Source organism: Daphnia magna, unplaced genomic scaffold, assembly GCF_020631705.1.
Source record: "Daphnia magna isolate NIES unplaced genomic scaffold, ASM2063170v1.1 Dm_contigs137, whole genome shotgun sequence".
NCBI classification, from domain to species: domain Eukaryota; kingdom Metazoa; phylum Arthropoda; class Branchiopoda; order Diplostraca; family Daphniidae; genus Daphnia; species Daphnia magna.
The window spans coordinates 139,128-211,216 of NW_025533137.1; the positions used below are offsets into that span (position 1 = coordinate 139,128).

Sequence of the window (72,089 nt, forward strand, 5' to 3'; positions counted from 1 at the left end):
CAGTGTATAACATTGAATACAAGTATATATTTATACATGCAGTGAATACAATAGTGTATTTAATATTACATTGCATATAGTCATGGTTATAAAAAATCTCATGGTATAACAGTGTAGTAATTAAATACAGGTATATCACATTGATAGAAGTATTACATTGAATACAAGTAAGTTTCCATGCTGTTTACATATTGAAGTAAAAACTCATGGTATAACAGTGTATTCACATTGAATACAAGTATATTCCATGCAGTTTACATATAGAAGTAAAAACTCATGGTATAACAGTGTATTCACATTGAATACAAGTATATTTGATGCTGTTTACATATAGAAGTAAAAACTCATGGTATAACAGTGTATTCACATTGAATACAAGTATATTTGATGCCTGTTTACATATAGAAGTAAAAACTCATGGTATAACAGTGTATTCACATTGAATACAAGTATATTTGATGCTGTTTACATATAGAAGTAAAAACTCATGGTATAACAGTGTATTCACATTGAATACAAGTATATTTGATGCTGTTTACATATTGGAGAAGTAAAAACTCATGGTATAACAGTGTATTCACATTGAATACAAGTATATTTGATGCTGTTTACATATAGAAGTAAAAACTCATGGTATAACAGTGTATTCACATTGAATACAAGTATATTTGATGCTGTTTACATATAGAAGTAAAAACTCATGGTATAACAGTGTATTCACATTGAATACAAGTATATTCCATGCAGTTTACTATATATAGAAGTAAAAACTCATGGTATAACAGTGTATTCACATTGAATACAAGTATATTTGATGCTGTTTACATATAGAAGTAAAAACTCATGGTATAACAGTTGTATTCACATTGAATACAAGTATATTTTTGATGCAGTTATACATATAGAAGTAAAAAAACTCATGATATAACAGTGTATTCACATTGAATACAAGTATATTTCATGCAGTTTACATATTGAAGTAAAAACTCATGGTATAACAGTGTATTCACATTGAATACTAAGTATATTCCATGCAGTTTACATATAGAAGTAAAAACTCATGGTATAACAGTGTATTCACATTGAATACAAGTATATTTGATGCTGTTTACATATAGAAGTAAAAACTCATGGTATAACAGTGTATTCACATTGAATACAAGTATATTTGATGCTGTTTACATATAGAAGTAAAAACTCATGGTATAACAGTGTATTCACATTGAATACAAGTATATTTGATGCTGTTTACATATAGAAGTAAAAACTCATGGTATAACAGTGTATTCACATTGAATACAAGTATATTTGATGCTGTTTACATATAGAAGTAAAAACTCATGGTATAACAGTGTATTCACATTGAATACAAGTATATTTCATGCAGTTTACATATAGAAGTAAAAACTCATGGTATAACAGTGTATTCACATTGAATACAAGTATATTTGATGCATGTTTACATATAGAAGTAAAAACTCATGGTATAACAGTGTATTCACATTGAATACAAGTATATTTGATGCTGTTTACATATAGAAGTAAAAACTCATGGTATAACAGTGTATTCACATTGAATACAAGTATATTTGATGCTGTTTACATATAGAAGTAAAAACTCATGGTATAACAGTGTATTCACATTGAATACAAGTATATTTGATGCAGTTTACATATAGAAGTAAAAACTCATGGTATAACAGTGTATTCACATTGAATACAAGTATATTTCATGCTGCAGTTTACATATAGAAGTAAAAACTCATGGTATAACAGTGTATTCACATTGAATACAAGTATATTTGATGCATTTATACATATAGAAGTAAAAACTCATGGTATAACAGTGTATTCACATTGAATACAAGTATATTCCATGCTGTTTACATATAGAAGTAAAAACTCATGGTATAACAGTGTATTCACATTGAATACAAGTATATTCCATGCAGTTTACATATAGAAGTATAAAAAACTCATGGTATAACAGTGTATTCACATTGAATACAAGTATATTTGATGCTATTTACATATAGAAGTAAAAACTCATGGTATAACAGTGTATTCACATTGAATACAAGTATATTTGATGCTGTTTACATATAGAAGTAAAAACTCATGGTATAACAGTGTATTCACATTGAATACAAGTATATTTGATGCTGTTTACATATAGAAGTAAAAACTCATGGTATAACAGTGTATTCACATTGAATACAAGTATATTTGATGCTGTTTACATATAGAAGTAAAAACTCATGGTATAACAGTGTATTCACATTGAATACAAGTATATTTGATGCTGTTTACATATAGAAGTAAAAACTCATGGTATAACAGTGTATTCACATTGAATACAAGTATATTCCATGCAGTTTACATATAGAAGTAAAAACTCATGGTATAACAGTGTATTCACATTGAATACAAGTATATTTGATGCTGTTTACATATAGAAGTAAAAACTCATGGTATAACAGTGTATTCACATTGAATACAAGTATATTTGATGCTGTTTACATATAGAAGTAAAAACTCATGGTATAACAGTGTATTCACATTGAATACAAGTATATTTGATGCAGTTATACATATAGAAGTAAAAACTCATGGTATAACAGTGTATTCACATTGAATACAAGTATATTCCATTGCAGTTTACATATAGAAGTAAAACTCATGGTATAACAGTGTATTCACATTGAATACAAGTATATTTCGATGCTGTTTACATATAGAAGTAAAAACTCATGGTATAACAGTGTATTCACATTGAATACAAGTATATTTGATGCTGTTTACATATAGAAGTAAAAACTCATGGTATAACAGTGTATTCACATTGAATACAAGTATATTTGATGCTGTTTACATATAGAAGTAAAAACTCATGGTATAACAGTGTATTCACATTGAATACAAGTATATTTGATGCTGTTTATACATATAGAAGTAAAAACTCATGGTATAACAGTGTATTCACATTGAATACAAGTATATTTTCCATGCAGTTTACATATAGAAGTAAAAACTCATGGTATAACAGTGTATTCACATTGAATACAAGTATATTTGATGCATTATACATATAGAAGTAAAAACTCGTGGTATAACAGTGTATTCACATTGAATACAAGTATATTCCATGCAGTTTACATATTGAAGTAAAAACTCATGGTATAACAGTGTATTCACATTGAATACAAGTATATTTGATGCAGTATACATATAGAAGTAAAAACTCATGGTATAACAGTAAATTCATATTGCATACAAGTATATTCCATGCAGTTTACATATAGAAGTAAAAACTCATGGTATAACAGTGTATTCACATTGAATACAAGTATATTTGATGCAGTATACATATAGAAGTAAAAACTCATGGTATAACAGTGTATTCACATTGAATACAAGTATATTTGATGCTGTTTACATATAGAAGTAAAAACTCATGGTATAACAGTGTATTCACATTGAATACAAGTATATTTGATGCATTATACATATAGAAGTAAAAACTCGTGATATAACAGTGTATTCACATTGAATACAAGTAAATTCCATGCAGTTTACATATTGAAGTAAAAACTCATGGTATAACAGTGTATTCACATTGAATACTAGTATATTCCATGCAGTTTACATATAGAAGTAAAAACTCATGGTATAACAGTGTATTCACATTGAATACAAGTATATTTGATGCTATTTACATATAGAAGTAAAAACTCATGGTATAACAGTGTATTCACATTGAATACAAGTATATTTGATGCTGTTTACATATAGAAGTAAAAACTCATGGTATAACAGTGTATTCACATTGAATACAAGTATATTTGATGCTGTTTACATATAGAAGTAAAAACTCATGGTATAACAGTGTATTCACATTGAATACAAGTATATTTGATGCTGTTTACATATAGAAGTAAAAACTCATGGTATAACAGTGTATTCACATTGAATACAAGTATATTTCATGCTGTTTACATATAGAAGTAAAAACTCATGGTATAACAGTGTATTCACATTGAATACAAGCTATATTCCATGCAGTTTACATATAAGAAGTAAAAACTCATGGTATAACAGTGTATTCACATTGAATACAAGTATATTCCATGCAGTTTACATATAGAAGTAAAAACTCATGGTATAACAGTGTATTCACATTGAATACAATCGTATTCAATTTCGGCGTGGGCGGAAGGCGCTGCCGACAGGAAACGCATAGTTAGCGTGGAAGCCGATACCTCCGGGGTCATCAACAGATCGTCGGGTAGCGACAGCGGACAGCCGGTGGAAGCGAGGGGTGGGCTTGGAAAGAAGAAGCCTGCGCGAAGGCCTACGGCCTAGAGCGTTTAGTACTCCACAGGAAGCGGCAACGGTGAGACAGGGACGCGGCGGATTCAGCGTAGGAGGATCGCCAAGCCGACAGTCTCTGGAAGATCCTGAACTCGAGTGGGACCCGTTTTTGGAAGAGGAGGAAGACATGGCGGAACGCCCAATGTTCCACTACAAGGAGCCGGAAAAGTTCCGGGGCACGCCAAAGGAAAACGCAATGGAGTGGATAGACCGGTTCGAAAGGATTGGTCGCCATAATCGTTGGTCGAATAACGATCTTGCAAGGGCTATTGATGTGTCGCTCGAGGGTGCTGCCTACAAATGGATTGTAGGCCTTGAGGCGAGAAACGCACGCCCGGAGCACTGGGAGGACCGGGAGGTCCAAGCAGCCGGAACTGAGGACGAGCCAGCACACTACAGAGAGGTGCGTGGGCTCAAGACGCTTTTCCTGAAGCAGTTCGTGGCGGTAAACCTGAAGCGGCAGACGGAAAGGAAGCTGCGCATGCGGGTCCAAGGGAAGGAGGAAGACATCACGGAATACTACCATGATGTTATGGATATGTGTCGCATGGTTCAGCCAGACATGGCCGAAGAGGTGCGTATAGACCACCTTTTCAGGGGATTGAGCCCGGCTCTCTACGAGAGGCTTTACGTGTTGGGCATTAAATCGTGTGAAGAATTCCTGGAGGAGGCGAGACTTCACGCAGATGCCGTAAAAACAGCCTATGAGAGGGGGTACGAGGATGCGCGTAGAGAGCGCGAGAAGCCGGCAGTCGGGGCGGTAGGCCTTGACAAGGTGCAAGACCTACAGCGCCAGATTCAAGAACTGAGGGACGAGCTAGCCCGGGCAGGAGATCCTTCGAGGAGGAAAGAGAAGGAAGGGGGAAAAAGCGAATGGAACAGGAAGCAGAAAAAGAAAAATCAGTTTCGCTGTTATAATTGCGATGAAGAAGGACACATTGCGAGAAGCTGCCAGAAAGAAAAGAAGGAGAGGGCGATGAAACCCAAGAAGCCTGAGGGGGAGGAGCCTAAGGCAGCCTGCGCGGTGATTGGCGGAGACCAGGCTATGGGAATGACAAATGGTGATCGTCAGCCGACCGAAGAAATTTGGATTGGTGGACGACCAGTCGATGCCTTGGTGGACACGGGAGCAATAATTTCAGTTATTTCACCATCATTGGCGAGTAAATTGAAGCTGAAAATAGTCCCGTGGGAAGGACCGATGGTCGTGACGGCTGATGGACAACCGATGAACCCGAGAGGAAAGGTTTCCTTAACGGTCACGAATAAAAACGCGTCCGTGGAGGGTGAAGCCTTGGTCCTAAAGACGTTTGGACCAGAATTTATTATGGGAAGAAATCTACTGAAGCTGTTTCGAGAGCTAAAAATTTGTTTTAGCGACCCGCCAATAGTGGAACTCGGTGCCATCCACATGGAAGCGAGCAGCGGGAATGAAACAGTGAGGAAAGTGACAGCGATGGTGCGGGTGACGGTGCCGAAAAGAAGTGCGGTGCCAGTGAAAGTGTCAATCCCTGAGACGGGAGGAAATGACACGATTATGTTACTCAGACCGTCAAAGAAACTGCTGCAGAATAGTGGACTGTCGGCGGGTCATGCGCTGATCGACTGCTCGAAGACGAATGCAGTGGTTCACGTGATGAATGTCGATCATACGGATCACGTCATCGTGGAGGGAACATCCATCGGTCACCTAGTGCCCATTGACCAGACCAGTAATCTCTCTCTGGAAGTTGGTGAAGGGAGGGATGCAGCTGGAGAAGTGAGGAAACGGCCGGGAAAATCACGGGAGCCAGTGGCATTCGATCATTGTGTGGCGTCGACCTTAGCGGCGCAAGATCGAAACGACCTAATTGAGCTGCTGATAGAGTTCCAAGATGTGTTTGCCGACAGCGGTGATTGTTTGGGCCAGTGCACTGTGCTTGAACATGCAATCCCAACGGGAGGAGCGGCACCGATTAAACAACTGCCAAGGAGACGTGCATGGAGGGAGCGGGAATTGATTAAGGATGAGGTCGACAAGATGCTTAAGCAGGGGGTTATAGAGCCTGCTCAAAGTCCGTGGTCATCGCCCATCGTTCTGATGAAGAAAAAGGACGGGAAGTGGCGATTCTGCATTGACTATAGGCGGCTGAATGAAGTGACAACGAAAGATGTGTACCCACTCCCGCGCATAGACGATGCACTGTCCAAATTGGAGGGAGCGGCTCTGTTTAGTGTGGTAGACCTTCAGAGCGGGTACTGGCAGGTGCCAGTCGCGGAAGCTGATAAGCCGAAGACAGCTTTCGTTACACCGGATGGCCTGTACCAGTTCCGAGTAATGCCGTTTGGGCTTTGCTCAGCTCCAAGCACATTCCAACGGCTAATGGATATGGTGTTGGCAGGATTGAAGTGGACTGATTGCCTGGTCTACATGGATGACGTGGTCATCTTTGGAAAGGATGCCAAAGAGCATTTGGAGAGACTAGCAAAAGTCTTATCATGCTTCCGAAAGGCCAATTTAAAGCTGAAGATGGAAAAATGTGCCTTCGGGAACGAGCGGGTGCGGATGCTGGGTCACGTGGTGAGCAAGGCCGGAATCGAGCCTGATCCGGAGCACTGTAAGGCTATAGAAATGTTCCCGGGGCCAAACCTTAATGCCAATGAAAAGGCAAAGAGGAAGTGGGTGAAGAGCTTTGTAGGCCTTTGCTCATTTTACCGCAAGTTTGTTCCGAACTTCGCCCAGGTGGCGTACCCGCTTACGGTAATGGAAGGTAAAGGGGTTTTTCGTTGGGGAGAGCCGGAACGGAACGGGTTTTCCGAGCTGAAGGCTGCGCTGGTGAAAGCAGCACAGCTTGCTCATCCGGATTATTCAAAGAACTTCGAAGTGCATCCTGATGCCTGTGATTACGGCATAGGGGCGGCGCTGATGCAAGAAAGAAACGGGCACCCCATGCCAATTTGTTTCGTCAGCAGAGTGTTGAACAAATCGGAGAGAAATTACACGATAACGGAAAAAGAGTGCCTTGCCATTGTATGGGCTGTAAAGAAGTTTCGGCCATACATTTGGGGTAAAAAAATTGTGATAAAAACCGATCATCATGCCTTATGTTGGCTGATGACCAAGCAGGAGCTAAGTGGCCGGCTTGAGAGATGGAGTCTGTCGTTGCAAGAGTACGACATTTCCATCCACTACAAGAAAGGAAGCTTGCACGATGACGCAGATGCCCTATCGCGTTACCCAATACAAGAAAGGGGTGAGGAGGAGCAGGCGGTGGCCATCCCAGTCGCTACTATAGGGTTGGATACACGGTCTTGGGCGGAGGGTCAAGACCGGGTGAAGCAGTGGCGATGGATCAAGCAAGTAATGATCAAGAATGGCTCCACCCAATACGGAAACTTCATGCTCAAGGAGGGCTTGCTGTACCTGAGAACAATCAGGTTCGGGCAGGAGTTTGATCGGCTTTGTGTGCCACCGGAACGTCGTAAGGAGGCATTGTCGTGGGTTCATGATGAACCCACGGCTGGGCACCTGGGGCAAACAAAGACTCTGGAGAGAGCTAGGCATAGATTTTATTGGCCTAAAATGGACAGGGCGGTTACCCGTTATGTCCAAAGCTGCAAGAGTTGCCAGACCCGGAAGCCGGATCAAGGGAAGAAGAAGGGGCTGATGGAGATAACGCAATTGGGGGGACCCTTCGAGCGTATCGGCATTGATGTCCTGGGCCCTTTCCCGCGATCGCGAAACGGAAACACAAACATCGTTGTCGCGGTGGACTACCTTACGAAATGGGTAGAAGCCAGGGCCTTGCCGGATGCCACGGCCCGACAAATCGCAAAATTCTTTGTCGAGGACGTAGTGGTACGACATGGATTTCCACGGGAATTGACCTCGGACCAAGGGAAGTGTTTTACGGCTGAAGTCACCCGGGAAGTGTTGGCCCTGTTGCGACTGTCACATCGTAGGACAGTGCCTTACCATCAGCAAGCGAACGGCCTGGTTGAAAGGCAGAACAAAACGCTAGCAACAATGTTAGCGATGTACGTGGATGAGAGCCACGAAGACTGGGATGAATTCCTGGGATTTGTGACTTTTGCCTACAACACCGCGCGACAGGAGAGTACCAACCACACACCTTTCATGATGGTGTATGGAAGGGAAGCGGTGATTCCAGCGGATCTGCTGGCGGCGACGGGGCCAAGCCAGACGAAGCTCGTCGGTGCAGAAGACCTAATGAAGGCGATGATGGAGCTTAGAGAAGACGTAAAGGACCGGCTGGCCATGGTACAGCAACGTCAGAAGACGCAGTACGATGCCAGAGTCAGTGCAGCACCAGTGTACGAACCCGGAGACCTAGTGTTAATCTTTCGCCCGCAGCGGAAGAAGGGGCTCGCGGAAAAGTTACTGCATCAATACGTCGGGCCCTACAAAGTGATCAGGCAGGTCACGGAGCTGAACTACGAACTTCGAAAACCAAGTGGGAAAAAAACTCTTGTGGTGCATGTGTCGCAGATGAAGAAGTTTGTTGTGGAATCGGACGAGGAGTCCGATAGTGACGAAGAAGATAAGAGGCTAGAGCATGCTGACACCGACTTGGATGTTGAACTTGCCGACACCAACTCGGGTGTCGCGCGTGCCGACACTGGCTCGGAAGAAGCACGCGCCGAAACTGAAGAGGGTATAGCGTGTGCCGAAACAAACATGGGTGAGACGCTTGAAGTCGACACTGGGGTGTCACCCGACGCCAGCACTGCTGCGGCAGGTGTGGAGCCGCCAGCCAGGAGAGAAAAGGGGAGAATGAGGCGCCGGCCATTGGAGCCGATAGCCGAAATGGACGAATGCCTACAAGACGGAATAGAGTCCACGGCCCCAGCAGCAAGGGAATCACCAGCGGGTCGTCCGACCAGGATAAAACGGGCACCCGGTTGGATGAAGAACATGCTGTTCTTCACTTTGGTCTGTGTTGTACGCCAAATGGTTCAAGCAGATGAAATGAGGGGGAAATACGTCGCGACCGAAGGAGCGGTTTTTCATCCCGAAGGTACTTTGACCCTGGGGGACTCGGAATGGGTAGTCATCTATGATGTGCCCACTAAGCGAGCGGAACAAGTAATTAAACTTGTCATCGTTTGGATAGACGATATGGTGCGGGCGTTTGACAGAGCACTTACGGGGAATTTCCCTATGGAAGTCACTCCGTTTTTGGAAGGTCCAGCACGTGACTTGGCGGAAATCAAGGCAAGAGCGGAGCGCCGGAGGCAGGAATTTCGGGAGTTGGAACGAGCTCTGAAAGGTGATGGAACCAGGCAGAAGCGCGGGCTGTTCGACGGAGGGGGCCAGCTGCTTAACTGGCTCTTCGGGACCGCTACGACAAAGGACCTGGAATCAGTGCACTCGAGGCTCGAGTCATTTGACAAGAAAGGTCTTGAGGTGGTGCACCTTCTCCAGGAACAGGCCACCCTGTTAAACGTGACCATGGGGCACCTGGCGGAGCATGAGTCCGAAATCAGTGCTCTCATGGCGGCGGCGGGTCAGATGCGGAGAGAGCAGGCACAGCTGAGAAAAGTCTTCAATGACAGCTGGACCCACCTTGCCAGAGAATTACTTTTCCTGCAGAAGGTAACGAGGTCTGTGGAAAAGGCAAATAGGGCACTGGATTGGACGGCAGACGTTTTGCACGGCTGGCAAACCGGCTTAGCAGATGCAGCTATAGGGAGACTGTCACCACTCCTTTGTCCTCAAAATGTATTGGCTAAGGCGCTGAATTCGGTTCGACAGGCCTTGCCCCAAGGCTGGGGACTGACACCAGCATTGCAAGGAGGAAATGGCTGGAGAGCGTACCAGGAGGCCAGGGTGGAGGCGGCGCTGGTGAACGGAAACGTTCGTTTGTTCATTCATCTGCCGGTATTTGAGTTTAATTATGCCTTGCAGATTTACAGTGTGTTTCCTATGCCGGTAGCCACCAGCAAAGGGGAGTCGGTATCCCACTCGTACGCGGGATTGGCTCCATACCTGGGGGTATCGCCAGATCGGCAGCTGTTCGTTGAGTTCAACGTGGACGAAGTCCGGAAATGCGCACCATACATGGGCAGTGTGTGCCCATTCTTGAAACCGATTGACCGAAAAGGAAGGATGAAGAGCTGCGCGGCGGCTGTCTTTCTGCAGGAGCAGGAAGGAATCCAGAGGAACTGTCGCCTAGACAGTAAGAAGTGGACCGGCATTGACTTGTTCTACATTGGAGGAAGGAAGTGGGGTTACGCTGGTAAAGACAACGTAACCATAGTGCTCCAGTGCCCTGGGAAAAGGATCGGCGGAATCGGTCTACCGCAAGTGCTGCCAGCAGCGGGGGTCATAAAAATCCCACGGTTGTGTTCGGCAACCTCGGACGAATGGGTTCTGCAAGCGAGCTTCCGACAGATGATGCCAGTGAATGTGACGAGCGTCATCGACGAGGAAGCTGCAGGGATGCTGAGTGGTCTATTGGCACCGGTGGTCGAGCAATCGCAACCAGTGGCAAAGAGCCCCATTATGGAGGAAGCACCAGCCGCCCTAAGAACGCCTACGCGTATAGACCTAGCGGGGACGAGTTCACACCTGAAAGCGGTCGAACGCCTACAACGGCAATGGGAAGAAGAGGAGAATGCCAAGCGTTATCCCTTTGAATGGTTGGTCGGATGCTTGTTCCCGTTGCCAATGGTGGTGTACCTGTGGATCGAGTATCGGAGGCTGAGTAGTCACGTGGACACCCTACTGTTGACTCGTCTTGTGGAGGTGCGGGAGCCCGGAGAAGAGGATCAAGGCCAGCCCGGGCCGAATGCAGTCGCGTGAATATTGTCGTTTAACCCAGATTAGTTTTACCAAATGTTAAAGTAGAAAACATAGGGGACCCTATTTGTTATGCCTTGTGGGGTTTGTTATCCAGTTTAGGGAACCCATGTCAGTAGGTAGGAGGAGGGATGTAGCGCCAATGTACTTTGTCGCTTAGCACCGGATGCTAGGAGATGCAAATGTGCGATGTCAATGGACTTTGCCACTCTGGCCGGATGTCAGAGGACTCAAAAGCCCGTCTATGACCGGCCAGAGGGGCAGTCCAATGTAGTGATTCAGACTAGTTGTTAGTGCTGTCAGTGCTGTTACTGTGTAATGCTGTGTGTGTGTGTCGTGTAAGCTGTCTATGACTGAATACATCCCTTAAACCCAGTGAATCTGTTACAATATAGAAGTAAAAACTCATGGTATCACAGTGTATTCACATTCAATACAAGTATATTTGATTCTAGTTACATGTAGAATTATAAACTCATAATATAACAGTGTATTCACGTTGAATACAAGTATATTTGATCCTGTTTCATATAGATGTAAAAACTCATAATATAACAGTGTATTCACATTGAATACAAGTGTATTTGATTCTGTTTACATGTAGAAGTATAAACTCATAATATAACAGTGTATTCACATTGAATTCAAGTATATTTGATCCTGTTTACATGTAGAAGTATAAACTCATAATATAACAGTGTATTCACATTGAAGACAAGTATATTTAATCCTGTTTACATATAGAAGTTAAAACTCATGGTATCACAGTGTATTCACATTGAATACAAGTATATTTGATTCTGTTTACATGTAGAAGTATAAACACATAATATAACAGGGTATTCACATTGAATACAAGTATATTTGATTCTGTTTACATGTAGAAGTATAAACTTATAATATAACAGTGTATCCACATTGAATACAAGTATATTTATTTGATCCTGTTTACATATAGAAGTAAAAACTCATGGTATCAAAGTGTTTTCACATTTAATACAAGTATATTTGATCCTGTTTACATATAGAAGTAAAAACTCATGGTATCACAGTGTATTCTCATTGAATACAAAGATATTTGATTCTGCTTACATTTAGAAGTAAAAACTCATGGTATAACAGTGTATTCACATTGAATACAAGTATATTTGATTCTGTTTACATGTAGAAGTATAAACTCATAATATAACAGTGTATTCACATTGAATACAAGTATATTTGATCCTGTTTACATGTAGAAGTATAAACTCATAGTATAACAGTGTATTCCCATTGAATACAATTATATTTGATCCTGTTTACATATAGAGGTTGATTTCATGGTATCACAGTGTATTCACATTGAATACAAGTATGTTTGATCCTGTTTACATATAGAAGTTAAAACTCATGGTATAACAGTGTATTCACATTGAATACAAGTATATTTGATTCCGTTTACATGTAGAAGTATAAACTCATAATACAACAGTGTATTCACATTGAATACAAGTATATTTGATTCTGTTTACATGTAGAAGTATAAACTCATAATATAACAGGGTATTCACATTGAATACAAGTATATTTGATTCTGTTTACATGTAGAAGTATAAACTCAAAATATAACAGTGTATTCACATTGAATACTGTTGGAATACGTAAGCAAACACACAATAGGTGGCAACACAAACGGGAGTGGTGGCAGCACAACCGGGAGTTCTGTCGGCCTTCTACCTTAACTGTGCAGTGCTCTAGCTTGTCTTTTTCCTCTCTTCTTCCCGTCTGCTGAAACCACGCTGTCACTCGTCAACTTGTATCAAACCTTTTCGTATCAAGAAATCAGGTCTAAAGTTATTCTTCTGTGTTTAAAATCTCGTAGTATCGAGACTCTTGAGCTTTTCCTTTGTTCATCCGAGTTAATCAGACTCAGGTAATTATCTCTGTAATTCAGTCTCATGTATTGCATATTCTATGTACACATTTCGATATGCATTGAAGAGATGTACTTTGCCTGTACAGTCAATACAGAAGCCTGTGTTTATTCAAAACAGAAGCCTAGTTTAATCCTTGTCTATTTCGAACAGGTTATGGGCCCAGTGCACACCTTTCAAAGACAAGATGGCAAATTCACCAACTAGAGAAGTCAGCCATGTGATCAAATTCAACGGCAAGAACTTTCCCCTCTGGAAATTTGGATGTTGGCTCAAACTTGAGCAACACGACCTCGTGCACATTGTAAATGGAAATGAAACACTTCCAGAACAGGTATACATTTTTCACAAAGCACACACTGTCTGTCATTTGAGATTATCCCTACTCGTATCAACCCAAGATAGACTTGAGGAGCATCACATGTTGCATGTTCATGGCAAGTCGTACCATCACCCATATTCACCTCCATTATCTCCCAAATGCAGCATTGAACGTGTAGCTTTTATACAATTTACAATACTGTCAATATTCATGAACCTCTTTTTCGTTCAGGAACTGAATGATGAAGGAGAAGTTATTAACTACGTGGCGATAAGCGACTGGATGAGAAAAGATGTCCTTGCACGCAATTATCTCGTTGCAACGATCGAGCCTCAACAGCAAAGAACGCTTATCAACTGCAGAACTGCTTTCGAGATGTGGACTCGTCTTTCTGCACAGCACCTTCAGAATGCTGCGGAGAATCAGCACGTGCTACAACACAGATTCTACGAGTATCAGTACCAACCGAGCCATGATGTGATGTCCCACATCACTGAAATCGAGACCCTGGCATCACAATTGAGTGACGTGGGCGCGCCAATGACTGATATTCAGATCATGACAAAAATAATATGCACGCTCCCACCGAGCTATCGAAACTTTGCAACCATATGGGACAGTGTACCAGTAAACGAACGCACGATGTCACTCCTCACATCGCGGTTGCTGAAAGAAGAATCCAACACTGCAATGGTTCAGCAAGATACCGGCCATACGTGAAGTGCACATATTGCAATAAAGATTGGCACACGCATGAAGAGTGCCGAAAACGAAAGCGAGATGATTTAGCCAAATCAAACGCCACCGGAGCCGCAGTGACCGATTTTCTCCCGATGAACAGAATGTCTTTGAAACAGATGTCGGATCGACCAAATCAAGACACATCAGAAGCCAATCAAGACCACAGCTTTATATCGAACTCCACCTGCTTCATAGCGCGACGCTCTCAAGATTGGTTTGCCGATTCCGGCGCGACGCAGCATATGTCCGATCAACGAGAATTCTTCAAAGAATTCACAGCCGTGGAACCCAACACGTGGTTCGTGAAGGGTATAGGCGGTGCTCAACTCCAAGTAAACGGTCAAGGCAGTATTGAATTCACGGCACTTGTAGATGGAACCAAACGGACAATCAAAATCGAAACGGTCCTATTTGTGCCTAATCTTGGAGTCAATCTGCTCTCCATAGCCGCAGTAACAGAAGTCGGCGTTTCAGTACACTTCATTGAATCCAACGTGAGCTTCAATCAAAATGATACCGTCGTGATGGTCGGCGAGCGCATTGGCAGAACACTTTACCACTTGGCCATCACAGTTGACCCACCTTGTGACTGGGCATGCTTCACGACACCTACCCCGCCATCTATCGACGTTTGGCACCAACGACTAGCGCACACAAGCACCAAAAAGATACGCAAGATGGCGTCTCTACAAATGGTAAATGGCCTTATTCTACCCATTGATGATGTATCACGCATTCATCCCTGTACAGGCTGTATGTCAGGAAAAATGGAGCGCTCAAAATTCAAATCAGGAAGAACGAGAGCGATACAAGTTGGTCAGCTCATACATTCCGATGTATGCGGGCCTATGCACGTGGCCACGCTTCGAGGATCAAGATATTTTGTTCTTTTTCTGATGATTTTAGTGGTTACCGAAGTGTCTTCTTTCTTAAACCGAAATCAGAAGTAGCTGACTCCTTCCGTGAGTACGTGAATCATCTGCGAACCGAGACTGGCCAAATGGTTCACACGCTGAGAGCCGACAACGGTGGAGAGTTTATAGGACATCACTTCAAAGAATGGCTATCCAACCATGGAATCAAACTAGAGACGTCGGCGCCACACACCCCAGAACAAAATGGTGTATCCGAACGAGCTAATAGAACCATAATGGAAGCTGCCCGATGCCTCATCCATGCCAAGAACGTTCCCCTGGAACTGTGGGGAGAGGCCATTGCCTGCGCCGTTTACACGCTAAACCGTGTATCCACCAAGACGGCCCCCAACACTCCATACCAAAACTGGTTTGGCACAAAGCCAGACGTCTCCAATTTAAGGATTTTTGGTTCCACTGCGTACATCCACGTACCTAAGGCAGAAAGAAGAAAACTCGACTCGAAGAGTGTCACCTGCCATTTCGTTGGGTATTGCGCCACACAAAAGGCCTACCGATTCTGGGACCCAATCACAAGAAAAATCAGGATCAGTCGTGACGTAATCTTCAACGAACAAGTTTTTGACACATCAAGACAAGACCCAACATCTGATAATGATTTTGCAGCGAGACGTCTTCTTTTAGGCCCATTAGCCAGCGCACCCAAAGAAGCCATGCCAGAAAACGATGTCGATACCACGCCTTCTCCGCCGCACAACGAAAATAATCTTTCAGATCCAATCTTGCTCCCAGAATCTCCTACTATTGACCCTTTTCCACCAACACCTTTTGTAGATTATCCACCTTCCATATCTACCGCTCCAGAAGCCAATCCTCCGTCGCCTAATATCCATTTACAGGACGATGTCAACACCAACGCTCCGAACAGTCACGTTCGCCATTCCAAATATCCTCTTCGAATTCGTGAGCCGAAAAGACGATGGGATGAATCACTTCTTTCAGCAGCCGAATCATGTGAGCCCAAGACTTATCTTGATGCCATGACCTCACCTGATCACCTGCACTGGAAGCAAGCAATCCAGGAAGAATATGATTCCCTTTTACGCAATCAAACTTGGACTTTAAAGCCACTTCCACCCAGCCGATCTTTAATCAAATCCCGATGGGTCCTCACAATCAAGCCGGGCGTACGTGGCACTGTTCCCCGCTACAAGGCAAGACTAGTCGCCAAGGGGTATTCTCAGCGTTATGGCGTAGACTACGAAGAAACTTTCGCTCCAGTGGCAAAACAGGACACTCTTAGGTTAATTCTGTCATTCGTCGCAGTCTACGATCTTGAAATGCGGCAGCTGGACATCAAAACAGCTTTTCTCTACGGTGAACTGGAGGAGGAATTATATCTGGAGCAACCGGAAGGCTTCATTACTGCTGGACAAGAAAACATGGTATGCCACCTACACAAATGCCTGTATGGTTTAAAACAGGTATCACGCGTATGGAATCGACATTTCGATGCCTTTCTCCGCAAGTTTGATCTCGTCCCAAGCGAATCTGATCCCTGTCTCTACCATCGCCACCACAAGGAGGAGTTCACCATGGTCATCATATGGGTGGACGATGGCCTGGTTTGTAGTAACAGCAAAAAAGCAATATCTGATATAATAAATTATCTTGCAGACCACTTCGAGATGAGATCATCTGAGGCCAACCACTTTGTAGGCCTATCAATCTTCAGAAACCGAAAAGAAAAAACGCTCTACCTGGCACAGTCGGAATACACTGAAAAAATCTTGCAACGTTTTCACATGGACGGATGCCATCCTGCTAGTCTACCAGCCACTCCTGGAGTTTTCCTGAATAAAGAAGAAAATCTTAAGAAAACGATCCAAGTTCCCTTCAAAGAGGCCATTGGATCACTCATGTATTTAATGCTGTCATCGCACCCAGACATAGCTTTTGCTTTAAATCAAGCTTCACAATTCTGTGAAAACCCACAAGCAGCACACTGGGCAGCCATTAAGAAAATCTTCTCATATCTACAAGGGACAAAAGACTACGGTCTACGCTATGGTCCCTCATTGGTCGCTCCTGTTGGTTACTCGGATTCAGATTATGCTGGAGACATCAACACCCGACAATCAACTTTAGGTTTCATCTTTCTCCTGAACGGGGGCCCAATAGCCTGGAGCAGCCGTCGTCAGCCCTGTGTTGCCCTCTCCACCACTGAAGCAGAGTATGTGGCTGCATGTGAAGCAGCCAATGAAAGTGTATGGTTGCGGCGCCTTCTACTCGAAATAATCCCTGATTGGAAACAACCACTACCTTTGCTCTGTGATAACATTTCCTCAATTGAACTCACCAGGTGCCCCAAATTCCACCAGCGGACCAAACACATCGACGTCCGTTTCCATTTTATCAGAGCCCAGCAAGAAGCAAAAGAAATCGACGTGAAGTACACTCCAACTACTGAACAGCTGGCAGATCCTTTCACCATGCCATTACCGAATCCTCGCTTCTCTATTTTACGCAAGGCGATTGGTATAGTGCCAGTCCCCGATTTATAATATTTTTCCTTTTTAGAGAGAGAGCTAACAGACCATCGGAGAAACGCTGATATTTTTTTTTTCATCACGAAGAAGTTCAAACATTTATTTTATTTTCCCATACAATCTTCTCTGTCTTTCTCTCCTCTTTAAAAAAAACAAAAAAAAACAAAAAAAACAAAAAAAACAAAACACCAACAACAACAACAACAAACAAAAAAAACAAAAAAACAACAAAAACAACAAAACTCTAGATTAAGCCATCGCACCTGTACGTATGTTTGAGGAGGAGTGTTGGAATACGTAAGCAAACACACAATAGGTGGCAACACAAACGGGAGTGGTGGCAGCACAACCGGGAGTTCTCTCGGCCTTCTACCTTAACTTTGCAGTGCTCTAGCTTGTCTTTTTTCTCTCTTCTTCCCGTCTGCTGAAACCACGCTGTCACTCGTCAACTTGTATCAAACCTTTTCGTATCAAGAAATTAGGTCTAAAGTTATTCTTCTGTGTTCCAAATCTCGTAGTATCGAGACTCTTGAGCTTTTCCTTTGTTCATCCGAGTTAATCAGACTCAGGTAATTATCTCTATAATTCAGTCTCATGTATTGCATATTCTATGTACACATTTCGATATGCATTGAAGAGATGTACTTTGCCTGTACAGTCAATACAGAAGCCTGTGTTTATTCAAAACAGAAGCCTAGTTGAATCCTTGTCTATTTCGAACAAATACAAGTATATTTGATCCTGTTTACATATAGAAGTTAAAACTCATGGTATAACAGTGTATTCACATTGAATACAAGTTTATTTGAATCTGTTACATGTAGAAGAAAAAACTCATAATATAACAGTGTAGTCACATTGAATTCAAGTATATTTGATTCTGTTTACATATAGAAGTTAAAACTCATAATATAACTGGGTATTCACATTGAATACAAGTATATTTGATCCTGTTTACATATAGAAGTTAAATCACATAATATAACAGTGTATTCTCATTGAATACAAGTATATTTGATTCTGTTTACATGTAGAAATGTAAACTCATAATATAACAGCGTGTTCCCATTGAATACAAGTATATTTGATCCTGTTTACATATAGAAGTTAAAACTCATGGTATCACAGTGAATTCACATTGAATACAAGTATATTTGATTATGTTTACATGTAGAAGTATAAACTAATAATATAACAGCGTATTCACATTGAATACAAGTATATTTGATTGTGTTTGTGTATTGACATTGAATACAAGTATATTTGATCCTGTTTACATATAGAAGTTAAAACTCATGGTATCACAGTGAATTCACATTGAATACAAGTATATTTCATTATGTTTACATGTAGAAGTATAAACTAATAATATAACAGCGTATTCACATTGAATACAAGTATATTTGATTGTGTTTGTGTATTGACATTGAATACAAGTATATTTGATCCTGTTTACATATAGAAGTAAAAACTCATGGTATCACAGTGTATTCACATTTAATACAAGGCTATTTGATTCTGTTTACATGTAGAAGTATAAACTCAACATATAACAGTGTATTCACATTGAATACAAGTATATTTGATACTGTTTACATATAGAAGTTAAAACTCATGGTATCACAGTGTATTCACATTGAATACAAGTATATTTGATTCTGTTTACATGTAAAAGTATAAACTCATAAAATAACAGTGTATTCACATTGAATACAAGTATATTTGATTTTTTTTACATGTAGAAATGTAAACTCATAATATAACAGTGTATTCCCATTGAATACAAGTATATTTGATCCTGTTTACATATAGAAGTTAAAACTCATGGTATCACAGTGTATTCACATTGAATACAAGTATATTTGATTATGTTTACATGTAGAAGTATAAACTAATAATATAACAGCGTATTCACATTGAATACAAGTATATTTGATGCTGTTTACATATAGAAGTAAAAACTCATGGTATAACAGTGTATTCACATTGAATACAAGTATATTTGATGCTGTTTACATATAGAAGTAAAAACTCATGGTATAACAGTGTATTCACATTGAATACAGGTATATTTGATGCAGTATACATATAGAAGTATAAACTCATGGTATAACAGTGTATTCACATTGAATACAAGTATATTCCATGCAGTTTACATATAGAAGTAAAAACTCATGGTATAACAGTGTATTCACATTGAATACAAGTATATTTGATGCTGTTTACATATAGAAGTAAAAACTCATAGTATAACAGTGTATTCACATTGAATACAAGTATATTTGATGCAGTATACATATAGAAGTAAAAACTCATGGTATAACAGTGTATTCACATTGAATACAAAAATATTCCATGCAGTTTACATATAGAAGTAAAAACTCATGGTATAACAGTGTATTCACATTGAATACAAGTATATTTGATGCTGTTTACATAAAGAAGTAAAAACTCATGGTATAACAGTGTATTCACATTGAATACAAGTATATTTGATGCTGTTTACATGTGGAAGTATAAACTCATAATATAACAGGGTATTCACATTGAATACAAGTATATTTGATTCTGTTTACATGTAGAAGTATATACTCAAAATATAACAGTGTATTCACATTGAATACAAGTATATTTGATCCTGTTTACATATAGAAGTTAAAACTCATGGTATCACAGTGTATTCACATTGAACTCAAGTATATTTGATTCTGTTTACATGTAGAAGTATAAACTCATAATATAACAGTGTATTCACATTGAATACAAGTATATTTGATCCTGTTTTACATATAGAAGTAAAAAGTTATGGTATCACAGTGTACTCACATTGAATACAAGTATATTTGATCCTGTTTACATATAGAAGTTAAAACTCATGGTATAACAGTGTATTCACATTGAATACAAGTTTATTTGAATCTGTTACATGTAGAAGTATAAACTCATAATATAACAGTGTAGTCACATTGAATTCAAGTATATTTGATCCTGTTTACATATAGAAGTTAAAACTCATAATATAACTGGGTATTCACATTGAATACAAGTATATTTAATCCTGTTTACATATAGAAGTTAAATCACATAATATAACAGTGTATTCTCATTGAATACAAGTATATTTGATTCTGTTAACATGTAGAAATGTAAACTCATAATATAACAGTGTATTCCCATTGAGTACAAGTATATTTGATCCTGTTTACATATAGAAGTTAAAACTCATGGTATCACAGTGTATTCACATTGAATACAAGTATATTTGATTATGTTTACATGTAGAAGTATAAACTAATAATATAACAGCGTATTCACATTGAATACAAGTATATTTGATTGTGTTTGTGTATTGACATTGAATACAAGTATATTTGATCCTGTTTACATATAGAAGTAAAAACTCATGGTATCACAGTGTATTCACTTTTAATACAAGGCTATTTGATTCTGTTTACATGTAGAAGTATAACTCAAAATATAACAGTGTATTCACATTGAATACAATTATATTTGATGCTGTTTACATATAGAAGTAAAAACTCATGGTATAACAGTGTATTCACATTGAATACAAGTTTATTTGAATCTGTTACATGTAGAAGTATAAACTCATAATATAACAGTGTAGTCACATTGAATTCAAGTATATTTGATCCTGTTTACATATAGAAGTTAAAACTCATAATATAACTGGGTATTCACATTGAATACAAGTATATTTGATCCTGTTTACATATAGAAGTTAAATCACATAATATAACAGTGTATTCTCATTGAATACAAGTATATTTGATTCTGTTTACATGTAGAAATGTAAACTCATAATATAACAGTGTATTCCCATTGAATACAAGTATATTTGATCCTGTTTACATATAGAAGTTAAAACTCATGGTATCACAGTGTATTCACATTGAATACAAGTATATTTGATTATGTTTACATGTAGAAGTATAAACTCATAAAATAACAGTGTATTCACATTGAATACAAGTATATTTGATTCTTTTTACACGTAGAAATGTAAACTCATAATATAACAGTGTATTCCCATCGAATACAAGTATATTTGATCCTGTTTACATATAGAAGTTAAAACTCAAGGTATCACAGTGTATTCACATTGAATACAAGTATATTTGATTATGTTTACATGTAGAAGTATAAACTAATAATATAACAGCGTTTTCACATTGAATACAAGTATATTTGATGCTGTTTACATATAGAAGTAAAAACTCATGGTATAACAGTGTATTCACATTGAATACAAGTATATTTGATGCTGTTTACATATAGAAGTAAAAACTCATGGTATAACAGTGTATTCACATTGAATACAAGTATATTTGATGCTGTTTAATATAGAAGTAAAAACTCATGGTATAACAGTGTATTCACATTGAATACAAGTATATTTGATGCTGTTTACATATAGAAGTAAAAACTCATGGTATAACAGTCTATTCACATTGAAAACAAGTATATTTGATGCAGTATACATATAGAAGTAAAAACTTATGGTATAACAGTGTATTCACATTGCATACAAGTATATTCCATGCAGTTTACATATAGAAGTAAAAACTCATGGTATAACAGTGTATTCACATTGAATACAAGTATATTCCATGCAGTTTACATATAGAAGTAAAAACTCATGGTATAACAGTGTATTCACATTGAATACAAGTATATTTGATGCTGTTTACATATAGAAGTAAAAACTTATGGTATAACAGTGTATTCACATTTAATACAAGTATATTTGATGCTGTTTACATATAGAAGTAAAAACTCATGAAATAACAGTGTATTCACATTGAATACAAGTATTGTTACACTTGGGGGTGATGTGTAACACGAGTGTATTAGGACGTCCACACTGTAAGACGTCAAGTAAGAACATTCCATTCAAGAGACACTACACCGCCTATTTATGGTAGGTGAACAGCAAGGTTGAATCATCGAGTGCTTTCGCCCTTGCTGTTTCTACGAACAATCGAAATAACCCGTATGACTTATTACTGAGCAAGGTCCGTTGTACGAGTACATCCGCCCTTGCTTGTTTCTACAAAAGAAGAAGATACCCTTAACCATTTACTACAAAGCAAGGCCGAACGTTCGAGTACATTCGCCCTTGCTTGTTTCCCCGAAGCGTTAGAGAAGGTGCAAGCGTCCTGTGATGCTACCGCAACATTCAGACAAAACAAGGTCGAATGTACTCGTACATTCGCCCTTGCTTGTTTCCAAGAAGGAGGTGAGTGTGGGGTGTGTCTCACGCGTATGTCACGTGATCTCCACGTGACAGATCCCCCTCGTAAAGGCGGTCGCCCCCGACTGCTTGATAAAAATAAAAACCCCAGAACGGTAACCCCCAAAAAGTATTAAAACCCTAAATCAGAAAACCCAACACACCAAAATAAAGAACAAACAAAAAATCCCGAAAACAAAAAATTCCAAACGAACACCCCAAAAGAAGCATTCAAAAAAAAGGAAATGTCGTGTCAGACCTCCGCCACCTGTTCGAGGTGCGGTAGGAAGTGATCGTCTTGAACATCTAATTGTTCGTGGGCCCTCATACGGCCTCTCAGCCAAACAGTTTGGTAACTGAGATAAGTTGTTGCCACCACTAGTAATAGTAACATGATCAGAAGTTCAAACGGATATCTTGGCTCCGACAGCTGAAATTCTTCGGTCGTCTTCTTCATTAACTCTTGAATCTGGAATCCTGTCATTTCAGACGACGCACGAGCGCCGTCGTTTCGGCGCAGTAGGTCGCTGATGAAATTAATTGATGTGGCATTCGCCTTCGGGAGCTCAATGATGGCGACCGATTTGAACGTTGTTACATTAAACCCCACTGCGGCCAGCGTGGGTGCCACCAGAGGATCTAACGAGGCCTCCAATCGCCCGTCTAAACTGGTGGGGAAGACCCAGTCTTCCGTTCGAGCCGTACATCCAAGAGGGACATCAAAAATCCCAAACGGAGGCAGCAACAGTGATTGCGGGGGCCCTTGGCTGCTACCGATCGGACATGAGAACACCACCTCATGAGCTGTAACGGCTGAGAACACCCAGCGATTCTCTCCAAGATAAGCTACTTCGGATCCTTTCCATTCTTTAAATTGTTGTCTGCATTGCGTTAGCTTACGGTTGGCGTCATTGGTGAATAACGAAATCGCACAGGATTTTCGTGCTCCCCGTTTTCCTAAACCTGTATGAAAATTACAAATTAATCGTTCCAATTGTTTGCAACCCCGAACGTCGGCAGTCGAAAGTTCAATAAAAGTCTCCAAATCTGTGGAAACGGCCAGAAAATTCGGTAGATCCCCGATCGCCACTCCATGGGTGCCATTGTCTGTTGCTCGTGGTAAACTGAAAATTTCAAACAGGGTATACTGCTGTGCGTGATCGTAGATCGGAATTTTGATAAAGAGACGAAAACGTCCCTCCACCGCTGCCACCGTCACCATAGCTTCACGATAGGTCACCCATAATTCTTCACTCGATACTGCCCAACCCAAGGGTAGTTGTCGATTAACTGCTTTCAACACCGAAGCCATTTGAGCAGGTGGAAATATCTGAGGCGCTAATCGGCCGTTTGCCAAGAGGGCCAACCCTTCGTCAAGAGCGTCTGCCAAGTCTCGAAGCCACTGCAGGCTCGCTTCCATCGACTCGAATGCTGTGTCTAGATTGATGAAAAAATCGAAATACTCGATCATGTAAGCTTGCCGCTCTGCCATTCGTCCAAGCAAATTTTTGTAATTCTTTGTTAGTTCCGCCGTTTGCCCTTCCAACTCCTGGATCAACTTGGTATTTGTCCGGATCTCCCAAAGTGATTCGTTCACTACAGTTGCCTGCTGGTCCATCAAATGGACTATTTCATTTTCCCGTTGTGTAAGGCCGGTGATCTTCTTATTCAATCCAGCGAGATCAGCCTGGGTGGCTACTCCGAACAGCCACTTTAACGCTGATCCGCCGCCATCGATCACCGCTCGACGTTGTTTGGAAGGAGAACCAATGGCGTCCCGAAAAGTTGCTAGCCGATGTTCGGATTGATTTAATTCACGTTCAAACCAATGACACTTGACATCAAGTTTTTTGGCCGCCGATGCACCTTGTTGATTTCCTGTTTTACGGCATTTAACGGCCATGTCCGCGTACTCCTTCAGCCTCACTTTCAATGTCTGAACCACTGCCTCTGCCGGTCGTATATCGAGGTCTATTATGACTGTCCAGAATGATTCTCCGAACGCGACACCCGGCTTTTCATTGAAAATCACGGTGTCTCGGACAAGCAACGCATCTACCTTGACTGACCCGAGAAAGGCCAATACACAAATTGTGTAAGGCAGCAACAACGCGAGGTAACGATTCGGTCGAACAGCTCGACGAGCCGGCTGTATCCTTGTGGGGAGGCGGGCCGGCCTGCTTGCTGTCTCTGGCTGACGAACTCCCCCAGATGACGGTACTGGATGGACGCTGTTGTCGGATAAAACTGCAGCCCTCTCACCGTGGTTTCCATTATCCGTACCCGTCTCCCGATGAATCCTCACAGGTGGTTGAGGGACGTTTGGTAGAGGTGTCTCACGTGTCGCCTCTGTGGATTCCGTGTTCAAATTTGGACCTCGTTCGACCAAGTCGTGAAAAAGTTTCATCTTTATGACGTGCACAATCTCCGATTTTCTTGATCCGGAACTTAACTTCACTTCGTAGTTCACGGGAGTTGTCTGTCGGATCACTTTGAACGGTCCTTGCCAGCGATGAAGCAATTTTTCTGCTCGTTTTACTTTTCGAAAGGGTTTGTACACCAGGACTTGGTCTCCTACTTGAAATTGAAGCTCTCTGTGGCGACTGTCATAATCTCGTCGCTGGTTGTCCTGGGCGACTCCCAATCGCGTGTGCACCAATGCTCGAGCCTTCGCCAATTCGGTCACAACCTGGGTTGCATAATCCGGAGCCGTTCCCGACGTAACCAGCCGAGGGTTGGCATCCGCACCTAATTCCAAATCAATAGGTAACATTGGTTCACGCCCGTAAAGCAAAAAAAATGGTGAATATCCCGTAGATTCCTGCCGCGCCGTGTTGTAAGCAAAACACACTTAAGGTAATGCCTCGTCCCAGTCTCTATGGTCCGCGCTGACATACATTGAGAGCATAGCCGCCAAGGTGTGATTCATTCGCTCAACCAATCCGTTTGCCTGTGGATGGTAACTTGACGTTGTCTTGTTGTTGGTTCCAAGATTCTTCATGACTTCTTGGGTAAGCTCAGCTATAAAACATTTTCCTTGATCCGAAATGATGGATTCCGGTGCTCCATGATGCAGCACAATTTGTTCAACGAAAAATGTTGCCACCATATCCGCCTTTCCGTTGGGCATGGCCCGTAGTTCCACCCACTTCGTTAAGTAGTCAACAGCAACGATGATCATCTTATTTCCGGTGTTGGACATAGGAAACGGACCTAAGAGGTCGATTCCCACCTTTTGAAATGGACGTGCCACCTGAATACACTGCAGGAAACCGGCTGGCCGTTTGTTCACTCCTTTTCGACCCTGGCAATTAGGACATGATTGCACATAATTCGTAACATCAATCGCCAAACGCTCCCAAAAGAATCGATTAGCAATTTTCGTTAGGGTGCGTCGAACTTCCATATGCCCTGATATCAAGTCGTCATGGTATGCCTTTACGACGCGTTCCCGAAAGGAACGTGGGACGCACAGCATATTTGATGCTGTTTACATATAGAAGAAAAACTCATGAAATAACAGTGTATTCACATTGAATACAAGTATATTTGATGCTGTTTACATATAGAAGTAAAAACTCATGGTATAACAGTGTATTTACATTGAATACAAGTATATTTGAAGCAGTATACATATAGAAGTAAAAACTCATGGTATAACAGTGTATTCACATTGAATACAAGTATATTCCATGTAGTTTAAATATAGAAGTAAAAACTCATGGTATAACAGTGTATTCACATTGAATACAAGTATATTTGATGCTGTTTAATATAGAAGTAAAAACTCATGGTATAACAGTGTATTCACATTGAATACAAGTATATTTGATGCTGTTTACATATAGAAGTAAAAACTCATGGTATAACAGTGTATTCACATTGAATACAAGTATATTTGATGCAGTATACATATAGAAGTAAAAACTCATGGTATAACAGTGTATTCACATTGCATACATGTATATTCCATGCAGTTTACATATAGAAGTAAAAACTCATGGTATAACAGTGTATTCACATTGAATACAAGTATATTTGATGCTGTTTACATATAGAAGTAAAAACTAATGGTATAACAGTGTATTCACATTGAATACAAGTATATTTGATGCTGTTTACATATAGAAGTAAAAACTTATGGTATAACAGTGTATTCACATTGAATACAAGTATATTTGATGCTGTTTACATATAGAAGTAAAAACTCATGAAATAACAGTGTATTCACATTGAATACAAGTATATTTGATGCTGTTTACATATAGAAGTAAAAACTCATGGTATAACAGTGTATTCACATTGAATACAAGTATATTCCATGCAGTTTACATATAGAAGTAAAAACTCATGGTATAACAGTGTATTCACATTGAATACAAGTATATTTGATGCTGTTTACATATAGAAGTAAAAACTAATGGTATAACAGTGTATTCACATTGAATACAAGTATATTTGATGCTGTTTACACATAGAAGTAAAAACTTATGGTATAACAGTGTATTCACATTGAATACAAGTATATTTGATGCTGTTTACATATAGAAGAAAAACTCATGAAATAACAGTGTATTCACATTGAATACAAGTATATTTGAAGCAGTATACATATAGAAGTAAAAACTCATGGTATAACAGTGTATTCACATTGAATACAAGTATATTCCATGCAGTTTAAATATAGAAGTAAAAACTCATGGTATAACAGTGTATTCACATTGAATACAAGTATATTCCATGCAGTTTACATATAGAAGTAAAAACTCATGGTAAAACAGTGTATTCACATTGAATACAAGTATATTTGATGCTGTTTACATATAGAAGTAAAAACTCATGGTATAACAGTGTATTCACATTAAATACAAGTATATTTAATGCATTATACATATAGAAGTAAAAACTCATGGTATAACAGTGTATTCACATTGAATACAAGTATATTTGATGCTGTTTAATATAGAAGTAAAAACTCTTGGTATAACAGTGTATTCACATTGAATACAAGTATATTTGATGCTGTTTACATATAGAAGTAAAAACTCATGGTATAACAGTGTATTCACATTGAATACAAGTATATTTGATGCAGTATACATATAGAAGTAAAAACTCATGGTATAACAGTGTATTCACATTGCATACAAGTATTTTCCATGCAGTTTACATATAGAAGTAAAAACTCATGGTATAACAGTGTATTCACATTGAATACAAGTTGTTTGATGCTGTTTACATATAGAAGTAAAAACTAATGGTATAACAGTGTATTCATATTGAATACAAGTATATTTGATGCTGTTTACATATAGAAGTAAAAACTCTTGGTATAACAGTGTATTCACATTGAATACAAGTATATTTGATGCTGTTTACATATAGAAGTAAAAACTCATGGTATTACAGTGTATTCACATTGAATACAAGTATATTCCATACAGTATACATATAGAAGTAAAAACTCATGGTATAACAGTGTATTCACATTGAATACAAGTATATTTGATGCTGTTTACATATAGAAGTAAAAACTCATGGTATAACAGTGTATTCACATTGAATACAAGTATATTTGATGCATTATACATATAGATGTAAAAATTCGTGGTATAACAGTGTATTAACATTGAATAGAAGTATATTCCATGCAGTTTACATATAGAAGTAAAAACTCATGGTATAACAGTGTATTGACATTGAATACAAGTATATTCCATGCAGTTTACATATAGAAGTAAAAACTCATAGTAAAACAGTGTATTCACATTGAATACAAGTATATTTGATGCTGTTTACATATAGAAGTAAAAACTCATGGTATAACAGTGTATTCACATTGAATACAAGTATATTTGATGCTGTTTACATATAGAAGTAAAAACTCATGGTATAACAGTGTATTCACATTGAATACAAGTATATTCCATGCAGTTTACATATAGAAGTAAAAACTCATGGTATAACAGTGTATTCACATTGAATACAAGTATATTTGATGCAGTTTACATATAGAAGTAAAAACTCATGGTATAACAGTGTATTCACATTGAATACAAGTATATTTGATGCATTATACATATAGAAGTAAAAACTCATGGTATAACAGTGTATTCACATTGAATACAAGTATATTACATGCAGTTTACATATAGAAGTAAAAACTCATGGTATAACAGTGTATTCACATTGAATACAAGTATATTCCATGCAGTTTACATATAGAAGTAAAAACTCATGGTATAACAGTGTATTCACATTGAATACAAGTATATTTGATGCTGTTTACATATAGAAGTAAAAACTCATGGTATAACAGTGTATTTACATTGAATACAAGTATATTTGATGCTGTTTACATATAGAAGTAAAAACTCATGATATAACAGTGTATTCACATTGAATACAAGTATATTTGATGCTGTTTACATATAGAAGTAAAAACTCATGATATAACAGTGTATTCACATTGAATACAAGTATATTTGATGCTGTTTACATATAGAAGTAAAAACTCATGGTATAACAGTGTATTCACATTGAATACAAGTATATTTGATGCTGTTTACATATAGAAGTAAAAACTCATGGTATAACAGTGTATTCACATTGAATACAAGTACATTCCATGCAGTTTACATATAGAAGTAAAAACTCATGGTATAACAGTGTATTCACATTGAATACAAGTATATTTGATGCTGTTTACATATAGAAGTAAAAACTCATGGTATAACAGTGTATTCACATTGAATACAAGTATATTCCATGCAGTATACATATAGAAGTAAAAACTCATGGTATAACAGTGTATTCACATTGAATACAAGTATATTTGATGCTGTTTACATATAGAAGTAAAAACTCATGGTATAACAGTGTATTCACATTGAATACAAGTATATTTGATGCATTTTACATATAGAAGTAAAAACTCATGGTATAACAGTGTATTCACATTGAATAGAAGTATATTCCATGCAGTTTACATATAGAAGTAAAAACTCATGGTATAACAGTGTATTCACATTGAATACAAGTATATTCCATGCTGTTTACATATAGAAGTAAAAACTCATGGTATAACAGTGTATTCACATTGAATACAAGTATATTTGATGCTGTTTACATATAGAAGTAAAAACTCATGGTATAACAGTGTATTCACATTGAATACAAGTATATTTGATGCTGTTTACATATAGAAGTAAAAACTCATGGTATAACAGTGTATTCACATTGAATACAAGTATATTTGATGCTGTTTACATATAGAAGTAAAAACTCATGGTATAACAGTGTATTCACATTGAATACAAGTATATTTGATGCTGTTTACATATAGAAGTAAAAACTCGTGGTATAACAGTGTATTTACATTGAATACAAGTATATTTGATGCTGTTTATATATAGAAGTAAAAACTCATGGTATAACAGTGTATTCACATTGAATACAAGTATATTTGATGCTGTTTACATATAGAAGTAAAAACTCATGGTATAACAGTGTATTCACATTGAATACAAGTATATTCCATGCTGTTTACATATAGAAGTAAAAACTCATGGTATAACAGTGTATTCACATTGAATACAAGTATATTCCATGCAGTTTACATATAGAAGTAAAAACTCATGGTATAACAGTGTATTCACATTGAATACAAGTATATTTGATGCTGTTTACATATAGAAGTAAAAACTCATGGTATAACAGTGTATTCACATTGAATACAAGTATATTTGATGCTGTTTACATATAGAAGTAAAAACTCATGGTATAACAGTGTATTCACATTGAATACAAGTATATTTGATGCTGTTTACATATAGAAGTAAAAACTCATGGTATAACAGTGTATTCACATTGAATACAAGTATATTTGATGCAGTATACATATAGAAGTAAAACCTCATGATATAACAGTGTATTCACATTGAATACAAGTATATTCCATGCGGTTTACATATAGAAGTAAAAACTCATGGTATAACAGTGTATTCACATTGAATACAAGTATATTTGATGCTGTTTACATATAGAAGTAAAAACTCATGGTATAACAGTGTATTCACATTGAATACAAGTATATTTGATGCAGTATACATATAGAAGTAAAAAATCATGGTATAATAGTGTATTCACATCGAATACAAGTATATTTGATGCTGTTTACATATAGAAGTAAAAACTCATGGTATAACAGTGTATTCACATTGAATACAAGTTGTCGGAAAAAAAAGGAGCTAGAATTGCCCGACTAACTTTGAGGGGGAGAAATTGAGAGGCACACGTAAATAAAGAAATACGTACACCGTGATGGAGTCCTACGTTGTGTTATTTTATTAAGATTGAGCCTGAGCGGACACTTAGTGGAACATTCTTGATAGCCATCAAGATTCAGACTGACGAGTCTAGACAGGAAGACTCGTCAGTCTCAGAACATAAAAACAAAAGAAGGGTGAAATCGCGATAGCTCGGGGGTGATTAGCAAAGGGGGTGAAAAAAGCCAAAACGAAAGGGGGAAAACATATTTTTAAGAGAAATGAAGTTTAAGTTGGAGAATTTTCGACATTCTCCCGCGGCCAGGCAGCTACTCAGCGTCTTCTTGTTCGAAGATTTTCTTGATCGCTGCGTTGGTTTGGGCGGCACATTTTCGGGTTGGTCTAGAAGGCGACGACGGAGCTGGATCCGAAAGTGGGCCGTCGGACGATGCGGCCGGATCGTCCGACGGTTCAGCAACTTGTAGTGGGTAGAGCTTGGAGATGGGACGATTAGTTTTTCCGTTTGCCGTGCGGATGTCGGCAGCTCGAATCTGTCCATCTTGACTGCGAATGAGCTTCTCGACGACAGCCATTTTCCAATCTTTTCGTGGTTTGTCGTCGTGAACGAGAACAACATCTCTTTCTTTGATGACTGTTGGATTATTCTTTTTCGTTGCTTGATGGTACTCGCGAAGAGCAGGGAGATAGGAAGCCAGAAAACGTTTTTCGAAATGTTGAAGCAGAGTCTGATGGCGGGCGATGGCTTTCTTCAGCTCGTCCGGTTTTTCGCCGTATGATGCATCAAACTTTTCTTCGTTTGTTTCTTCGCTGTAGGGTAGTGTGTTGAGCCGTCGGCCATACATCAGATGAGCTGGAGAAAGTGACTCTTCGTCGCCGATGCTGCTCGACGGATTTTCAAGAGGGCGATCGTTCAGCACTACTTCAGCGTCGGCGACGAGGGCTCGAAATGCACTGAGTGTAGGTTTGGTACGACCGAGAATTTTTGAAAGAGCACTTTTTGCAAGGCCAATCAGCCTTTCCCAAAAGCCACCGTACCACGGTGCCCTTTTGGGAATGAATCGCCACTCGATTTGTTGGTCCGAGAGCTGTCGTATAGCAATTGGATCGCGGAAAATCTTCTGAAAAAGCTTAGCACCTTTCTCAAAAGTTTTTGCGTTGTCTGACATGATGACAGCTGGGCGAGAATGGTGAGAGACAAAGCAGCGGAAGGCGTCTAGAAAGGAAAGTGTGGTCATATCCTCGACTACTTCCAGATGAATAGCGCGAGTAGACGCACAGGTGAACAGTAGAATGTAGACCGTCCGGTCTACTTTTGGAGCTTCTTTGGGACCTCGTATGGTGAACGCTCCCGTGAAATCGATGCCGGTCACAGTGAATGGAAAAGAATATGATGAACGCGACACTGGAAGTGGGGCATGGTTTGGAGCCGTGTAAGGGGGTCCTCTTACACGGCTGCAGTTGACGCACTTTTTTAAACGCTTTTTGACACTTTGGACGATTTGCGGGATCCAATAGCGCTGGCGAATTGATGCCACCGTTAATTTTACTCCTCCGTGCATCATCAGAGCGTGATGAGCGGCTATGACGAGAGTGGAGAAAGTAGAATTCTTTGGTAGCAGGATAGGGTGCTTTGCGTCTTTCTTTAGTTGAGAATTGGAGAGACGGCCGTTGCAGCGCAACAGGCCATCTTGACCGATAAAAAGATCCAGTTGAGAAACGAGAGCTGGACGCTTTACGGTTGGTTTCACGCAGTAGTTGATTTCTTCAGTAAAGTACGATTTTTGAACTGCAAGAAGCCAAACCTTTTCTGCTTCTTGCAGTTCGGAAACAGTGATGTAGCCTAACTTCCAGCTTGCTCGAGACTTGTCTTTTAGCGTGATATTTCCAACGAATCGTCGGACAATCGCGGTAACTCTTATGAGATAAGAGAACTTGTATCTCGATATGTCGAGAATCTTCCCGATTCCTCCGTCGTGGGAGGGTGGTGTATTGGATGCTGATGCACTAGTGATGACTGACAGGTGAAACACTGCCGCTGGTTCGCAGTTTCCCTCCCACGACGGCCACTCACTTCTCTTTGGAAGCCACGAAGGTCCGGTTAGCCAGATGTCGGAAGAGAGGAACTGACGGAGAGTAGAACCACGAGATAGAAGATCCGCCGGATTGCAAGTGGTGGGACAGTAGTTCCATGAAGCATTAGTATCTCGAGTGAAACTGCGGATGGTCTCGACTCGGTTGTGGACGAATTGACACTTGATTTTTCCCATTTTTTGGATCCAGTAGAGCACAATCTGACTGTCTGACCACAGATAACAGTTTGGCTTGAGGCCTAGGGGAAGGAGAGCACTGAGAATGGATGACGCGACACGGGTTCCGATGACAGCTGCCATCAACTCGGTCTGCGGAATGGTTAGTAACTTTTTCTCCGTTTTCAGCGGGGCGACGCGAGACTTGGAGAACACGAACGAAGAGGAGTCGTCATTGCAAAAATATGCGACGGCCCCGTAGGCCAGTTGGCTTGCATCAACAAAAACATGGAGCTCTTTGATTTCTCCAGTCTTGAAGTAAGAGCGATTGAAAGAAGTTTTTGAGTCTTCGATGGAAGTTGCGATTCCTTTCCATCTTTCTATCAGCTCAAATGGAATGGGATCGTCCCAATCCAGCTTGAGTTTCCAAATTTCCTGGATGAGCATTCTTGCTGGAATGGTGAGGGGAGTAATGAAGCCAAGAGGGTCGTAGGTAGCTGAGATGCCACGCAACACTTCCCGTTTCGAAGTTTGTGGATGTGAAAGATGAGAGAGCTTAACACAGGGAACGTGAAGACGATCTTCCTCACGTTCCCAGTCGAGGCCAAGGACTTTAGTGACTTGAGATTTGTCGCCGACTCCTTCACTTTTTGCTCTCACTGTGAGTTGGTCATCGTTTGACCCCCACGATTGAAGATTGAGACCGGCACTTTTTAACACATTGTTGGCTTCAGAAAAGTAAGACACTGCATCTTCGGAAGTTTCACAGCCTGAGATGAGGTTGTCGACATAAATGTTGCGATTGATGTCGTCAGCTAGTAGCGATGAACTATCTTGTAGATGTTTTTTGATCACTGACAGGAGGATGAAGGGCGAGCTGCTGGCACCAAACGGAATCACGCGGAAACGGTACGACTCGAAATCCGATTTTGAGTCGTATGGGTCCTTTAGCCAAAGGAACCGCACGAAATCTCGATCCTGCTCGTGTAGACCAACTTGATGAAACGCCTTTTCAATGTCGGCTGTCAAGCCGATTGTGTGTGCGCGAAAACGGAGAAGAATAGCCATCATGACGTTCTGTAGTGGAGGGCCAATTTCGAGACAGTCGTTCAAACTCACTCCAGCTGACGTTTTGCAAGAACAATCGTAGACAATACGAAGGGGTGTAGTAGCCGACTCTTTAAACACTCCGAAGTGAGGTATGTAGTGAGATGGCTTGCTCATTTCACTAGATGGAACCTTCTCGATGAAGCCTCGGTCCAGCTGTTCTAGAATGATTTTGCTGTAGAGCTTGAGTCCATTTGGATTTTTTGATGCTAGTCGGTTGACGGTCCCTCTCGTTCGCTTTTGGCAAACTTGTAGATTGGACGAGAGGGGCGGATGATTTTCACTCCAAGGAAGCTTCGCGACGTATTTTCCATCACGAAACTCGACTGAATTCTTTTGATAAAACTCAGTTGTCTTTGTTGACTCCAGATCCGGCTGGATTCCCAGGGTCTCAAGATTCCAGAATTTAGTGACGTCGAGTGCTTCTTCCACCGAGATATGCAGACCAACAGTTTTCTGATCGACTTGTTCACCTGAATATTGTAGACGTCCAGAGATGAGATAGCCGATTTTTGAGTCAACGGCCGTTGGGCCAGATCCACGGATGACCTGATCACCAACGATATTCCAGTAGGTGTCTGCACCTACGAGAATATCCACCTCGAAAGTTGATTTTGTCGACACTGGGTGTGCCAACTTGAGCTTTTTCAGATGGGGAAGAGACAACAACTCGGCTCGATGTGGATCGGAGAGAGGGTCCACGATGTGAGGAATGACGATCGCTTGCACAACGATGGGAGATCCATGACGATCGATAATAGAGAATTGTACGACGTCGTAGTGTTCGGCAACTCCACGGCACGAAGTGAAACCGAAAAGAACGAGGCTCTCACGTCTGAGAGGTGGTAGATTCAACAATTTAGCCAGCTTTGACGTGATGAATGTGCGTTGAGCACCTTTGTCGACTAAAATGTTGCCATCCAATTTGACAAATTGTGACTGAACTTTGGCAATTGCCGTTTCCAAAAATACAAAAGAGCTTTGTTCTACAACGTCTGTGGCCGATAACACCACTGACGTTGGGGGAGACCAAGAAAGAATAGTAGCGCCAGTAACTCTAGAAGGATCGGCTTTGTGCAGACTGGTATGATGAGCTCGATTGCATACACGACAGCGATACTTGGATGGGCAATCGGATGATGCCTGATGCATCCTTCTTAAACAGTTAAAACAGAGCTTTTTTACCTTTGCGATGTCGTATCGCTCTTCCACAGTTTTTGCTGTATCGCAGTCGGTGGGCCAATGATCTCCGGTGCAAAAGGGACAAAAGAGCTTGCGATGGGGAAACTCTTTTGTAGATGGCTTTGCTCCCAAGAGCATGACGTTTGTCTTTTTGGGAGGTTTTAATGCCGATGAGTGGGAGATTGAACTTTCACTGTCTTCGAGAATTTCGATTTCTTTGAGCAGGCTCTTTCGAAGGATATCGAGGTCCCACTCAGCGGCGTCACTTTGTCGTGCCAGGTTACGACGCAGATCAGCTGAGAGTTTGTCGAGAAGGATGCAGACGAGCAGATCGCCATATGAATCTGGCGTCTTGTTCAGAGCTTCGAGTCCACGGATGTGCGACTCCAGAGAATCCACGAACTTCCTTAACGAAGCTCGGTCAGTTCCGGGCTTCGGTAAGGCCACTAGCGCTCGCATGTGAGCCATGATGATCTTCGCCGGCTGGCCAAAACGCTTTTTGAGTAGATCGATGGCGACAGTGTAGTTGTCGTTGGTTGGCACGAGGCCGAGAAGAAGCGCCTTTGCGTCGCCGGATAGACGAGAGTTAAGAAAGTTGAACTTAGTAGCATTGGAGTAGCTCTTTTTGAGATGAACTTCCACTTCGAATACGTCCCAGAACGCATTCCAGAGTAGAATATTTCCACCAAATTCAGGGAGATTAAACTTGGGGAGATGACTTGAATCGGTGGCAGTGGTCACGTTGATGGTTGGAGTGATTGTAGGTGCTGGAGGATTTGGATTGGCAGCTGCTGCTGCAGCCGCAGAGGCAGCAGCAGCTGCTGCTACTTCTGCGGCTTTTTCATCCATCAGAGTCTTGAGAGTGAATTCTGCTGCGTCACGAGCGTCGTACGCTACAGCATTGGTAGTACCAGCACTGGACATTTCAGCTTCCACATCAGCCGCGGCCAACAGGTCAACGATTTCGGTATCAAGCGCCTCAACTACCTTTATTTTGTCGTGAAGATCTTCCAACTTCTTGTTGAGTTCGTAGATTTTTCGGTCTCTGTCCATGGTAGCATCGGTGATGATGTCGGAAAGTTTGGTGATGAGTCGAGTGACCGCACCGCGATTGCCACCTCGCTTGGACGTGAGAGTAGCCACGCTCGCCATTTTTTTCGAAGGAAATGGTGAGCGTAAAAGATGATGATATCTAGCTTGTCAGTTGCTAGCGAAGGAAACCAAGCTTGGTAACCAGAGGAAGAGTTGGGCCAAGCGTGGCCTCGAGGTCGTTGATTTCACTGCTGTGAAAGATGAGAGAAAAGCCAGTCGAATGAGAGTAGAGATTGGCCAAGTCTATCCACGAGGTCAGCACGTGGTGGCTGACGAAAGATCGAGAACACGAGGCTGAGCACAGCCACGAGATTCGTCACAAGCGACACGTGTCACGAATCTCGATAAATCAGGGTGAAAATTCAAACATCCGATGTTTAAAATTTCAGGGAAGTTAGTTTTAAAGTCAAAGTAAGTGTTAATCGCACAAGGAACAAGAGATGAACCCGAGGGACGAAGATATTGCCGACCACGCTAGGCCGACAAATCCTGGTTACGGCACCAATGTCGGAAAAAAAAGGAGCTAGAATTGCCCGACTAACTTTGAGGGGGAGAAATTGAGAGGCACACGTAAATAAAGAAATACGTACACCGTGATGGAGTCCTACGTTGTGTTATTTTATTAAGATTGAGCCTGAGCGGACACTTAGTGGAACATTCTTGATAGCCATCAAGATTCAGACTGACGAGTCTAGACAGGAAGACTCGTCAGTCTCAGAACATAAAAACAAAAGAAGGGTGAAATCGCGATAGCTCGGGGGTGATTAGCAAAGGGGGTGAAAAAAGCCAAAACGAAAGGGGGAAAACATATTTTTAAGAGAAATGAAGTTTAAGTTGGAGAATTTTCGACACAAGTATATTCCATGCTGTTTACATAAAGAAGTAAAAACTCATGGTATAACAGTGTATTCACATTGAATACAAGTATATTCCATGCAGTTTACATATAGAAGTAAAAACTCATGGTATAACAGTGTATTCACATTGAATACAAGTATATTTGATGCTGTTTACATATAGAAGTAAAAACTCATGGTATAACAGTGTATTCACATTGAATACAAGTATATTTGATGCTGTTTACATATAGAAATAAAAACTCATGGTATAACAGTGTATTTACATTGAATACAAGTATCTTTGATGCTGTTTACATATAGAAGTAAAAACTCATGGTATAACAGTGTACTCACATTGAATAAAAGTATATTTGACGCTGTTTACATATAGAAGTAAAAACTCATGGTATAACGGTGTATTCACATTGAATACAAGTATATTTGATGCTGTTTACATATAGAAGTAAAAACTCATGGTATAACAGTGTATTCACATTGAATACAAGTATATTTGATGCAGTATACATATAGAAGTAAAAACTCATGGTATAACAGTTTATTCAAATTGAATACAAGTATATTCCATGCTGTTTACATAAAGAAGTAAAAACTCATGGTATAACAGTGTATTCACATTGAATACAAGTATATTCTATGCAGTTTACATATAGAAGTAAAAACTCATGGTATAACAGTGTATTCACATTGAATACAAGTATATTTGATGCTGTTTACATATAGAGGTAAAAACTCATGGTATAACAGTGTATTCACATTAAATACAAGTATATTCCATGCAGTTTACATATAGAAGTAAAAACTCATGGTATAACAGTGTATTCACATTGAATACAAGTATATTTGATGCTGTTTACATATAGAAGTAAAAACTCATGGTATAACAGTGAATTCACATTGAATACAAGTATATTTGATGCTGTATACATATAGAAGTAAAAACTCATGGTATAACAGTGTATTCAAATTGAATACAAGTATATTTGATGCTGTTTACATATAGAAGTAAAAACTCATGGTATAACAGTGAATTTACATTGAATACAAGTATATTTGATGCTGTATACATATAGAAGTAAAAACTCATGGTATAACATTGTATTCAAATTGAATACAAGTATATTCCATGCTGTTTACATAAAGAAGTAAAAACTCATGGTATAACAGTGTATTCACATTGAATACAAGTATATTCCATGCAGTTTACATATAGAAGTAAAAACTCATGGTATAACAGTGTATTCACATTGAATACAAGTATATTTGATGCAGTTTACATATAGAAGTAAAAACTCATGGTATAACAGTGTATTCACATTGAATACAAGTATATTTGATGCTGTTTACATATAGAAGTAAATACTCATGGTATAATAGTGTATTTACATTGAATACAAGTATATTTGATGCTGTTTACATATAGAAGTAAAAACTCATGGTATAACAGTGTACTCACATTGAATACAAGTATATTTGATGCTGTTTACATATAGAAGTAAAAACTCGTGGTATAACAGTGTATTCACATTGAATACGAGTATATTTGATGCTGTTTACATATAGAAGTAAAACTCATGGTATAACAGTGTATTCACATTGAATACAAGTATATTTGATGCTGTTTATATATAGAAGTAAAAACTCATGATATGACAGTGTATTCACATTAAATACAAGTATATTTGATGCAGTATACATATAGAAGTAAAAACTCATGGTATAACAGTGTATTCACATTGAATACAAGTTTATTTGATGCAGTATACATATAGAAGTATAAATTCATGATATAACAGTGTATTCACATTGAATACAAGTATATTCCATGCAGTTTACATATAGAAGTAAAAACTCATGGTATAACAGTGTATTCACATTGAATACAAGTATATTTGATGCTGTTTACATATAGAAGTAAAAACTCATGGTATAACAGTGTATTCACATTGAATACAAGTATATTTGATGCAGTATACATATAGAAGTAAAAACTCATGGTATAACAGTGTATTCAAATTGAATACAAGTATATTCCATGCTGTTTACATAAAGAAGTAAAAACTCATGGTATAACAGTGTATTCACATAGAATACAAGTATCTTCCATGCAGTTTAAATATAGAAGTAAAAAATCATGGTATAACAGTGTATTCACATTGAATACAAGTATATTTGATGCTGTATACATATAGAAGTAAAAACTCATGGTATAACATTGTATTCAAATTGAATACAAGTATATTCCATGCTGTTTACATAAAGAAGTAAAAACTCATGGTATAACAGTGTATTCACATTGAATACAAGTATATTCCATGCAGTTTACATATAGAAGTAAAAACTCATGGTATAACAGTGTATTCACATTGAATACAAGTATATTTGATGCTGTTTACATATAGAAGTAAAAACTCATGGTATAAAAGTGTATTCACATTGAATACAAGTATATTTGATGCTGTTTACATATAGAAGTAAAAACTCATGGTATAACAGTGTACTCATATTGAATATAAGTATATTTGATGCTGTTTATATATAGAAGTAAAAACTCATGATATGACAGTGTATTCACATTAAATACATGTATATTTGATGCAGTATACATATAGAAGTAAAAACTCATGGTATAACAGTGTATTCACATTGAATACAAGTTTATTTGATGCAGTATACATATAGAAGTAAAAACTCATGGTATAACAGTGTATTCACATTGAATACAAGTATATTCCATGCTGTTTACATAAAGAAGTAAAACTCATGGTATAACAGTGTATTCACATTGAATACAAGTATATTCCATGCAGTTTACATATAGAAGTAAAAACTCATGGTATAACAGTGTATTCACATTGAATACAAGTATATTTGATGCAGTATACATATAGAAGTAAAAACTCATGGTATAACAGTGTATTCACATTGAATACAAGTATATTCCATGCTGTTTACATAAAGAAGTAAAAACTCATGGTATAACAGTGTATTCACATTGAATACAAGTATATTTCATGCTGTTTACATATAGAAGTAAAAACTCATGGTATAACAGTGTATTCACATTGAATACAAGTATATTTGATGCTGTTTACATATAGAAGTAAAAACTCATGGTATAACAGTGTATTTACATTGAATACAAGTATATTTGATGCTGTTTACATATAGAAGTAAAAACTCATGGTATAACAGTGTATTCACATTGAATACAAGTATATTTGATGCTGTTTACATATAGAAGTAAAAACTCATGGTATAACAGTGTATTCACATTGAATACAAGTATATTTGATGCTGTTTACATATAGAAGTAAAAACTCATGGTATAACAGTGTACTCACATTGAATACAAGTATATTTGATGCTGTTTACATATAGAAGTAAAAACTCATGGTATAACAGTGTATTCACATTGAATACAAGTATATTTGATGCTGTTTACATATAGAAGTAAAAACTCATGGTATAACAGTGTATTCACATTGAATACAAGTATATTTGATGCTGTTTACATATAGAAGTAAAAACTCATGGTATAACAGTGTATTCACATTAAATACAAGTATATTTGATGCTGTATACATATAGAAGTAAAAACTCATGGTATAACAGTGTATCCACATTGAATACAAGTATATTTGATGCTGTTTACATATAGAAGTAAAAACTCATGGTATAACAGTGTATTCACATTGAATACAAGTATATTCAATGCAGTTTACATATAGAAGTAAAAACTCATGGTATAACAGTGTATTCACATTGAATACAAGTATATTTGATGCTGTTTACATATAGAAGTAAAAACTCATGGTATAACAGTGTATTCACATTGAATACAAGTATATTCGATGCAGTATACATAAAGAAGTGAAAACTCATGGTATAACAGTGAATTCACATTGAATACAAGTATATTTGATTCTGTATACATATAGAAGTAAAAACTCATGGTATAACAGTGTATTCAAATTGAATACAAGTATATTCCATGCTGTTTACATAAAGAAGTAAAAACTCATGGTATAACAGTGTATTCACATTGAATACAAGTATATTTGATGCTGTTTACATATAGAAGTAAAAACTCATGGTATAACAGTGTATTCACATTGAATACAAGTATATTTGATGCTGTTTACATATAGAAGTAAAAACTCATGGTATAACAGTTTATTCACATTGAATACAAGTATATTTGATGCTGTTTACATATAGAAGTAAAAACTCATGGTATAACAGTTTATTCAAATTGAATACAAGTATATTCCATGCTGTTTACATAAAGAAGTAAAAACTCATGGTATAACAGTGTATTCACATTGAATACAAGTATATTCCATGCAGTTTACATATAGAAGTAAAAACTCATGGTATAACAGTGTATTCACATTGAATACAAGTATATTTGATGCTGTTTACATATAGAAGTAAAAACTCATGGTATAACAGTGTATTCACATTAAATACAAGTATATTCCATGCAGTTTACATATAGAAGTAAAAACTCATGGTATAACAGTGTATTCACATTGAATACAAGTATATTTGATGCTGTTTACATATAGAAGTAAAAACTCATGGTATAACAGTGTATTCACATTGAATACAAGTATATTTGATGCAGTATACATATAGAAGTAAAAACTCATGGTATAACAGTGTATTCAAATTGAATACAAGTATATTCCATGCAGTTTAAATATAGAAGTAAAAAATCATGGTATAACAGTGTATTCACATTGAATACAAGTATATTTGATGCAGTAAACATATAGAAGTAAAAACTCATGGTATAACAGTGTATTCAAATTGAATACAAGTATATTCCATGCTGTTTACATAAAGAAGTAAAAACTCATGGTATAACAGTGTATTTACATTGAATACAAGTATATTTGATGCTGTTTACATATAGAAGTAAAAACTCATGGTATAACAGTGAATTCACATTGCATACAAGTATATTTGATGCTGTATACATATAGAAGTAAAAACTCATGGTATAACAGTGTATTCAAATTGAATACAAGTATATTTGATGCTGTTTACATATAGAAGTAAAAACTCATGGTATAACAGTGTATTTACATTGAATACAAGTATATTTGATGCTGTTTACATATAGAAGTAAAAACTCATGGTATAACAGTGAATTTACATTGAATACAAGTATATTTGATGCTGTATACATATAGAAGTAAAAACTCATGGTATAACATTGTATTCAAATTGAATACAAGTATATTCCATGCTGTTTACATAAAGAAGTAAAAACTCCTGGTATAACAGTGTATTCACATTGAATACAAGTATATTCCATGCAGTTTACATATAGAAGTAAAAACTCATGGTATAACAGTGTATTCACATTGAATACAAGTATATTTGATGCAGTTTACATATAGAAGTAAAAACTCATGGTATAACAGTGTATTCACATTGAATACAAGTATATTTGATGCTGTTTACATATAGAAGTAAATACTCATGGTATAATAGTGTATTTACATTGAATACAAGTATATTTGATGCTGTTTACATATAGAAGTAAAAACTCATGGTATAACAGTGTACTCACATTGAATACAAGTATATTTGATGCTGTTTACATATAGAAGTAAAAACTCATGGTATAACAGTGTATTCACATTGAATACGAGTATATTTGATGCTGTTTACATATAGAAGTAAAACTCATGGTATAACAGTGTATTCACATTGAATACAAGTATATTTGATGCTGTTTATATATAGAAGTAAAAACTCATGATATGACAGTGTATTCACATTAAATACAAGTATATTTGATGCTGTATACATATAGAAGTAAAAACTCATGGTATAACAGTGTATTCACATTGAATACAAGTATATTTGATGCAGTATACATATAGAAGTATAAATTCATGATATAACAGTGTATTCACATTGAATACAAGTATATTCCATGCAGTTTACATATAGAAGTAAAAACTCATGGTATAACAGTGTATTCACATTGAATACAAGTATATTTGATGCTGTTTACATATAGAAGTAAAAACTCGTGGTATAACAGTGTATTCACATTGAATACAAGTATATTTGATGCAGTATACATATAGAAGTAAAAACTCATGGTATAACAGTGTATTCAAATTGAATACAAGTATATTCCATGCTGTTTACATAAAGAAGTAAAAACTCATGGTATAACAGTGTATTCACATTGAATACAAGTATATTCCATGCAGTTTACATATAGAAGTAAAAACTCATGGTATAACAGTGTATTCACATTGAATACAAGTATATTTGATGCAGTATACATATAGAAGTAAAAACTCATGGTATAACAGTGTATTCAAATTGAATACAAGTTTATTCCATGCTGTTTACATAAAGAAGTAAAAACTCATGGTATAACAGTGTATTCACATTGAATACAAGTATTTTCCATGCAGTTTACATATAGAAGTAAAAACTCATGGTATAAAAGTGTATTCACATTGAATACAAGTATATTTGATGCTGTTTACATATAGAAGTAAAAACTCATGGTATAACAGTGTATTTACATTGAATACAAGTATATTTGATGCTGTTTACATATAGAAGTAAAAACTCATGGTATAACAGTGTACTCACATTGAATACAAGTATATTTGATGCTGTTTACATATAGAAGTAAAAACTCATGGTATAACAGTGTATTCACATTGAATACCAGTATATTTGATGCTGTTTACATATAGAAGTAAAAACTCATGGTATAACAGTGTATTCACATTGAATACAAGTATATTTGATGCTGTTTACATATAGAAGTAAAAACTCATGGTATAACAGTGTATTCACATTAAATACAAGTATATTTGATGCAGTATACATATAGAAGTAAAAACTTATGGTATAACAGTGTATCCACATTGAATACAAGTATATTTGATGCTGTTTACATATAGAAGTAAAAACTCATGGTATAACAGTGTATTCACATTGAATACAAGTATATTCCATGCAGTTTACATATAGATGTAAAAACTCATGGTATAACAGTGTATTCACATTGAATACAAGTATATTTGATGCTGTTTACATATAGAAGTAAAAACTCATGGTATAACAGTGTATTCACATTGAATACAAGTATATTCGATGCAGTATACATAAAGAAGGAAAACTCATGGTATAACAGTGAATTCACATTGAATACAAGTATATTTGATGCTGTATACATATAGAAGTAAAAACTCATGGTATAACAGTGTATTCAAATTGAATACAAGTATATTCCATGCTGTTTACATAAAGAAGTAAAAACTCATGGTATAACAGTGTATTTACATTGAATACAAGTATATTTGATGCTGTTTACATATAGAAGTAAAAACTCATGGTATAACAGTGTATTTACATTGAATACAAGTATATTTGATGCTGTATACATATAGAAGTAAAAACTCATGGTATAACAGTGTATTCACATTGAATACAAGTATATTCCATGCTGTTTACATAAAGAAGTAAAAACTCATGGTATAACAGTGTATTCACATTGAATACAAGTATATTTGATGCTGTATACATATAGAAGTAAAAACTCATGGTATAACAGTGTATTCAAATTGAATACAAGTATATTTGATGCTGTTTACATATAGAAGTAAAAACTCATGGTATAACAGTGTATTTACATTGAATACAAGTATATTTGATGCTGTTTACATATAGAAGTAAAAACTCATGGTATAACAGTGAATTTACATTGAATACAAGTATATTTGATGCTGTATACATATAGAAGTAAAATCTCATGGTATAACAGTGTATTCAAATTGAATACAAGTATATTCCATGCTGTTTACATAAAGAAGTAAAAACTCATGGTATAACAGTGTATTCATATTGAATACAAGTATATTTGATGCAGTTTACATATAGAAGTAAAAACTCATGGTATAACAGTGTATTCACATTGAATACAAGTATATTTGATGCTGTTTACATATAGAAGTAAAAACTCATGGTATAACAGTGTATTCACATTGAATACAAGTATATTTGATGCTGTTTACATATAGAAGTAAAACTCATGGTATAACAGTGTATTCACATTGAATACAAGTATATTTGATGCTGTTTATATATAAAAGTAAAAACTCATGGTATGACAGTGTATTCACATTAAATACAAGTATATTTGATGCAGTATACATATAGAAGTAAAAACTCATGGTATAACAGTGTATTTACATTGAATACAAGTTTATTTGATGCAGTATACATATAGAAGTATAAATTCATGATATAACAGTGTATTCACATTGAATACAAGTATATTCCATGCAGTTTACATATAGAAGTAAAAACTCATGGTATAACAGTGTATTCACATTGAATACAAGTATATTTGATGCTGTTTACATATAGAAGTAAAAACTCATGGTATAACAGTGTATTCACATTGAATACAAGTATATTTGATGCAGTATACATATAGAAGTAAAAACTCGTGGTATAACAGTGTATTCAAATTGAATACAAGTATATTCCATGCTGTTTACATAAAGAAGTAAAAACTCATGGTATAACAGTGTATTCACATTGAATACAAGTATATTCCATGCAGTTTAAATATAGAAGTAAAAAATCATGGTATAACAGTGTATTCACATTGAATACAAGTATATTTGATGCAGTATACATATAGAAGTAAAAATTCATGGTATAACAGTGTATTCACATTGAATACAAGTATATTTGATGCTGTTTACATATAGAAGAAAAAACTCATGGTATAACAGTGTATTCACATTGAATACAAGTATATTTGATGCTGTTTACATATAGAAGTAAAAACTCATGGTATGACAGTGTATTCACATTAAATACAAGTATATTTGATGCAGTATACATATACAAGTAAAAACTTATGGTATAACAGTGTATCCACATTGAATACAAGTATATTTGATGCTGTTTACATATAGAAGTAAAAACTCATGGTATAACAGTGTATTCACATTGAATACAAGTATATTCCATGCAGTTTACATATAGATGTAAAAACTCATGGTATAACAGTGTATTCACATTGAATACAAGTATATTTGATGCTGTTTACATATAGAAGTAAAAACTCATGGTATAACAGTGTATTCACATTGAATACAAGTATATTCGATGCAGTATACATAAAGAAGGGAAAACTCATGGTATAACAGTGAATTCACATTGAATACAAGTATATTTGATGCTGTATACATATAGAAGTAAAAACTCATGGTATAACAGTGTATTCAAATTGAATACAAGTATATTCCATGCTGTTTACATAAAGAAGTAAAAACTCATGGTATAACAGTGTATTTACATTGAATACAAGTATATTTGATGCTGTTTACATATAGAAGTAAAAACTCATGGTATAACAGTGAATTTACATTGAATACAAGTATATTTGATGCTGTATACATATAGAAGTAAAAACTCATGGTATAACAGTGTATTCAAATTGAATACAAGTATATTCCATGCTGTTTACATAAAGAAGTAAAAACTCATGGTATAACAGTGTATTCACATTGAATACAAGTATATTCCATGCAGTTTACATATAGAAGTAAAAACTCATGGTATAACAGTGTATTCACATTGAATACAAGTATATTTGATGCTGTATACATATAGAAGTAAAAACTCATGGTATAACAGTGTATTCAAATTGAATACAAGTATATTTGATGCTGTTTATATATAAAAGTAAAAACTCATGGTATGACAGTGTATTCACATTAAATACAAGTATATTTGATGCAGTATACATATAGAAGTAAAAACTCATGGTATAACAGTGTATTTACATTGAATACAAGTTTATTTGATGCAGTATACATATAGAAGTATAAATTCATGATATAACAGTGTATTCACATTGAATACAAGTATATTCCATGCAGTTTACATATAGAAGTAAAAACTCATGGTATAACAGTGTATTCACATTGAATACAAGTATATTTGATGCTGTTTACATATAGAAGTAAAAACTCATGGTATAACAGTGTATTCACATTGAATACAAGTATATTTGATGCAGTATACATATAGAAGTAAAAACTCGTGGTATAACAGTGTATTCAAATTGAATACAAGTATATTCCATGCTGTTTACATAAAGAAGTAAAAACTCATGGTATAACAGTGTATTCACATTGAATACAAGTATATTCCATGCAGTTTAAATATAGAAGTAAAAAATCATGGTATAACAGTGTATTCACATTGAATACAAGTATATTTGATGCAGTATACATATAGAAGTAAAAATTCATGGTATAACAGTGTATTCAAATTGAATACAAGTATATTCCATGCTGTTTACATAAAGAAGTAAAAACTCATGGTATAACAGTGTATTCACATTGAATACAAGTATTTTCCATGCAGATTACATATAGAAGTAAAAACTCATGGTACAACAGTGTATTCACATTGAATACAAGTATATTTGATGCTGTTTACATATAGAAGTAAAAACTCATTGTATAAAAGTGTATTCACATTGAATACAAGTATATTTGATGCTGTTTACATATAGAAGTAAAAACTCATGGTATAACAGTGTATTTACATTGAATACAAGTATATTTGATGCTGTTTACATATAGAAGTAAAAAGTCATGGTATAACAGTGTACTCATATTGAATATAAGTATATTTGATGCTGTTTACATATAGAAGTAAAAACTCATGGTATAACAGTGTATTCACATTGAATACAAGTATATTTGATGCTGTTTACATATAGAAGTAAAAACTCATGGTATAACAGCGTATTCACATTGAATACAAGTATATTTGATGCTGTTTACATATAGAAGTAAAAACTCATGGTATGACAGTGTATTCACATTAAATACAAGTATATTTGATGCAGTATACATATAGAAGTAAAAACTTATGGTATAACAGTGTATCCACATTGAATACAAGTATATTTGATGCTGTTTACATATTGAAGTAAAAACTCATGGTATAACAGTGTATTCACATTGAATACAAGTATATTCCATGCAGTTTACATATAGAAGTAAAAACTCATGGTATAACAGTGTATTCACATTGAATACAAGTATATTTGATCCTGTTTACACATAGAAGTAAAAACTCATGGTATAACAGTGTATTCACATTGAATACAAGTATATTCGATGCAGTATACATAAAGAAGATGAAAACTCATGGTATAACAGTGAATTCACATTGAATACAAGTATATTTGATGCTGTATACATATAGAAGTAAAAACTTATGGTATTTTTTTTTTTTTTATTTTTATGGGCGTGGACTCGAAGACCGAGTATTGCCCCGTGTATTTCACCCGATAAGCATCAAAGTTACATGTTTTACAAAAGGGAGCGTTCCATAGGACTAGAGAGTTGTACATAAATTTGGGAAACTGGGCCTGCGCGGCGGCTCTGGTGCGGGCGTGCCGGGGCAAGACCAAAGGGGATTTGAGTACCTGTCCGGCTTGGTTAGACCTTCTAGACCACCAGCCGGTGGTCGCCGGCATAGCTACATTCCCCTATGGGTTCCCGACAGCAGTTCCCAGAGCCCCGGCCTGACGAGCTGATATTATTAGAGAGAATAGGAGAGGGGCTAAATTAAAATACCAGACCATCAACAATGACAACACTGTACTCTAGTGGCTGATTTCATAAAATTGAGCTACTGGTTCACGAGAAGCGAGCAGAGGGCGTCTCCGAGGAAAGCGCTAGTCTGTCCAAGAGAGCCCTCACGCTGGCAGTGAGACCATAGTCTCCGGTGGCTGGATGGGTGGCCAACGGGAACGCGCGCTCCCGGACCCCATTCCTAGCCACCGGAACAGAGCAAATAAGATATGCTTCAAGAGGCCTAATATCAGTGTTAGACGAAATAATATAGAGACACGAGAAGCGCTCGTCTTCAACTATTTAAGAGAGAAACGCTTAGTGCTAAGCACATATTTGACCAGTGCATTCCAGGACAGATTTGATTTTGGGAAGATATGGAGAGGAGGGGGCCAAGGAAGGTTGACGGCAAGGAGCTTCTCATACAGCTCCTCTCTGAGACTAGAGTAGTTTGGGCAGTAGAAAAGAAAGTGAGTAATGGACTCAATAGTAGCACCGCATCGACAGGAGGCGGATGAAGTAAAGCCAAACCGATGTTGGTGAGCATTTAGGGGGCAGTGGCCTGTGAGTAGCTGGGTAGAGATTGCACTAGTTTTTACTTTGAGGAGCCTGTTGGCGGAGTACACATCAGGGAAGAAGGCTTTTACGCTCAAGTTGGTTGACAATGACACCCACTCCTTATTCCACATATTCCATACGTATTTCGAGAGCTCTTTCTGAATAGCCTTCGGGGAGACCGGGGCGTATCGAGTTGTAAACGGAGAGGGATATTTGGCCCAGAAGCTAGCTAGGGCGAGACCAGGTGAGTTTGGATTGGCAGCAGTGAAGACATGACAAGAGTTGCCGAGTTTTGCCAGAAGATCAAGGTTGCTCACCTCCATCAGAGAAAGTGTAGCGGCCGGACTGAGCATTACGAGCCTTTCAACTAAGATAATTTCACTGCTGGTATACTTAGGCCTCAGCTCCTTTATAGTCTCAATGGCCTCAGCAAGAGCGACGCTCAGTCCACTGCGGAAAGAGATTGAGGGGGGTAGCGACAGATTAAGTATCCTGATTACAGCCGCGGAGTTTGTGAAGACTACGCAAAGTCCAGCAGCGCCAGAGTTCAGAAACACACGAATATAGCAGCGGAGGGTGTTTAGCGCGCATGGAAAAAGATCGACAGACGCGTAAGAGAGGCTAGAGGAGTAGAGACAAATTCTCCACGGTGGGTGTTGAGTAGAAAGAAATGTACTGACTCGTTCACTCTTTTTGTGCATAAGTTCATGGGGGAGACGCTTAAGGATTAGTTTGCTAGATGATTTGACAAACTCACCAGCCGGTTGAGAGAGCAGACGAGAAGTGGCTATTTCCAGTATGCGGAGATCAAGTGGAAGCATATTGGATAAGATAATGAGCGATTCGGTAGGGGCCGTTTTGAACGAGCGCGTAATCATCCGGCAGATCAACCGCTGAAACGAACGGATCTTCTTTGAACCGGCCTTTGTGCGTAAAACGGAAGCCCAGACAGAGCAACCGTATGTGAAGATGGGCTCAACGGTGGAGGAGTAGAGAAATCGTAAGCGTTTCCTATCGTAACCAAAAGATTGCCGGAGGCAACTGCTTACAGCCATCATGGCCCTCGTCGCAGATACACATTTTGCTTCAATGTGATTTTTCCATTTCAGCCGAGAATCCAAGACGAAACCAAGAAAAGAGGCTGTATGCGAAGGCGAGATCCTTGTATGGTCAATGAAGACATAAAGATTGTCCCAAGGAATCAGCTTTCGGGAGAATATGACAAGGACAGTTTTAACAGCATTAAGAAACAGCTTTCTAGACGCAAGCCAAGCTCGACAGAGTCACAAACAAGTTGGAGGTTTTTAGTGGCAATACTCGCTTCTTTGTGGGACGTGATAATAGTTATATCGTCAGCATAGGCGATCATTTTGACCGGAAATGGGAATGTGAGGCGGAGTAGGTCATCGACAAGCAGATTCCATAGTAAAGGTGAAAGAACTCCACCTTGCGGACATCCTAGATTAACAAAACTGGTGTGGGTATGTTCCTTTACAGAAAAGCACGCCTGTCTATTAGAGAGGAAACTGCTTATGATTTTTATGAGGTAGCTGGGGCAAGCACGTTTAGCTAGAGCGTGAATAATGGCCGGATGCCAGGCAGAGTCAAAGGCACTCTTGATGTCCAAGAAAGCGGTGGCGCATACTTTATTCTCGGAGAATGCATCTTCGATGAAGGAAACCAGGGTATGCGCCGCTGTTTCAGTAGAGTGGTTGGCTCTGAACCCATGTTGACTAGTACTGATCCAGTTGTTTACACTATCGAGCCAGAGCAACCGGCCCAGAACTATCTTCTCGAGAAATTTGGCCAAATTGGACACTAAACTAATCGGTCTAAAGCTGTTCAAGGAGGTGTAGTCACATTTATTGGGTTTGCCAATGACTGAAACTATAGCGACTTTCCAGGAGTCTGGGAAGAAACACATGGATATGCACGCATTGAGGATGACAAATAGGTACGGTTTGATCAGCGGTAGGCTAAAAAGTAGCAGATCGGCTGCGATGCCATCAATTCCTGGAGCGGATTTAGTGTTAAGTGATCGTGCCGCGGTTTCAAATTCCCAGTCAGAGACCGGAGGGGGTTCATCGTCGAGCTGAGAGAGGACAGCGGCAAAGGCTTCACTTTCCACTGCTGAGTGAGTTGATTGAGACGGGGGTTCAACAGGAAAGAAATGTCTGGCACAGCCCTCTGCAATCAAAATCGGATCTGCGGATAGAGCTCCATCGATAGATACTTCAGAAGGTAGAGAGATAGACTTAGTTTTTCCCGCGAACTCAGATAGGACACGGAACATATCCCCATTGGTCGCATTCGTCCTAGCTTTCTCCCAAGCTCTACGTTTAGCAGCTCTAAGTTCCCGCTGATACCCTGCTTTGCTACGACGGTACAGCATTTCATTTTGAGCATTTTTGCTATTTGACCAGTCCTTGTGGTGAGAGCGAGCCTTACTTCGGAGGACAGATAGGTCCTGTGTCCACCCTATCATGTTTTTGGCGCACCTGGTACGAGGACAGGGGATCTTGGCAGCGAGAGCACTGGAGGAAATCGCCGAGACAAGTTTAGCAATTTGGTCATTAACTATCTCAGTGGATTCAATCTGGGAGTAGACAGGCAGACAACGTAGTGCTTTCGTTAGTTCGAGAGAAAATAGCTCGCGGTGGATGAAAGGTAATTTAGGAACTGACGGACGTAAATGCTTCCTTTTAGTTTTAGCAAAATCTCCATGGTTGATTTCAAAAAAGATATAAGGGTGGTCTGAGAGAGAAGGAGTGTCCAGGAAGAACCAGCTGTGAATACAGACTTTATCACCTGCGAGGGTAAGATCGACAAAAGATGTCCCGGCAGGAACAAAATCAAGCTCAGAGTGAGGTTGATTGACAACTCTTAGGTTAGAGCAGGTCAGCAGAGACTCCAGATCAGAACCACGCTTATCATTGAAAGGGCTGTCCCACATCCGAGATCTTGCATTGGAATCAGCACCGATTATCGAAAAGGGAGCAGAGAGTGCCTCAAGGATGGTCAGGGTCGTGGCCGAAAAATCCACAATAGAGGGACGGAGGTAGACGGAGGATAGGCGTAATGGGCCTTTGTTCGTTGTCAACTCAACACATGCAGCAGAGTTAGAAATGTGCATACAGACAGGTTTCCCGGCTGTGACAATCGAGTCTCGTATTAAAATAGCAGCCCCATACGAGTAGTCATCAGAGAGCTGATGAAACGCCGTGAAACCAGGGGGGATATTTGCAACCACAGGAGAAAGAGAAGGCAACACGTAAGGCTCTTGAATAAGGACAACATCGATATCCAAATCAAGAATAATTTGTGAGAGAGAGGATGATGCAAGACTGGAGTGACGTAAGTTAATTTGAATACATTTGAGAAGGGCTGGCACCTGCGGGCTTTCAGATAGTACAGATGTATAGCGGTCAGACATTACGATCAAGGAATGTTCTGTACCGCTCAACCGCTTTCACCTGCTCACTGCAAGTGTTGTGGCCAGATTGGTGCGAGCCATTGCAGTTAACGCATTTTAAAACCACAGAGGTGCACTCTTTCGTGCCATGCCTCTCTGCACACTTCCCACAAGCTACAAACCTAGCTGAGCAGTCTCTCTGGATGTGTCCGTATCTTTGACATTTAAAACAGCGTCTAACCTCCCTGTTCAGATCAACTGGTACTATACGGTAGTAGGTTCACGAGATCGATGCCCTACGCTGGTCCAGAATGAGGTCTCTGACAGCCCTGGATTTAAGAAAAATCTTAACGTGTCCTTCCGTGGTCTGTGGCTTGGTGTAGATCACTTTAACGGAGTGTATCTGCCCACGTAAGGCGCTATTACGATGTTCTAGCTCCACCTTAAGGGCGTTTACATCCGAAATATTAACAAAGAGGGCCACAACAGGGAAAGACACATTTAGCTTGCTAGCTGGTTCAAAACGGCTACTAAAATCGGGTTTGTTGTTAAGAAGAGCTGCTGCCTTTGCAACTGCCACCTCATTGTCCAGGGTGACAAACATCTTATTGTTTTTAAAACGAACATGCGAGGGGATCAAACCGCTGTTTGGAGTATCAAGCAACTCCTCAACAGCCTGGACATTCAAAGGAGGAGCAGAGGCATCGGCACATTTGGCTACCAAAACAGAGCCGGATGAGTTACCACGAGCGACAGAAGCATAGGACGGACCATGACTTGATGTACCTGAGAAGGACGAACCAGCAAGGCCGGTAGGGCTAGCACGTTGGAGGCTTAAAAGACCGTCAGCAAAAGCTACTTTCATTTGCACCGCCTCATTCTTTAGTACACTAATTTCCTCTACCTTACTCTCTAGATCAGTTTTGAGACAGGAGACTTGAGATTCGAGATCAGAGACATGGTCATCACCGAGTCGGGTGACCATGAGTTCTAGCTCACAGATGTCAACAATTTGGTTCTCTAATAGGTTCAGAGCAAAGCTTAGACGAGATACAAGTTCAGTTTTACTTAGCGAATTGATGGTGGCAAGTGGAAGTTCAGCAATGAAGGTGGTAGCAGAGTCAGCCTTGGACTTCTTCATATCAATAGCATCCGGCTTGTCTGGGGAGTGGGGATCTTTCTTCCTCTTGTTGCCACCACTGGCAGAGGCCGAGGACGTATTGGCAGACTGACGGTTTAGTAATTGTCGAGCTTTGGTACATTCTTGGGAGCAGCAGCGATGGCCGCTGTGGACAATTTGAAAGATCTTATTGCAATGTAAACAATGTCTGTCACTGCCCCGGGCGTCACTGGGAGCTCCATTATCATCCCCCATGAAATGGGTCTGAATCGTAGCCTTTGCGATAGGATGCAATTAAGAGACCGAACCAAAAATATATAAAACAGTATCAAACTGGATCAGCTGTAAGAACTGATCACGTATATCCAGAAATGTGGCTCAGAATCGCACAACATGGGATGGGCCCAAAAGATAGCCCCTAGGGTAAAAGAAACAAGAAATATAGTGATATACACAAAAATATGAAAAACCATATACAACGGAATCAGCGTAAAAAACTGATTAAGAGAATCCAATCTTTCTGCACAGAAATACAAAAACACAATTAAAAGAGAAAAAAGGACAGGAGACCGAACAATATAACACCTATACCAGGTGTTATACCACCTGGTATAACAGTGTATTCAAATTGAATACAAGTATATTCCATGCTGTTTACATAAAGAAGTAAAAACTCATGGTATAACAGTGTATTTACATTGAATACAAGTATATTTGATGCTGTTTACATATAGAAGCAAAAACTCATGGTATAACAGTGAATTTACATTGAATACAAGTATATTTGATGCTGTATACATATAGAAGTAAAAACTCATGGTATAACAGTGTATTCAAATTGAATACAAGTATATTCCATGCTGTTTACAAAAAGAAGTAAAAAGTCATGGTATAACAGTGTACTCATATTGAATATAAGTATATTTGATGCTGTTTACATATAGAAGTAAAAACTCATGGTATAACAGTGTATTCACATTGAATACAAGTATATTTGATGCTGTTTACATATAGAAGTAAAAACTCATGGTATAACAGTGTATTCACATTGAATACAAGTATATTTGATGCTGTTTACATATAGAAGTAAAAACTCATGGTATGACAGTGTATTCACATTAAATACAAGTATATTTGATGCAGTATACATATAGAAGTAAAAACTTATGGTATAACAGTGTATCCACATTGAATACAAGTATATTTGATGCTGTTTACATATAGAAGTAAAAACTCATGGTATAACAGTGTATTCACATTGAATACAAGTATATTCCATGCAGTTTACATATAGAAGTAAAAACTCATGGTATAACAGTGTATTCACATTGAATACAAGTATATTTGATGCTGTTTACATATAGAAGTAAAAACTCATGGTATAACAGTGTATTCTCATTGAATACAAGTATATTCGATGCAGTATACATAAAGAAGTGAAAACTCATGGTATAACAGTGAATTCACATTGAATACAAGTATATTTGATGCTGTATACATATAGAAGTAAAAACTCATGGTATAACAGTGTATTCAAATTGAATACAAGTATATTCCATGCTGTTTACATAAAGAAGTAAAAACTCATGGTATAACAGTGTATTTACATTGAATACAAGTATATTTGATGCTGTTTACATATAGAAGTAAAAACTGATGGTATAACAGTGTATTCACATTGAATACAAGTATATTTGATGCTATTTACATATAGAAGTAAACACTCATGGTATAACAGTGTATTCACATTGAATACAAGTATATTTGATACATTATATGATAGAAGTAAAAACTCATGATATAACAGTGTATTCACATTGAATACAAGTATATTCCATGCAGTTTACATAAAGAAGTAAAAACTCATGGTATAACAGTGTATTCACATTGAATACAAGTATATTTGATGCTGTTTACATATAGAAGTAAAAACTCATGGTATAACAGTGTATTCACATTGAATACAAGTATATTTGATGCAGTATACATATGGAAAAAAAAACTCATGGTATAACAGTGTATTCACATTGAATACAAGTATATTTGATGCTGTTTACATATAGAAGTAAAAACTCATGGTATAACAGTGTATTCACATTGAATACAAGTATATTTGATGCTGTTTACATATAGAAGTAAAAACTCATGATATAACAGTGTATTTACATTGAATACAAGTATATTTGATGCTGTTTACATATAGAAGTAAAAACTCATGGTATAACAGTGTACTCACATTGAATACAAGTATATTTGATACTGTTTACATATAGAAGTAAAAACTCATGGTATAACAGTGTACTCATATTGAATATAAGTATATTTGATGCTGTTTACATATAGAAGTAAAAACTCATGGTATAACAGTGTATTCACATTGAATACAAGTATATTTGAAAATATTTACATATAGAAGTAAAAACTCATGGTATAACAGTGTATTCCCATTGAATACAAGTATATTTGATGCTGTTTACATATAGAAGTAAAAACTCATGGTATGACAGTGTATTCACATTAAATACAAGTATATTTGATGCAGTATACATATAGAAGTAAAAAATCATGGTATAACAGTGTATTCACATTGAATACAAGTATTTTTGATGCTGTTTACATATAGAAGTAAAAACTCATGGTATAACAGTGTATTCACATTGAATACAAGTATATTTGATGCTGTTTACATATAGAAGTAAAAACTCATGGTATAACAGTGTATTTAAATTGAATACAAGTATATTCCATGCTGTTTACATAAAGAAGTAAAAACTCATGATATAACAGTGTATTCACATTGAATACAAGTATATTCCATGCAGTTTACATATAGAAAAAAAACAAGGTATAACAGTGTATTCACATTGAATACAAGTATATTCCATGCAGTTTACATATAGAAGTAAAAACTCATGGTATAACAGGGAATTCACATTGAATACAAGTATATTTGATGCTGTTTACATATAGAAGTAAAAACTCATGGTATAACAGTGTATTCACATTGAATTCAAGTATATGTGATGCTGATTACATATAGAAGTAAAAACTCATGGTATAACAGTGTATTCACATTGAATACAAGTATATTTGATGCAGTATACATATAGCAGTAAAACCTCATGATATAACAGTGTATTCACATTGAATACAAGCATATTCCATGCAGTTTACATATAGAAGTAAAAACTCATGGTATAACAGTGTATTCACATTGAAAACAAGTATATTTGATGCTGTTTACATATAGAAGTAAAAACTCATGGTATAACAGTGTATTCACATTGAATACAAGTATATTCCATGCTGTTTACATAAAGAAGTAAAAACTCATGGTATAACAGTGTATTCACATTGAATACAAGTATATTCCATGCAGTTTACATTTAGAAGTAAAAACTCATGGTATAACAGTGTATTCACATTGAATACAAGTATATTTGATGCTGTTTACATATAGAAGTAAAAACTCATGGTATAACAGTGTATTCACATTGAATACAAGTATATTTGATGCAGTATACATATAGAAGTAAAAACTCATGGTATAACAGTGTATTCACATTGAATACAAGTATATTTGATGCTGTTTACATATAGAAGTAAAAACTCATGGTATAACAGTGTATTCACATTGAATACAAGTATATTTGATGCTGTTTACATATAGAAGTAAAAACTCATGGTATAAGTATTTTTTTTTATAAAGTCTTTTTTTGTATTTTTATAGAAGTAAAAACTCATGGTATAACAGTGTATTCACATTGAATACAAGTATATTTGATGCTGTTTACATATAGAAGTAAAAACTCATGGTATAACAGTGTATTCACATTGAATACAAGTATATTTCATGCTGTTTACATATAGAAGTAAAAACTCATGGTATAACAGTGTATTCACATTGAATACAAGTATATTTGATGCTGTTTAATACATATAGAAGTAAAAACTCATGGTATAACAGTGTATTCACATTGAATACAAGTATATTTCATGCTGTTTACATATAGAAGTAAAAACTCATGGTATAACAGTGTATTCACATTGAATACAAGTATATTCCATGCAGTTTAACATAGAAGTAAAAACTCATGGTATAACAGTGTATTCACATTGAATACAAGTATATTCCATGCTGTTTACATATAGAAGTAAAAACTCATGGTATAACAGTGTATTCACATTGAATACAAGTATATTTGATGCTGTTTACATATAGAAGTAAAAACTCATGGTATAACAGTGTATTCACATTGAATACAAGTATATTCCATGCTCTGTTTACATATAGAAGTAAAAACTCATGGTATAACAGTGTATTCACATTGAATACAAGTATATTTCATGCAGTTTACATATAGAAGTAAAAACTCATGGTATAACAGTGTATTCACATTGAATACAAGTATATTTCATGCAGTTTACATATAGAAGTAAAAACTCATGGTATAACAGTGTATTCACATTGAATACAAGTATATTTGATGCTGTTTACATATAGAAGTAAAAAACTCATGGTATAACAGTGTATTCACATTGAATACAAGTTATTTTGTATACAAGTATTTTGATGCTGTTTACATATAGAAGTAAAAACTCATGGTATAACAGTGTATTCACATTGAATACAAGTATATTATATTTGATTATAATAAAGTAAAAACTCATGGATATAACAGTGTATTCACATTGAATACAAGTATATTCCATGCAGTTTACATATAGAAGTAAAAACTCATGGTATAACAGTGTATTCACATTGAATACAAGTATATTTGATGCTGTTTACATATAGAAGTAAAAACTCATGGTATAACAGTGTATTCACATTGAATACAAGTATATTTGATGCAGTTTACATATAGAAGTAAAAACTCATGGTATAACAGTGTATTCACATTGAATACAAGTATATTTCGATGCTGTTTACATATAGAAGTAAAAACTCATGGTATAACAGTGTATTCACATTGAATACAAGTATATTTGATGCTGTTTACATATAGAAGTAAAAACTCATGGTATAACAGTGTATTCACATTGAATACAAGTATATTCCATGCAGTTTACATATAGAAGTAAAAACTCATGGTATAACAGTGTATTCACATTGAATACAAGTATATTTGATGCTGTTTACATATAGAAGTAAAAACTCATGGTATAACAGTGTATTCACATTGAATACAAGTATATTTGATGCTGTTTACATATAGAAGTAAAAACTCATGGTATAACAGTGTATTCACATTGAATACAAGTATATTTGATGCTGTTTACATATAGAAGTAAAAACTCATGGTATAACAGTGTATTCACATTGAATACAAGTATATTCCATGCTGTTTACATATAGAAGTAAAAACTCATGGTATAACAGTGTATTCACATTGAATACAAGTATATTTGATGCTGTTTACATATAGAAGTAAAAACTCATGGTATAACAGTGTATTCACATTGAATACAAGTATATTTCATGCTGTTTACATATAGAAGTAAAAACTCATGGTATAACAGTGTATTCACATTGAATACAAGTATATTCCATGCTGTTTACATATAGAAGTAAAACTCATGGTATAACAGTGTATTCACATTGAATACAAGTATATTTGATGCTGTTTACATATAGAAGTAAAAACTCATGGTATAACAGTGTATTCACATTGAATACAAGTATATTTGATGCTGTTTACATATAGAAGTAAAAACTCATGGTATAACAGTGTATTCACATTGAATACAAGTATATTTGATGCTGTTTACATATAGAAGTAAAAACTCATGGTATAACAGTGTATTCACATTGAATACAAGTATATTTGATGCAGTTTACATATAGAAGTAAAAACTCATGGTATAACAGTGTATTCACATTGAATACAAGTATATTTGATGCAGTTTACATATAGAAGTAAAAACTCATGGTATAACAGTGTATTCACATTGAATACAAGTATATTTTGTCCTATGCTGTTTACATATAAAGAAGTAAAAACTCATGGTATAACAGTGTATTCACATTGAATACAAGTATATTCCATGCAGTTTACATATAGAAGTAAAAACTCATGGTATAACAGTGTATTCACATTGAATACAAGTATATTTGATGCTGTTTACATATAGAAGTAAAAACTCATGGTATAACAGTGTATTCACATTGAATACAAGTATATTTGATGCTGTTTACATATAGAAGTAAAAACTCATGGTATAACAGTGTATTCACATTGAATACAAGTATATTTGATGCAGTTTACATATAGAAGTAAAAACTCATGGTATAACAGTGTATTCACATTGAATACAAGTATATTTGATGCTGTTTACATATAGAAGTAAAAACTCATGGTATAACAGTGTATTCACATTGAATACAAGTATATTCGATGCAGTTTACATATAGAAGTAAAAACTCATGGTATAACAGTGTATTCACATTGAATACAAGTATATTTGATGCTGTTTACATATAGAAGTAAAAACTCATGGTATAACAGTGTATTCACATTGAATACAAGTATATTCCATGCAGTTTACATATAGAAGTAAAAACTCATGGTATAACAGTGTATTCATTTTTTGAATACAAGTATATTCCATGCTGTTTTAGAAGTAAAAACTCATGGTATAACAGTGTATTCACATTGAATACAAGTATATTCCATGCAGTTTACATATAGAAGTAAAAACTCATGGTATAACAGTGTATTCACATTGAATACAAGTATATTCCATGCAGTTTACATATAGAAGTAAAAACTCATGGTATAACAGTGTATTCACATTGAATACAAGTATATTTCGATGCTGTTTACATATAGAAGTAAAAACTCATGGTATAACAGTGTATTCACATTGAATACAAGTATATTTGATGCTGTTTACATATAGAAGTAAAAACTCATGGTATAACAGTGTATTCACATTGAATACAAGTATATTTGATGCTGTTTACATATAGAAGTAAAAACTCATGGTATAACAGTGTATTCACATTGAATACAAGTATATTCCATGCAGTTTACATATAGAAGTAAAAACTCATGGTATAACAGTGTATTCACATTGAATACAAGTATATTTGATGCTGTTTACATATAGAAGTAAAAACTCATGGTATAACAGTGTATTCACATTGAATACAAGTATATTTGATGCTGTTTACATATAGAAGTAAAAACTCATGGTATAACAGTGTATTCACATTGAATACAAGTATATTTGATGCTGTTTACATATAGAAGTAAAAACTCATGGTATAACAGTGTATTCACATTGAATACAAGTATATTCCATGCTGTTTACATATAGAACTAAAAACTCATGGTATAACAGTGTATTCACATTGAATACAAGTATATTCCATGCAGTTTACATATAGAAGTAAAAACTCATGGTATAACAGTGTATTCACATTGAATACAAGTATATTTCATGCAGTTTACATATAGAACTAAAAACTCATGGTATAACAGTGTATTCACATTGAATACAAGTATATTCCATGCAGTTTACATATAGAAGTAAAACTCATGGTATAACAGTGTATTCACATTGAATACAAGTATATTCCATGCAGTTTACATATAGAAGTAAAAACTCATGGTATAACAGTGTATTCACATTGAATACAAGTATATTTGATGCTGTTTACATATAGAACTAAAAACTTCATGGTATAACAGTGTATTCACATTGAATACAAGTATATTCCATGCAGTTTACATATAGAAGTAAAAACTCATGGTATAACAGTGTATTCACATTGAATACAAGTATATTTGATGCTGTTTACATATAGAACTAAAAACTCTTGGTATAACAGTGTATTCACATTGAATACAAGTATATTCCATAAAGTTTACATATAGAAGTAAAAACTCATGGTATAACAGTGTATTCACATTGAATACAAGTATATTTGATGCTGTTTACATATAGAACTAAAAACTCTTGGTATAACAGTGTATTCACATTGAATACAAGTATATTTGATGCTGTTTACATATAGAAGTAAAAACTCATGGTATAACAGTGTATTCACATTGAATACAAGTATATTTGATGCTGTTTACATATAGAAGTAAAAACTAATGGTATAACAGTGTATTCACATTGAATACAAGTATATTTGATGCTGTTTACATATAGAACTAAAAACTCATGGTATAACAGTGTAGTCACATTGAATACATGTATATTCCATGCAGTTTACATATAGAAGTAAAAACTCATGGTATAACAGTGTATTCACATTGAATACAAGTATATTTGATGCTGTTTACATATAGAACTAAAAACTCATGGTATAACAGTGTATTCACATTGAATACAAGTATATTCCATGCAGTTTACATATAGAAGTAAAAACTCATGGTATAACAGTGTATTCACAATAAAAAAAAAGTATTGTAACGAGCCAACTGCATTATTTACGCTTTACAGAAGATGGCAAATCTGCACGGACATTGAGTGTACGCAAGGTGTACACAAAGGCAACGCCCACATGACCAAGTGACCACACGCCACCGCCATCTAAGCCACACCCAATGTGCCACTTGCAATTCTGTATAAAAGCAGTGTTATTCGCAACAATATTGAGAGTAGTGCCATGCTTCTTGGTTTGATTGTATTGCTATTGTAGAAGTCTAATAAATACACGCCTGGCAAATCTTACAATTGGAGGTCCCAACGAGACTTGAAATTGAAATAAAAGATTCTGTCACCGGTATAAGAGACTTCGACACAGTAGACAATATAATTGAATTAGGAGGATAAAGTACTAATAATTTTTTTTTTACTTCTTCTCTCTTCTACTTGCGTCGGTCAACAAAATCCATCACGGTAAGCGAATGCAGAAATCTTTTTTACCACACACTACTCTCAGGACCGACTCCATTTACCCAGACTTAACTAACGAAACTTCACCATCACTAAACCCAAATTTGAAAACCCATGATATAACAAATCCTGACTCTGAAATCAAAACCCCAAGAGCCGCATTTATTCTCAGCTGGAAAGAATTAGTTGAATTAGAATACAAGTATACTAAGGAAAAATCAAAAGTTATCAAACAACCAACAACAACCACGATAAAAGAATTGGAAGCTAGAAAAAAGAGGCAAATACAGCGGCGCATAACGCCTTATACCAATTTGCGTACTCAATACTAAAAGAAACTTTAAATACGCCAGACGAAATCACTCACGAGACAATAAGTAAAACAACAAAAACTATAAGAGATCAGATTCAGTCACTCGGAGGAGAATTTAGTAACGTAGACACTCTTTTACAACAGTTAAAAACTGTTAACGGTAAAGAGAAAGAATTCTTGATCAAAGTAAACACCGTTCTACAAGAAGAAGCACTTGCGCAACAAGTCGCAGAGAAAAAACGAACAGAAGAAATCAGTTTAGAAAACTTCAACTTACAAAAACAAATTGCAAAAAAGAAAAGAACCCCAATCAATCGACCGAAAAAATAATAGAAAGTAACGAATTCTTAAAGAATTCACTAGAAAAAACTTATCAACGAATCAGTGAATTAGAACAAATACTTCGAAAGAACACAGAAAACGAAGAATATCTTAAAAAACTATTGAAAAAGAAGGAAGAAACCACAGCACACGTAGAAACCGAAGGTCAAGAAAATATAAACAAACTCCAAAACGAAAACAAGTTACTCCTAGAAAGTTATAATACCGTTAAAAACACCGAAAAGGCGCAGAAAGAAAGAAGCGACGAATTAGAAAAGGAGGTAAGAGAATTGAAAAACTCTCTGGAAACAACAAAGGGAGAAAGAAGCTGTCTACACAAAGGACAACTAGAATTAGCCGCAAGGAATAGAAACCTCGAAAGACAAATAAGAGATAAAGAAACACTCATTTCAACTCAGGAGAGCAAGATACAACGCCTTGAGGAACGTCTAGTGGAGTATAAGCAAAAAGAAGCTTTTACATCGAAGCAGAAAGCGCAGACAATTCTAGAACAGAAGAACATACAGGAGAAGTTTCAAAACTAATAGAACAAATCAATGATCCTAACATCACTAAGCGAAATAAACGACAAATCATTACATTTCGAATTAGATACCGAACACGTTTTAAAACAACAGCAAACTATTGAAACTCTAAAAAAACAAATAGAGTCCCAGAATAAAACAATAGAATTATTGCAGAAACAGAACGAACTTTTTAACAAAGAGAAACCAAATTTTAAAATCATGGGATTTGACCACGAAACTTCCGAGGAAGCTGAGACTTCGAGACACAACCCAATCGGAAAATCAACAGAAAAAACCCCTACCGCAGAAGAAATAGACATGATCAAAACCTTTACTCAGCCAATAGTAAAAGTATTGGGGGAACTGTTCTCCCGAGAAGATAAAAAATCCATCCCTCCATACAAAGGAAAAAGCACAGACAAAATGATAACGGAGTGGCTTAAAACAGCTGAGCACGTAGCAAGAAACAACAATTGGGACGACACCCAGAAATTACGTTTCTTTTCAGACAGACTTAAAGGTGAAGCTCTGGATTGGCACGAAGAATACGTATCGGAACAAGGAGAAGAACTTGAATACGACGACTGGCGATCAGCAATCATAGCAAGATTCCAAGACGCCTATGATCTAGCCGCCTTAAAGAAAAAATTGTTGCAGCTAAAACAGAAACCGGAAGAAAACTGCAGAGCATTCGTGTCAAGACTAAACAACCTATACGACGGAATCGAAGGAAAAGAAGAAAAACTTGACCATAACAAGACAGTTGTGGAAGACCAGCTCTTCAGTAAAGTAAAAAGGATGCGGGATACCACCAAAATTAAAATTTTAATCCAAGGGATCTTACCAAAAATAAAAACGGAACTTTACCTACGAATGCCAGAAGATGCCAACGACTTCGATGCACTATGCAAACAACTGTTTATTTCGGAACAGATCTTGCAAAACAAAGAAAACAATGACGACAAAGAACTAACAGCAGTCATTGCCGGCATTGCACACCATGGAAAACAACAGGATTTCGAAATAGAGAAATTAAGACAGAAAATTTTAGAGATGGAATGTGCTAATAAAAATGAAATATCACAGGAAAAAACTGCAGTCATTGCAGCCAATGACCAATACGAGCCCCGCAGATCACAATCACGGGAACACAATTCAAGACCACAGTATCCGAGAGTACGATTTAACAATAATCAGCAAAACAGCCGCGAATCAAGCTACTCACGCAGCCGAGAACCAAGTTTTTCCAGAAGCAGAGAAGCCAGCCCATATAGAGAAAACTATAACGCCCAGAGGGGAAGGGAAAGTTTTCAAGAACCAACAACGCAACGCCAGACACCTTATTCATACGGGCCACATCAAAATGGCCAACGGCAATTAAACCAAAGACAATTTCAACGGCCACAGAATAATTTGTATCCACCGCGAAGGAATATTTACCAACCCTCAAATTTTGGGAACCCTCAAAATCAGCCATGGCGTGAATCGACTGGTGATCAGTATCAACCACGAGGTCAACCTTTTCACAACACACAACCAGCGAAAAACAGTGACATTACGTGCTACAAGTGCAATAAAAAAGGACACATTGCAAGAGAATGTTGGACAGATATGGCACGTATCAACCGTCAACCACGACGTCAAATGTAGGAAACCACTCACTCTATAATTCCAATAGCATTAATCACTATCATGTAAAACCTAACTTTACGGCGGAAATACCTAAACTTATACGTATCCCAATTAGAATTTGTGAAAAAGAAACAAAAGCTTTAGTAGACACTGGTGCAGCAGCAAGTTTAATTTCATCTAGCTTGTATTTTAACATAAGTGATAAAAATTTAAAACAAATAAGAAATAGCGATGATCCGATATTTAGGACAGTATCAGGACAAGAGCTCAAATCATTAGGCCAATATGAATTTAAAATAACAATAAATAAGAATCATTTCATTAACCACAACTTTTATGTAATGGAAAATCTTAATGAAAATTGTATCTTAGGATTAGATTTTTTGGCTAGCAATAACGTAAAAATTAACACTAAAAATAAGCAGATCAGTTATGATCACTATGGGGTAGAACATAGTTTTTGCGAAAGTATATTGCCATTGTATAGCATAACTTTTTCCGAAGTGGGAATAAATATCCCACTAAGACCTTTATCCAATGTAGAAGAAGAGGAACTTCCATTAACTACAAAAGACTACATTAATTTAGAAGCTTTTAGTCAATTAGATTTATCAAGCCAGGAAAATAGAAAATTAGAAAAGAAGGACTTTAAAATACCCAATTTTCCTAATGAAGTAAAAACTAAAATTGAATGGTTGCTTGTAAAAAACGAAAGATTGTTTGCAGATAAAGAATCAGACCTTGGGTTGGCTATTAATGTCAAACATTTCATTAATACGGGAGCTAGCGCACCAATTAATCAGCGTCTGCGTAGAACGCCTGAAACACTAAAAAATACGGTAAAATCGAAGATTGATAATATGCTACAAAATAAAATAATAAGAGAAAGTCATAGTCCATTCTCAGCGGCCATCGTAATGGTTAACAAAAAGATGGTGAAATGAGAATGTGCATTGACTATAGACAATTAAACAAAATAACAATAAAAGATAGATATCCCTTACCTAGAATAGATGATACCGTAGATGCATTGTGCGGTTCAAAGTATTTTTCAACACTGGATTTATTAAGCGGATACTGGCAAATAGAAATAGAAGAAAGCGATAAATATAAAACAGCCTTTATATGTGAATTTGGACAATATGAATTCAATCGTATGCCATTTGGATTAACAAATGCACCAAGCACTTTTCAAAGAGCAATGAATAACATCCTGAAAGATGTACTTTTTAAGTTTGCATTGGTTTATCTAGATGACATTATTGTTTTCAGTAGTTCGATTGACGAACATATAAAACATTTAGAAGAAGTTTTTAAATTGTTGACAAAAGCGGGTTTAAAACTAAAACGAAAAAAATGCGAATTCTTTCAAGAGAAGTTGGACTATTTAGGTTACATAGTATCAGAACAAGGCATAACACCAAATCTTAAAAATTGGAATCAATTATTAATTACCCTGCACCTAAAAACACAAAAGAATTGAGTTCATTTTTGGGACTAGCAAGCTACTATCGAAAATTTATCAGAGCTTTCGCTGATAAAGCTCATCCATTGACAGCACTGACAAGGAAGTCAGTCGAATGGAAATGGGGGAGGAACAAAGGGACGCCTTTAATTGTATAAAGAACTGCCTCATATCTAGACCTATTCTGAGCTATCCCAATTTCACGCGCGAATTTATCATCTATACGGATGCATCAGGATACGGAATAGGAGCAGTCTTGGCACAAATACAATCTCCACCTCAATCAGCGGATTCAGCTGCGACCGACGAACAGGATCACAGTGAATCAGACGACCTAGAAGTCGTCATCGCGTATACTTCTAAACATCTGAACGACCGTGAAGCCAAATGGTCAACAACAGAGAAAGAAGCATATGCAATCATTCATGCTGTAGATGTATTCAGAACGTACTTATACGGCCGGAAGTTTACGGTATTCACTGATCATCGACCTTTAGAATGGTTGATGAGCAAATCTGAACCGGCAGGACGACTAGCAAGATGGGCATTGAAACTACAAGAATTTGACATCGTAATCGGATATCGACCTGGTAAGTCACACCAAAACGCCGACACTCTTAGTCGTATTCCAATATTACCCATTGCTAAAGTAGAATCGAAAACAGAACCCCAGGTTAATAATTTGGAGAAAGAATGGACTGAATTACAGCATGAAGATAACTATTGCCGAAGAATAATTGAGAACCTTAAAAAGATACAGCGGCAACGGCAATAAAAGGAAATATAAATGGATATAAGTTAAATGAGAAACAAGAACTAATTGATAAATATGGAAGGATAGTAGTTCCCATCATAAAAATAAGAGAAATCATGGAGGAAAATCATGATCACATATTAGCAGGACATTTAGGTATAACAAAAACTCTAGCAAGACTACAAAGGCAATACTCTTGGCCTAATATGCGATCTGATGTCACGGCATACGTTAACAGTTGTTTAAAGTGTGCAAGACGAAAAGCATTTGGCACGAGTAAAGCACCATTGCAACCTTTGCCATCAGTAGATAGGGTATGGGAAAGAATTGCCATGGATGTAGTTGGACCAATTCAAGAAAGTGTTAAGGGATATAAATATATTTTAGTATTGTCAGACTATGCCAGTAGATTTGTCTTTACATTTCCAATGAAAAACCAAACCGCACAAACAATAGCCAATATTCTAGTAAATAAGTTAATAACAAAATATGGAGCCCCAGAAATCGTGTTGACAGATCAAGGAACAAATTTTTTATCAAATATTGTTCAAGAAATATGTAAATTATTTAAGATAAAACAGATGCTACAACTGCATATCATCCACAAACCGATGGATTAGTAGAAAGGTTTAACAGAACGCTATGTGATATGCTTGCTTGTTATTGGTAGACGAGAGGAATGGGACAGATATCTGCATTCGTCAATTCATACAACACGTCTAAACAAGCAACTCTTAAAGATAGCCCATTTTACCTTTTCCTTTATTAAAAAAAAAAAACATAAGAGAGAGAGAGAAAGTAAGTCTCTCCATTAATAGTAAAAAAAAAAAAAAAAAATTAAATAAAATAAAGGAAAAGGTATACCAAAAAGAAAAAAAAGAAACAGAAAACTTTGAAAAAAAAACATAAAAACAAAACGAAAAGAAAAACAAACGAACAAACACAAAATTACATGAGTCTCTCGAAAAAAAAAAAAAAAGAAAAATTATTCCATTAGACTATTGAATTTCTTACATTCTTTCCATACGTATGTCGTGTCATATGTTGTGATACCATAAAACAATGTTCGTGTCCAACAAGTATAAAATAATTTGTTATTTCTTCTTGCCTCTGTGTTCTTTTGAAATATTTGCATTTGAGTTGTTCCCTCTCTGATTAAGCCCATAAATTGCAGAACTTCCCATATTTCACTCTTTTACGATAGAAGTAACAGACATTTATCGGAAAAGTTAAAAGAAATAGTAGATTTTATTAGAAGTCCATCTGTTACACTTATTCAGTAGCAATACAACATTGGAAATGGTAAAAAGTGAAGTAAAGAAAAAAATAATAAGTAAAATTTTGATAGTAATGTATGCCATTTCAATTTAACAACTCCCATTTCTCTAAGAAATTCGTAGACGAACGAAACAGTTGAAATTTTTCTAAGTCCCACTATATATCACTTCCCTTTTATGATTTTCTATAGCTTTGCTATCCCTGCAAAGGCTTTTTCCATATACACAACACATATAGCAGCGCCACCGCTAGCGCATTCCATTTTTACACACCCCAACATACGCTAAGTTTTTTACTTTCACTTTCGTTTCCCTACTGCAGCTTCCCCGCCGCAGCAATATTGAAAATATTCTAAGTTCCCTTTTTGCCGAAGGCAACTTTCCCTACTCCCCCTATTCCATTTTTATTCCCCTTCGTTTCTTCCTCCATTTGCACTTTTCCCCTGCATTGGACTTAAAAAAAAAAAAAAAAAAACGAGATATGCGCGTGACCTTCCACGGCAGAAAAATTTTCCGCCGTAAAACTTTTAAACGTTTCTTTCTCGTCAGCATTTCCACATGATTCAATATTTTTCAATTCTTTCTTTTTGATAATTAAGCTGACTTTCCCCTCTTCCCAACGATATAAATTTATTCAAAAAATATTGTGTCCTTCTACCATAAAAAACTGTTATATTACGACACCCCCTATTTTTCTATTATTTTGCCGTGGCGTAGCCGATGAAAAGCCGACGGGAAATCGTTGACCTTTCAAAAGCCGTCAGAATTTTTTGTTGTAATTGTTTTCTCTATTTTACTTTGACGTTTACTTCCATTATTTCTTTTTCATATTTGATTATCTTAACTTAGTAAACCCACATGATGACTTAGACTAAGTTGGCCAGTATACTGTTCATTTTTTTTTTTGATTTACCATATATTTTTACATGTACAAATGTCCTCGTTACCATTCCTACTGCTGCTATGCTTTTACGGGTTACACCCGCAGGCATTTGAGACAATTGTGTGCGATTGTTCTGAACCGAAGAATATGGGAATTATTCAATTTCCTGATGCTGTTGCAAGCCGAAAATGAATTCCACGAGAGCTGTTCCAATGGTGAAATATTCACCGCGTGACTATGAACTTTTTCGGTCAAACAGTGATCGTGCCTGAGAAAATTCCTATAGACACAACGGCTTCCGAGTACTAAAAAGAAAAAACAAGTGTACCAACAGCCAGACATCATCTAAAAGAAAATAACACCCCATTATTTTAATCATCACCAATGCTACAATATTTTAGACGCTTCTTATAACTATATATTTTGGCGCAATTCACGTTGCCTTCCTAAGACCTGTAGTCTGCACACAAAGGTAAAATTGGAGGACCAATTTATCCTGCCGCACAGGGGGAAGGAATGTAACGAGCCAACTGCATTATTTACGCTTTACAGAAGATGGCAAATCTGCACGGACATTGAGTGTACGCAAGGTGTACACAAAGGCAACGCCCACATGACCAAGTGACCACACGCCACCGCCATCTAAGCCACACCCAATGTGCCACTTGCAAATCTGTATAAAAAGCAGTGTTATTCGCAACAATATTGAGAGTAGTGCCATGCTTCTTGGTTTGATTGTATTGCTATTGTAGAAGTCTAATAAATACACGCCTGGCAAATCTTACAGTATATTTGATGCTGTTTACATATAGAAGTAAAAACTCATGGTATAACAGTGTATTCACATTGAATACAAGTATATTTGATGCTGTTTACATATAGAACTAAAAACTCATGGTATAACAGTGTATTCACATTGAATACAAGTATATTTGATGCTGTTTACATATAGAAGTAAAAACTCATGGTATAACAGTGTATTCACATTGAATACAAGTATATTTGATGCTGTTTACATATAGAACTAAAAACTCATGGTATAACAGTGTATTCACATTGAATACAAGTATATTCCATGCAGTTTACATATAGAAGTAAAAACTCATGGTATAACAGTGTATTCACATTGAATACAAGTATATTTGATGCTGTTTACATATAGAACTAAAAACTCATGGTATAACAGTGTATTCACATTGAATACAAGTATATTCCATGCAGTTTACATATAGAAGTAAAAACTCATGGTATAACAGTGTATTCACATTGAATACAAGTATATTTGATGCTGTTTACATATAGAACTAAAAACTCATGGTATAACAGTGTATTCACATTGAATACAAGTATATTTGATGCTGTTTACATATAGAACTAAAAACTCATGGTATAACAGTGTATTCACATTGAATACAAGTATATTTGATGCAGTTTACATATAGAAGTAAAAACTCATGGTATAACAGTGTATTCACATTGAATACAAGTATATTCCATGCTGTTTACATATAGAAGTAAAAACTCATGGTATAACAGTGTATTCACATTGAATACAAGTATATTTGATGCTGTTTACATATAGAACTAAAAACTCATGGTATAACAGTGTATTCACATTGAATACAAGTATATTTGATGCTGTTTACATATAGAAGTAAAAACTCATGGTATAACAGTGTATTCACATTGAATACAAGTATATTTGATGCTGTTTT

General features: G+C 36.8%; 2 protein-coding genes across 2 annotated transcripts; both read right to left on the reverse strand.

Moving 5' to 3' along the window:
- Nucleotides 1-31,423: 31,423 nt before the first annotated feature.
- LOC123467032 lies at nucleotides 31,424-36,802 on the reverse strand. The gene is made up of 2 exons (XM_045167096.1): nucleotides 36,631-36,802; nucleotides 31,424-36,489 (listed from the first exon to the last, which is right to left on the reverse strand). Exons 1-2 carry the CDS (start codon nucleotides 36,800-36,802, stop codon nucleotides 31,424-31,426), a joined length of 5,238 nt encoding a protein of 1,745 aa, XP_045023031.1.
- Nucleotides 36,803-49,025: 12,223 nt separating this feature from the next.
- LOC123467033 lies at nucleotides 49,026-54,604 on the reverse strand. The gene is given in 5 exon segments (XM_045167097.1): nucleotides 49,026-49,503; nucleotides 49,791-50,859; nucleotides 51,930-52,242; nucleotides 52,618-52,969; nucleotides 53,274-54,604. Coding segments are annotated over 5 exon segments (3,243 nt in total). The 3' UTR covers nucleotides 49,026-49,325.
- Between the last annotated feature and the right edge of the window lie 17,485 nt (nucleotides 54,605-72,089).

Coding starts and splice junctions, on each gene's coding strand:
- LOC123467032 (XM_045167096.1), bottom strand. CDS start 36,802: ATGGCGAGCGTGGCTACTCTCACGTCCAAGCGAGGTGGCAATCGCGGT. Junction 36,490..36,630: donor CGACAAAATAAAGGTAGTTG/AGGCGCTTGATA, acceptor TGATGGATGAAA/AAGCCGCAGAAGTAGCAGCA.